The 72,089-nt window shown below is 40.9% G+C and overlaps 1 protein-coding gene and 2 pseudogenes across 8 annotated transcripts; 2 read left to right on the forward strand and 1 right to left on the reverse strand.

Moving 5' to 3' along the window:
- Positions 1 to 9,923: 9,923 nt before the first annotated feature.
- Positions 9,924 to 40,170, reverse strand: Zfp709l1 (zinc finger protein 709-like 1). 8 transcript variants are annotated; one of them, XR_010053045.1, is made up of 7 exons: positions 39,786 to 39,883; positions 38,691 to 38,757; positions 34,022 to 34,148; positions 30,524 to 30,692; positions 23,466 to 23,526; positions 21,577 to 23,065; positions 9,924 to 19,591 (listed from the first exon to the last, which is right to left on the reverse strand). XR_010053045.1 is itself a non-coding variant. In XM_008765131.4 (5 exons), the coding sequence occupies exons 1-5, from the start codon at positions 39,786 to 39,788 to the stop codon at positions 16,218 to 16,220; spliced, it is 333 nt and encodes a 110-aa protein (XP_008763353.1). In that variant the 5' UTR covers positions 39,789 to 40,170; the 3' UTR covers positions 9,924 to 16,217. The 8 variants fall into 8 exon arrangements, 3 of the variants coding, with proteins under 3 accessions (XP_008763353.1, XP_006240892.1, NP_001156535.1); XR_001838721.3 differs by lacking the exons at positions 30,524 to 30,692; positions 38,691 to 38,757 and having other exon boundaries at positions 9,924 to 16,256; positions 19,489 to 19,591; positions 39,786 to 39,923; XR_001838720.3 differs by lacking the exons at positions 30,524 to 30,692; positions 38,691 to 38,757 and having other exon boundaries at positions 9,924 to 16,261; positions 19,489 to 19,591; positions 39,786 to 39,923.
- An 867-nt stretch (positions 40,171 to 41,037) lies between these two features.
- Positions 41,038 to 41,978, forward strand: Srsf7-ps3 (serine and arginine rich splicing factor 7, pseudogene 3; annotated as a pseudogene).
- Positions 41,979 to 52,603: 10,625 nt separating this feature from the next.
- On the forward strand, positions 52,604 to 52,764 carry LOC120094041 (U4 spliceosomal RNA; annotated as a pseudogene).
- Positions 52,765 to 72,089: the final 19,325 nt, after the last annotated feature.

Raw genomic sequence — 72,089 nt, forward strand, 5'->3', positions numbered from 1 at the left:
ATATATAAATTGAGTATAATTATTAGCATTCTACAATTTATAAAACATATGATACACTCATCACCCAGTCCATCAATTTTGTCCATTTACTATGTCAGTTATCCTAAAAGATTATACCTGACTTATATCCTGGTTTTAGATCCTGTGCCACCTGAAAAACCATCCTGTCAGATTTATTATCTTTCTCAATGCTAAACAGCTTGGGTTGTCTGAGACTATCAGTCTTCAACCACATCAGAAATCCAAGAATGATTAATATTATCTGAAAATATGAGAAGCACAAAACATAGCTTCCAAGCTTAGCCAGTTAATAGAGACTGCTGATCACCTGGACAGTCCCCCTATTCCTTATATGTCGGAGCATCAGTCTTCAGCCTTCTGGCCCAGGGTCATCTGCCAAACCTTTGTAATGCAGATTTTGAAGGGCTGATCAACCTTTTGTCTGTAGATGAATTGAAGTAATGTTGCCCAGTGACTGTCTCACCACAATTGGAGCAACTCCACTGATGCTCAATTTCTTCTTAGAATCTAAGAAGGGGTCCTGACAGGAGCAGACAGGTCTCTAGTCAAATGATCTAAATAAAGAAATGTCCATAAACGGGTTGTACTGTGGACTTATGTTGCCTTTGAAGATTTTCTATCTACATTAGGCATTTCTGAACTGTTAAGCAATGACAACGTTCGGCCATTTCTAATTGAAGTATCTGCAAAACCCATCTAAATTGACTCAGATCCATGACTTTGCTATCCTGAGCACTGTTATGCTGACTGAGCATTCATGCCAGTCCCCATTATGTTCTTTTACTAACTCATAGTGCTTTAGCCCAGTGCCTGCTCCATAGAAGATCCTGTTCCAGGTCATTCATTCACGAATTTATTCCTCATTCTGGGTCAGTCATTCATCCAATATTTACCAACTCTGAGCTTGGTATCTTCAATTGTCTTCATAGGTGCCTCTTTGAGTGGTGAAGTGCTATGGTGGAAATGAAGGAAACTGAAAATAAGAATGCGATATTAAATAAAGTGTGCAATAGCCAGTAACAAGCAGAGGATATAGGAAGGGCGCCTTAAAGGCAGTTGGAGGAATAGCAATTCTGCACTGCAAACAGCATGGACAAATGCCCTTGGGCAGGAGAAGACATAGATTGTTTTAAGGCTGGGGTGGGGGTGGGGGGTGTCAGGAGCCAAGAAATGTGGAGTAGAGAGGGAGAAGGAAGGATAGGAAGGTAGGTGTGTGCTAGGGAGTTATTCCCCACACCCAGACTGCAGGTGAAAGGAGAATTATACGAACTCTAGGTTTAGAGATACAAAATTAAAAGAATAAACCCCAAAAGGCCACAGACCCAGGGCTAAGCCCCTGCAGCCAAGACTAGCAGGCCATAAAGATAAAGGAGCACAGGAAACACTGTCCAGACAGGACTGGCAAGCCATAAAGATAAGGAAAAGGAATGTAGGAACCAGCCTGAGTTAATGGGACTGATTCATGGGACGTCTGACAGGAAGACATCTCCCCCCAGCTCACTCAGGGCCATATTTCAACTAGGTGTCCTCCGGCCCCTGATAAGCCCCTGACTTCCAGCACGTACTCTTTCTGCTTTGTTCTCACTGCTATGTTTGAATGAGCCAATTGTATGTAAGCACGTCAAAACCCCCTAGCTTTCTCTATATAACCCTCTGACTTTTGAGTTTCGTGGTCGACATCTCTGTCTCCTGTGTGAGATATGTGTCGGCCCGGAGATCTCTGTAATATGTCTCTGTAATAAACCTCGCCTTTGCTTATTACATCCAAAATGGTCTCTCTGTGTCTGGGGTCCGCGATTTCCCAAGACTTGAGTAAGGGTCTCTCTGCGTGGGATCTTTCAAATGGGGGCTTGTTCGGGATCTGCGCGACCACCCCAGACTCCGAAGACCCCTTGGAGGTGAGTTGGATGTTTGTCTGAGTGTTTCTGTGTGAGCGGCACCGAATTTGTCAGTCTGTGTCTGTCTCTGTTTTGGTTCCGCCTTGTGTGTATATGTGTGTCTCGGTACCGGTGGAGTCTCACTCTGGTCAGTACTTAGAGAGTGGAAGTGGAGTCTCACTCTGGTCAGTACTTAGAGAGTGGAAGTTGAATCTCACTCTGGTCAGTGCTTAGAGAGTAGACGTGGAGTCTCACTCTGGTCAGTACTTAGAGAGTGGAAGTGGAATCTCACTCTGGTCAGTACTTAGAGAGTGGACGTGCACTCTCACTCTGGTCAGTGCTTAGAGAGTGGAAGTGGAATACGTGTTAGTGTCTGTTGTCTGTATTCTGTTTCTGTGTTTAGTATCCCAGAAGCAGCTAAGGTTAAGCTGCAGTTTGGGCCAGGTACTGAAGGTACCAGGCATCTGTGGAAATTGGTTATAGGATGCTTTGTCTTGATATTGTTTGTCTGGTTTGTTTTCTGTGGTATTGTCGAGTGTCTTTTTGGCTTTTGTTTCATTTTGAAATTTGGACTGACGACTGTGTTTAAAATCTTGGACTGACGACTGTGTTTGAAATCATAAAACTGTTTGCTTTGTTCATCAAAGAGTTTTACTTGGTCCTCTTGGTGCTTAAGTTAAAAGTTAAAAATAATTTGCTTGAGAAAAATTGTTTTCTGCCAGGGAGTTTTGTCTTTCTCTCTTGAGCCTCCTTCCCAAGGAGAGATGCCCCTCCCTTTACTCCCCTTGATCAGCCTAGCTGCTGTTAACAGTTGTGTAAACAGACATTAACAAAAACCTTGAGGAAGAAACCGCTGGTAAATAAAAAAGTTCCCCAGATTAGGCCGCTGGCTATTAAACAAGTATAGTGAGTAGAAAACTTAATTTTGTGGACCCACTCTAGTGGCGGTGTGTTGGTTGATAGCCAAAGTTAATTTTTAAAACATAGTGTTTTATCTGTGCTTGTGCTCGCAGCCCACACAGTAGGGGCGAGCGAAACTAGCTGCGGAGCTGCTACAGCGAGGATAGGGACTTCTCAAGTCTCACCCAATTTTTCTGGCTCTTCAGGAGCTGTTTAAAAGAAAAAGGCTTAGGATAAAAAGAAACACTACAGAGAGATTTCTAAGTGAATTGCTACACCTTAGTTCGTGATCTCTGAGAATCTCACAGCTGTGGACAGCTGTGATAAAGAAAAGGATTTAAATTTTGCTTGGGAACAAGGAATCTTAAAGGCGGAGTTTCAGCCAGTATGACACTTAGTGCATAGCTGCCTAAAAGATCAGAAATGCTGTCAACAGGATATAAAAAAAAGGGACAGGCTGTGTTAGAAATGCTACGGGAAGAATGATCTAAAAAGGCTGAGAGCGAGGTGGGAGAAGACTATAAGGAAAACAAGAACAAGAAAGGAATTTCTGACATTTGCTCACAGAAGGAGAGCGCTCATTAAGAGAAGTTCTTTAAGGAAGCCTGCCTTATCTGCTGTCCTTATTCCAAGGGAGGAGTTAGTCTCCAGCACTAAATTACTTTTCTCCTTGGTCATCATTAACATGGAGAATGCCTTTGATCCTATCCCCACAGCAGCCAGTTCCTGCCCCTGTGGTCGAAATGTCCCAGGTTGGGGGGCAGAGAAGCCCCTAAAATAGTTTCAAAAAATCTACAACAAACTGTAAAGAACTTTGTTTTGTTTTGCCAGTCAAAATTTAGAATTCAGGCTTTGGCTGTGGCCAAGGTCAGGATTAATGTTTTCTTTTCCATGGGCCTTTAGCCCACTGAGACAGTTTGGTGAAGGACTACTACTACAGTCCTGATATTCGGAGACATGGAGAGAGCTATAGTTTTTTATTAAAGGTTGGTACTATAGTATTAACAATCTCTTTATTAGATGTAAGAGACAAGAAGCCCCAGGTGAACTGGTTACAATTCTTTTGTCAGCTGCTTAGTATCTAACACCCAGGTTCTAACATCTCTCCATCCTTTTGTTATTGGTTCTTACTGGAAGCCTAGTGCCATTTAGAGGATGGGTCTCTTGAGCGATAAAGCCACGGATCTGGCACTAAAGGGAGGTACTCCTTAAGGGAAAATCTAAGTCCAGAGAGACAGCCGGTAACAGATAGGCTGCCCCTCTGCTCACTTTTCTGTTTCACAGACACAAGGTTTTTTTGTCCCAAGAAAGCCTCCTGGCTTAGCTGTGTGACTAAATGCTATTTGCCCTCTTCAGTGGACCTCTATTCTCGAGATTCCCTTGTTTTCTCACCATCCCATTTAAGATGCTTGTTAGTAACTGTTACAGGTCTTCTTTACCACCGAGGAAAGACGGAATCCTACTAGAGGCCAGAAAAAATGTTCCAGACATGGATGGAAGGCCCTCACTTCTGCCTGCTCTCTTCAGACGCCTGAAGGTAGGGAGTGCTCCAGGTCTGCCGCCAGACTCCAAGGGTAGGTCTCTGAGGGGCTAGAAAATGCCCCACCAATCTGGCTAAGATAAAAAAAAAAAAAGGATATAAAGAAAAAGTTACAGAAACTTAAAGGGTTAAGCTAAGTCACTGAGAGAGTTATTATATGTTGCTGAGAGTTAATATAAGTTACAGAAAAAGTAAGGTTAAACAGAGAGACTAAAAAAGGGGAAAAAAAAGAAGCTAGAGAGATAAAAGACAAGAGAGGAACATATACTGGCCACAGTAGTTAGAAAACCTAGGGAGACAGTACCTGGCAACAAAAGAAAATTCCTGGCTAAAGATCAGTGTGCCTAATACAAAGAAAAAGGACATTGGGTCAGGGACTGTCCCAAGAACAAGAGGGGCCTCTCCAGTGGCCCCAAAGACAACCCTCTCGGTCGTAGAGTACTGGCTATGCACAAAGATAAAAGGAAAGCCCGCCCAGTTGTTTTGTGGATACAGGAACCCAATGCTCTGTGTTCCTATGCCCCCCAGTGGGCCAATATCCAAAGACCTTAAGTACAAGGGGTTACTGACAACAAACAATACTTATGGACTGCCCGAAGAACAGTGGACCTTGGCGTGGGCCGGGTAACCCACCCACTAGTTCATGGTCATCCCTGACTGCCCCTATCCCTTGCTCATGAGAAAATTGCTCTCCAAAATGGCTTGCGTGGGCTAAGACGGCTGGATAAGGCCATGTGTATACATATCTGCAGACTGTATATGTGGAGCTTAAGACCTGTCTCAGTGCACCAGTACCTGATGCTGGGAGATGTGTGGCTTAGTGCTTTTCTGCCTGGAACACATCACTCCTGCCAGCCGGGCACTAACAATTATCACCCAATCCAGGACTTAAACTGTGATAGAGTGGCTGATGTTTTGCCTTTAAATAAAATGTCCCAGAGGATGGGACCACTGGTCAGCTAACATGGACTAGATTCTCCACCGGTTGGGGACAATCTGGTCACTTTGCTGCCCAATCCTGACCTGGAGCCACCACAACACGAGTGTCAAGCACTGACAGAAGCCCATGGCTGGAGGAAAGACCTCTGCGACTGACTGATTGACCCCTGCTGAAAGCCGAGGACCTTGTCCACAGACGGGAACAGTTCTCTTCATGACTGAAGGTCAGAGATAAGTGGGTGCTGCCATGGTGGACAACACAATGTCATCTAGAATGGCTGAACCCCAACCCCCCAACCTATCAGCGCCACAGATGTCTTTGCCACCTCTTAGATGCCCTGATGAAGCCAACAACTGTGAGTACTATTCATTGCCCAGGACATCAGGAAAGAAGAGATTCAGTGACATGGGACAGCAACAAAACAGATAAAGTGGCTCGGGAAATGGCTATACAGGAGCCTATCCTGGTTACAGGCCTATAAGAGTCAGCCACTGGGAACTGGGATTGGATTAAGGGATGGCCTCACTTAGAATGTACAACAGAAGAAAAGGCCCAAGTTGTTTAAAAGATAAAAGGACAATGACGCACTTGGGGAGAAAGCTATACCCCCCAGAGAACAAACAAAAGACTCACTTTGCCAAATAAAAAAATGGACTCATTTAGGAGATAAGAAGTTTGTCCAAATAGTTAAGGTGTATAATAGACTTTAAGATTTTAGCCAAGAGAGACAATAAAAAAATATAAGGTATGTCAGTAAGTAAATGCTTAACAAACAAACAGGACAAAGAGACCTAGAGAGTTTAGTAAAAAGTCGAAGTAAACTTCACTGAGATAAAACCAAGAAAATATGATCACAAGTATCTCCTAGTGCTTGTAGATACCTTTCCAGGAATAGATAAAAGCTTTCCTCACCAAGCAAGAGACGGACTCCGAAGTCATCAAGAAGATACTGGAAGAAATCTTCCCCCGGTCTGGAGTGCCCAAGGTAATCTGGTCACACAAGGGCCCTACTTTCGTTGCCAAGGTAAGCCAGGGTGTGGCCAAGTATTTAGAGGTCGATTAAAAATTACATTATATTTACAGACCTCAAAGTTCAGGACAGGTAGAGTAAATAAATAAAACTCTAAAAGAGACCCTAAACAAATTGACCATGGAGACTGGCGCAGACTGGGTGACACTCCTTCCCTCTTGCTCTCTTCAGAGCAAGAAATACCCCTTCCAGATTCAGCCTTACCCCCTTTGAGATCTTATATGGGGCCTCAGCTCCTCTGACTGTATTAGATGATGTTACTGAACCAACATGTCATAGTAATAATGATTTGTATGCCAGGCTAAAAGACCTACAGGTGATACAGAAAGAAATCTGCTCAGAGCTGACAGCAGCCTATGCCCTGGGGACCCCCGAGACATCTCATCAGTTCCATCAGAGACTCGGCTACATACGGTGGCACCGAACCCAGATACTCAAGCCTCACTGGAAAGGATTGTACCTGGTGCTGCTGACTACCCTGACAGCCATCAATTCTCAGCCCTCACCAGCCGTGTACTAGCTGTTGGGGCTGAGAAGTGGGACCTAGAGGGAAACTCAGATCTTCAAAAAGCTCCCTAGACTTAATTTCATGTTTGCCCTGGGTTCTATCAAGATAGGTGTAGGGATAGGCTTGATTTCTATTACAAATGATGTAATATTACATAAGTTAGTACTCCTAACACTTCTTGGGACTGTGCCTCAGGGATCACAACCTGTATAAGTTTAGAAGTTCTAAAAGACAGTCATGACTTGGTGTATAGGTTCAGATAGTGTCCAGATTGGAATCCTGATGCTAAAGACTTAGTAAGACAAAAAAAGGAGTTGAGAATTACTTAGGGCTAAGGCTATCTAGGTGCTGCAAGGGCAGCACAAGGACATCTGCTGTTACAATGCAAGGCTTATAGAGAATTCAGAACTGCCATTGACTCAGATATAAAAAGAGTGAAAGACTTTTTAGCTGACCTCCAAGAATACCTAACCTCCCTCTCAGAGGTAGTCCTTCAAAATAGGATAAGATTAGACCTGATATTCCTTAAAGAAGGAGTCTGTGTGCTACACTGAAAGAAAAATGTTGCTTCTATACAGACCATTCAGGAGTAATTAAAGACTCCATAAATAAACTTAGAGAAAGGTTAGACAAAAGACAGACAGAAAAACACATCAGAGATGGTTCAAGAGCTAGTTTAGTAGATCTCCTTGGATGACTACCCTACTCTCTGCTACAGCTGGGCCATTATTAATAATTTTCTTCGTTTTAGTTTTTGGCCCCTGCGTGACAAACAGGATAATTGCTTTTGTTAAAAATCGAGTGGGTGCTATACAGTTGATGGTTCTGAGACAACAGTACCAGTCAGTTAGGACAACTGGTGAGACCAAATACTTGATATCGAAATTCTAAGATTAGAATTATTTAGTAGAAGAAGAAGGGAATGAAAGGAGAATTATACAAATTCTAGGTTTAGAGATACAAAATTAAAAGAAAAAACCCCAAAAGGTCACAGACCCAGGGCTAAGCCCCTGCAGCCAAGACTAGCAGGCCATAAAGATAAAGGAGCACAGGAAACACTGTCCAGACAGGACTGGCAAGCCATAAAGATAAGGAAAAGGAATGCAGGAACCAGCCTGAGTTAATGGGACTGATTCATGGGACGTCTGACAGGAAGACATCTCCCCCCAGCTCACTCAGGGCCATATTTCAACTAGGTGTCCTCTGGCCCCTGATAAGCCCCTGACTTCCAGCACGTACTCTTTCTGCTTTGTTCTCACTGCTATGTTTGAATGAACCAATTGTATGTAACCACGTCAAAACCCCCTAGCTTTCTCTATATAACCCTCTGACTTTTGAGTTTCGTGGTCGACACCTCTGTCTCCTGTGTGAGATATGTGTCGGCCTGGAGATCTCTGTAATAGGTCTCTGTAATAAACCTCGCCTTTGCTTATTACATCCAAAATGGTCTCTCTGTGTCTGGGGTCCGCAATTTCCCAAGACTTGAGTAAGGGTCTCTCTGCGTGGGATCTTTCACAGGGACTGCAGCTCTGGAACTTACCTCACCCTACATTCTTTGTGATGATGCAGGCTTCCAATCTTCTGCAGGAGCCGGTCTATTTTTTTTTTTTTTTTTTTGCCTCAGGTACAGGATCTCCTCAAAAGTATGCAAATGGCCCTGTCCCCTCCTCATTAGTGTGTTCCACTTTAGGTAAGGTCTCTGAGCTGGCACCCTCATAAGTATGAGGCAGAGCCCCATTCCACCCTAGGATACTCCTACATGACTTATGGGAATTAGTGTTCAAGCCAGAGGGTTGAGGGCCTTCACCTTCCTGGGGGCCCATCTCCCTTCATGTTTGGACACTGAATTCTGGGCACTGGGGAAGATATGATATGGGGTCCAGTCCAGGATCCACACAGGAAATACAATGTTGAACTCTCACCTGTTGCTTTGCACAGTAAATATGCTCTTCCCTAGGAGCCATGCACTGAGCTCCTGATCCTTTGACAATTTACATAAAACCCACTGAGTGGTTTTTATCATAGGATTTTCTTACATGTGGTTTGTTACATGTAGTCCAGGGAGGGAGAGGTTTCCAGTCCTCCAAATAGCTTTTCTTGTTTGTTCTGAGACAAGGTCTGGTGTAACCCACCATGGCTTCAAACTCGGTATCGTAGCTGAGAGTGACACGAAATTCCTGATTTTCCCACTGTGGCCCACTGAGTGCTGGATGGCAGGAGCAAGCCACCATACATGGTTTTTCCTATGCTGATGATAGAACTCAGGGTTCTGAGCATTTTGGGCAAGCAGACTACAGAGCTTCTGCTTCAGGCCGTGACTTCTTTCTGCACACCACCCCACTTTACCTCACACAATGTTATTATACCACTCTTGGCCAAGAAGGGGTTCATGACAAATTCATCAATGATATTCTGGGCTCTGTTTTGGAAATACATAAACTATGAAGTCCAGAAGTGATCTTCCCTCAGGCTAAGTCTATTTCTTAAACAGATGGAAACTGAGCATCTTGACTCACTCATGCAATCTCACCACATAGAATGCTGAGGCAGGAGGATTTTATGACTCCCAGCTCAGTCAATAGTGTATTGCAAATTCAAGTGAGAGTGGACTACAATGTGATATCCTGCCTAAAAATGAAGAACAAAATGCAAACAGCCAGCCTTTCTAAAGTATGCACTCGTGAACTGATTTCATCCTGGTGCTTTGGCATTAGTGTGTGAAGAATATTAGTCCTGACAGGAGAACGCTTTGTCATTACCAGACAGACAAATAACTTGACTTTATCACATTTTTATGCATGTGTCTATTTAGTTCTTCTGAATGGGTATACATGTGTGCACACATGCTGCAAGGTGGGATGTGGCTCTATCTTCTGCAGTGTACGTGTAGATGTCAGAGAACATGCAGCAGTTGGTACCCTGTAGATTACAAGAGTTGAACTCAGGTCACATGGCTTACTGAGAGCACTTTTAAGCATTTCTTTTAAAGTGATATATCTTTCTACATCTGCTTGTCCTGTAGGATTGTATGATCGTAATGTGCTTATTCATAATATACAAAGAATTCCTAAATCTTACTGGGGACATATGAAGAGATATCATCAGTCTTAATTTGTACAGATAGGTGCATAATAGCCTTTATTTCCAGTAAATGTGTAATTACAGAATCATCCTTTTTAGAACTTAAGCCAGTTGACCATTAAAACCCTGAGTATATATCAATGGTATGGTATACAAACTTCAGTTTTCCAAATTCTGCAAGATGAAATACATCCATATGCCAAATTTTATTTTTTTTTCTGGTAACCCTATATTGACTTGTAATGGATGATACAGTTTGGTTACAAAAAGTAAAAAATAAGTAGGGCATTTTCTTATAATTTCCTTGGCTTGTTGGTAGGTGATAGAACTTTTTCCTATTAATAGTTGGTCAATTTCTTCATTCCCTTGTGTCAGTGGGACAGAAAAACCTCTTGAGGCCAGATATAGGTGGTATATAAAGGATAGTTTCTATTTCATATTGCCTGTTACAATTGTATATATAACAAGTATAATTTTGAATTGTCAGGAATAAATTTAGCAGTTTCTATATGCAAAACAATTTTTCTACATATTTGGATACACAGCAATTTTATTAAGACTTTCAGAAAAACCTACTAATATCATAAGAATTGCATACAGCTCTGATTTTTGAACTGAAGTATATGCGCTTTGGACTACTTGGCTCATTTTGCCTAACTTATAACCTGTCATTCAAAGTACTTGCATCCATGTAGAATGTAGGTGTTTTGGGAACACCAATTCCCTTTATATGTGGGAGAATCCAATTACTTCTTTTTGTAAACCGAAGATGCTTGCTTTCACAGTATTTGCTGTTAATGTATCACAAATAGTTCCTACAAGTTTTTTTGTCAATCTTACTGATTACCCATAATGACAATCTTTTTTATTTACTTTTCAAATTTTATCCCCTTTCCTGATTTCCTGTGCATAAACCCCTATCTCCTCCCCTTTCCCCATTCTTCTATAAGGGTGTTCCCAAATCATCCACCAAAACCTTGTCTCCCTGCTCTTACATTCCCCTACACTAGGGGGTCCAGACTTGGCAGGACCAAGGGCTTCCCTTCCCATTGGTGCCCAACAAGGCCATCCTCTGCTACATATGCAGCTGGAGCCATGGGTCTGTCCATGTGTACACTTTGGATGGTGATTTAGCCTCTGAAAGCTCTGGTAGGTTGGTACTGTTGTTCCTATGGGGTTGCTAACCTCTTCAGCTCCTTCAATCCTTTCAGTAGCTCCTCCAATGAGGACCCCATTCTCAGTTCATTGGTTGGCTGCAAGCATTCGCTCTGTATATGTCATGCTGTGGTAGAGCCTCTCAGGAGACAGAGATAGCAGAATACTCTCAACATGCACTTCTTGGCATCAGCAGCGTTGTCTGGGTTTGGTGGCTGTATGTATATGGGCTGAATACCCAGGTGGGGCACTCTCTAAATGGCCATTCCTTCAGTCTCTGCTCCAAACTTTGTCTCCATATCTCCTATGAATATTTTTTGCTCCCCCTTCTAAGGACTGAAGCATCTGCACTTTGATTATCCTTTTTGTTCAGCCTCAGGTGATCTGTGGATTGTATCATGGGGTAATGAGCGTTTGTGCTAATATCCACTTGTCAGTGAGTGCAGACCATGTGTATTTTTTGGTGAAGAGAGTACCTCACTCAAGATGATACTTTCTAGTTCTATCCATTTGCATATGAATGTCATGAAGTCATTGCTTTTAATAGCTGAGTAGTACTCCATTGTGAAAATGTACATTTGTTTGCTGTTCTGTCCTAATGAGTGTCTTTTGCCTTTCAAAAGTTTTTCTATTTTATGAAGTTCCATTTGTCGATTCTTGATCTTAGAACATAAGCCATTGGTGTTCTGTTCAGGAAAATTTCCCCAGTGTTCATGTGTTTGAGGCTCTTCCCCACTTTCACTTCTGTTAGATTCAGCATATCAGGTTTTATGTGGAGGTCCTTGATCCACTTGGACTTGAGTTTTGTACAGGACGATAAGAATGGATCATTATACATTCTTCTACATGCTGACTTGCACTTGAACCGGCACCATTTGTTGAAAATGCTATCTTTTCACCACTGGATGGTTTTAGCTCCTTTGTCAAAAATAAAGTGACCATTTCAGGGTCTTCAACTCTATTCCATTTATCTATCTGCCTATCTCTATACCAATACCATGCAGTATTTATCACGATTGCTCTGTAATACAGCTTGAGGTAAGTAAGGGAGAGTGATTCCCCCCAGAAGTTCTTTTATTGTTGAGAATAGTTTGCACTATCCTGAGTTTTTTGTTATTCCAAATAAATTTGCTAATTGCTCTTTCAAACTCTAGGGAAGAACTGAGTTGGAATGCTGATGGGGATTGCATTGAATCTGAAGATTGCTTTTGGCAAGGTGGCCATTTTTACAATATCAATACTGCCAATCTGTGACCATGGGAGATCTATCCATCTTCCGAGACCTTTGATTTCTACACTCAGGAACTTGAAGTCCTTGTCATACAGATCTTGCACTTGGTTGGTCAGAATAACACCAAGGTGATTATCGTGAAGGGTGTTATTTCCCTAATTTCTTTCTCAGCCTGTTTATCCTTTGAGTAGAAAAAAGCCTACTGATTTATTTGAGCTAATTTTATATCCACCAACTTTGCTGAAGTTGATTATTAGGCTTAGTAGTTCTGAGGTGGAACTTTTGGAGTCACTTAATTAAACAATCATATCATCTGCAAATGGTGATATTTTGATATCTTCCTTTCCAATGTGTATCCCTTTGACATTTTGCTGTCCGATTGCTCTGGCTAGGACTTCAAGTACTATATTGAGTAGGTAGGGAGAATGTGCAGCCTTGTCTAGGCCCTGATTTTAGTGGGATTCCTTCAAGTTTCTCTCCATTTAGTTTAAGGTTGGCTACTGGATTGCTGTATATTGCTCTTACTATGTTTAGGTATGGGCCTTGAATTCCTGATTTTTCCAAGACTTTTAACATGAAGGGGTGTTGAATTTTGTCAAATGCTTTCTCAGGATCTAATGAGATGATCTGTCATTTTTTTTTCTTTACATCTGTTTATGTAATGGATTATGTTTATAGACTTTCATATACTGAACCCTACCTGCACCCCTGGGATGAAGCCTACTTGATCATGATTATCATTTTGATATGTTCTTAGACTCAGTTTGTTAGAATTTTATTGAGTATTCATAAGGGAAATTGGTGTGAAGTTCTCTTTTTTGGGTCTCTGTGTGGTTTAGGTATAAGAGTTATTGTGGCTTCATAGAAGGAATTGGCTAGTGTTCCTTCTGTTCTATTTTGTGGAATAGTTTGGACAGTATTGATATCAGGTCTTCTATGAAGTTCTGGTAGAATTCTACACTGAACACATCTGTTCTTGTACTTTAGTTGGTTGGGAGACTTTTAATACCTGCTTCTATTTCTTTAGGCATTTTGGGACTGTTTAGATTATTTATCTGATTCTGACTTAATTTTGGTTCCTGGTATGTCTCTAGAAAATTGTCCATTTCCTCCAGATTTTCCTTTTTTGAATATAAGTTTTTGTAGTAGGATCTGATGACTTTTTTTAATTTCCTCAGATCCTGTTTTTATGTTTCCCTTTTCATTTCTGATTTTATTAATTTGGATACTCTACCTATGAGCCTGTCTAAGGGTTTATCTATCTTCTTGAATTTCTCAAAGAACCAGTTCCTGGTTTTCTTGACTCTTTGTAGTCCTTTTTGTTTCTACATGATTTCAGCACTGAATTTGATGATTTCCTGCCTTCTACTCATCTTGGGTTATTTACTTTGTTTTGTTCTAGAGCTTTTAGGTGTGCTGCCAAACTGCTAATGTATGTTCTCTCCTGTTTCTTTTTGCAGACACTCAGAGCCATGAATTTTCCTCTTAGCACTGCTTTCATCGGGTCCCATAAGTTTTGGCATGTTTTGCCTTCATTTTCATTAAATTCTAAAAAGTTTTTCATTTATTTCTTCCTTGACCAAGCTATCATTGACTAGAGCATTGTTAAACTTCCATGGATATATGGGCTTTCTGTCATTTTTGTTGTTATTGAAGACCAGTATTAGTACGTGGTGATCTGACAGGATGAATAGGATTATTTCAATCTTGTTGTATCTGTTGAGGCCTGTTTTGTGACCAATTATATGGTCAATTTTGGAGAAGGTAACATGAGGTGCTGAGAAGGTATATTCTTTTGTTTTAGGATGTGATGTTCTATAAATATGTTAAATCCATTTGGTTTATAACTTCTTTGTTCCTCTGTGTCTCTGTTTAGTTTCTGTTTCCATGATCTGCCCATTGCCGAGAGTGGGCTGTTGAAGTCTCCCACTATTACTCTGGGAGATGCAATGTGTGCTTTGAGCTTTAGTAAGGTTTCTTTTATGGATGTAGGTGGCCTTGCATTAGGAGCATAGATATTCGGAATTGAGAGTTCATCTTGGTGGATTTTTCCTTTGATGAATTTGAAGTGTCCTTCCTTACCTTTTTTGATAACTTTGGTTCAAAGTCAATTTTTTTTTGACACAGAAATGACTAATCCAGTTTGTTTCTTGGGACCACTTGCTTGTAAAGTTGTTCTCCAGCCTTCATTCTGAGATAGTGTCTGTCTTTGTCACCAAGGTGTGTTTCCTGTATGCAGCAAAATGCTGGGTCCTGTTTACAAAGTCTGTTAGTCTATGTCTTTTTACTGGGGAATTGAATTCATTGACATTTAGGTATATTAAGGAATAGTGATTGTAATTTCCTGTTGTGTTTTTTGTTAGAAGTGGAATTATGTTTCTGTGGTTCTCTTTTTATGGGTTTGTTGCAAGATTACTTTCTTCTTTTTCTAGGATGTAGTGTCGATCCTTGGAGTTCTCCATCTATTATCCTCTGTAGGGATGGATTTGTGAAAAGATATTTTGTAAATTTGGTTTTCTCATGCAATATCTTAGTTTTCTTCCATCTATATTAATTGAGAATTTAGCTGGATATAGTAGCCCGGGCTAGCATGTGTATTTTCTTAGGGTCTGTATGACATCTGCCCAGGATCTTCTGGCTTTCATAGTCTCTGGGGAAAAGTCTGGTGTAATTCTGTTACATCCGCCTTCATATGTTACATGACCTCTTTCCCTTGCTGCTTTTAATATTCTTTGTTTTGTGTATTTGGTGCTTTGACTATTATATGACAGAAGGAATTTCTTTTCAGGTTCATTCAATTTTGAGTTCGGTAGGCTTCTAGTATGTTTATGGGCATCTCTTTTTTAGGTTAGGTAAGTTTTCTTCTATAGTTTTGTTAAAGATATTTACTGGCCTTTTAAGTTGGGAATTTTTATACTCTTCCCTACTTATTATCCTTAGATTTGATATTCTCATTGTATCCTGGAATTCCTGGATGTTTTGGGTTAGGAGCTTTTAGCATTTAACATTTTCATGGAAAGTTTTCTCAATGTTTTCTATGTTATCTTCTGCCCCTGAAATTCTTTCTTCTATCTCTTGTATTCTGTTGGTGATGCTTGCTTCTATGACTCCTGATTTCTTTTCTAGGTTTTCTATCTCCAGGATTGTCTCCCTTTCTGATTTCTATATTGTTCCTATTTCTAATTTTAGGTCTTGGATGGTTCAATTCCTTCACCTGTTTTGTTGTGTTTACCTGTATTTCTTTGAGTTATTTATGTCCTTCTCAAAATCCTCTATCATCATTATGAGATGTGATTTTAAATCTAAATCTCACTTTTCCGGTGTGTTGGGATATCCAGTATTTGCTTTGGTGGGAGAACTAGGTTGTGATAATGCCAAGGAGTCTTGGTTTCTATTGCTTAAGTTCCTGTGATTGCCTCTCACCATCTTGTTGCCTCTTGTGTGGCTGGTCTTGCTGTCTCTGACAGTGGCTTGACCCTCCTGTAAGCCTGTGTGTCAACACTTCTGGAAACCAGGTTTCTGCCAGCAGGGCCTGAGTCCAGAGAACTGTGTCACAGGGCCGGGCGCAGGCAGTAACCGTAAGGATCCTACCCCAGATTGCTCCTAGGTTCCTGTTTCCTGAGGTTTCCAGACAGGTTCTTCATGGACCAGGAATGCCAGCAGAAGTTGTGATCTTCCCTGCGCTCCCAGGATGGCCTATACCTCTGAGATTCCCACTCTTCCCCCCAGGGGAAGCTGTGGGACCAGGTTACCTCTGGGTGCAGGCAAAACCTGGAAGGATCCTGTCCCAGACTGCTCCTGGGTTCTGTGTTCTGAGGGCTCCAGGCGGGTCGGAAGTAGTGGCCTTACCTCTGTTCTCTGATGTGTCAGCACTGCTGGAGACTGGCTTTCAGCTTTGGGTGCAGGCAGAAACCAGATGGATCCCTCATGGCTACTAGGTTCCTGGGTCCAGAAGGCTCCAGGCAAGCTCCTCCTGTGCTAGGAATTTGAGCAGAAGTGGTGGTCTCCTGTGCACTCTCAGGATTGTCTGTACCCTCCTCCCAGCCCCCAAGAGACCAGCTTTCTCTCCCACAGGATCTGGGTACAGAGAGCTGTGGGGCCCAGTCAGTTCTGGTCACAGTCATAATCTTAATATTAGTATAAAGTACTACAATTTCTGCTGGGTGTATCCCTGACAATTGGTATAGTCTTGCTTACCTTCTATCAGAAACTTTTTCTATTTAAGTCTTTAACTTTTTACTTTGTGTGGTAAGAAAGTCTACTCAATAATCGTATCTTCCCTTTGCATGATGACCAGTATGAAAATGAGTTGAAGGCAAAGTAACCAAAATACAATCAACTTTAGGAACTATGCGAGCCACATACACATTTTTTAGTTCTCTGTTCTACCAGAGTTAACTCTTACTTTGCTTCACCTGTTAACCATCCTGGACTGTTTAAGTCTAAATCTCCTTGTAATGTTACAAACAAATTACTCAACTCCTGAGCAGTTAATTCAATGTTAGGTGGTAGCAAATTATTATCTATCATTAGAATTTGAAAACCAAAGAGTTTGCAGTTGATCTCTTCTAATCTGTATCTTTTGTGGTTGAATTTTCTGTTGACTTATTTTATACCCACATAGTTAATAGAATCTCCTCACTGCAGTTTTTTTGTTGTTGTTGTTGTTTTGTTTGTTTTGTTTTTTTTTCTTTAAGAGCAATCTCTAATTCCCAGCATGGCAGAATTGTTTGTTTCCTTTAACTTTTTCTCTAAAATATTTCTTCAGAATCTGACAACAAAATAACCATGTAATGATAAACAATGGTTTGAGGAAATTGCCTACAAATTATTTCTTGCGGCTGTTTGACAAAATATTGACATAAAGTTAGACAATTTAATATCTCTTATGGAACTTTCCATAATGATCACCTTTTACTGAGTGATCATTATCATAAGTAGGTATTGTGAAGGTAAACCTTTTCCTATTCTGCTCATGCAAGGGGATTTTTAAAAAACAAACTTTTAAATAAAGTACTATCTTCAGCCTCGGCTTAGGGAATAAAAAAGTAAAGAAATTCCAGGCTTTAAGGGGCAGATTAGTTGAATTATTCTATCCACCAATCTTAAATGTATTAACATTCTCCTTTTTCCTTATTTCTTTTTTATAAAAACCACAGAAAAATTAAATGGGCTAGTAGACACTTCTGTATGTTGCCCATAGAGCTGCTCATGTACCAGCTACTCAAGTGCCAATAATTTTTCCTTTGTTATGGGCCACTAATCTATCCATACAGGCATATTAATCAACCATTTTAAGGGTAGGTCCAATGGTAACTCATTGGTGGCCTCCATTGTAAATTTGGAAACTGAATCCCTGGGATGTCTTATGTTTGGACAATTGGCACAGCCTTGAATTATTTATGATGATGCATAGCAATACCTTTCCCAGGAGCATGTACCAGTTCAGCCTTAATTTCATTATGGGATTTTGGGAATATTAATCGGAGCCACTGTTGTAAAAAGAATTCCCTTTCCAATAAACATATGGGTATATCAGCCACATAAGACTTTAACTTTCCGTGTTGACATTCCAGTCTCACACATTTGACCCATAGTACACTTTGTCTCATATAACTTTCCAGTTCCAAGAAACTGTGAACAAACCTTTGGAAGTGGCCATTCTGAATTTCAGGATCTTTCATAAATAATAGTTATATCAGTTCCTGTATCCACCAATCTTACTATTTCAATACCATTTACTTGCAATTTTAATTTTGGCCTCTGGGCATTAATAACACTTTCCCAGAACATGTTTTCTAGTACTTCAACCCTTCTGTTTTTTGTTTTGTTTTTGTACTTGGCCCATTTTGGCTTTGATGTAGGGAAACAGTAGAAGCTCAGCAATTCCTACCACCTGCATTAAATGCCATCTGTTTTCACATAGGCTATAATTTTAATTTCTCTTTTGAAAGGTTCATCTTTAATTTCTGGAAGAACAATGAATCCTTGAGAAGTCAATCTGCACATTTCCAAGATCATTCCTACTGTCCTGGCAGGCAAAGGACCATGAAGTCCAGTATATATTTTATAACATTGAGTTTTGGTGGGTACAGTAAGATGTTTATCTATGGCCAGGTTTAGAGCAGCACAGCCTGCAGTACCTTCCACTGGTCCAATGTAAAGAACTGCCACATTCCCTGTACATACTTCAATGACTAGGCTGTTTTTCTAGTGTATATTTAGAAAAACCATTACCTTTAAAGATACCTTGTTTACTCTTTCAGTGCCAAGTATTATATTTCTTGCATTTAACACACTGCCATTTTGTAATCTGAGATCTTTAATGGCTTGGTCCCCATCTCTTCAAATGAGTTTATTTCATGCAATTGATGCATTTTGATATTAGAGACTTCTGGCTATAGTTTTATCTATGCTATGAACATGATACAAGTTAGAACCAATATTGGTTGTATCCTTTATCCACTCATCCATGTGTGCTTTCCAAGTCTTTGATGGTGTAATACCTTCTTTACATTCTGTATTTGCATTTTCCTCTGCCAAGGTCTCTATCAACACCTGCCTTACATCAGGATCTGATAGGGCCTTCTTTACAGCTGAGACTAATATTTGTTTTGAAAACAAAATTCAGTGAATGAGGTGGGTCTTATATCATTCTTAAATCATTATCTTATACCATTTGTCCAAAGGACTTAAAGCCACTAAGCAACATTGTTCTATAGTAACAGAATTGAATTGCTTTTGTTCTTATATATCAGAGTACTGCCCTTTGCCTAGCAATTGGTCTTTTACTATATTCATTTCGCTTACACTATTTCATTTCTTGATATTCATAGGTCCTTCCTTTCAGCATGTGCAAAGGTATATTTCTATTTTTAGTAGACTAGTCATTTAGAATTTGTTTGACATAAGATGAGGACATCAACAGGACTCTATCCTACCTTGTCATAACTTTTTATCATCCTATTAGAAGGCATATGCTGTATGACTACTGGGAAAGATGATGGTGATTTTGTAACTCCAGGATGCCCTGCCTCCCACTCTGGTGGCACAACTGTTTTGAGATTAATACTTTCTCCTCAAATCAGCTGTTTCATCAGACTGCCATCCTTTCTTTTCAGCTTTTCTCTGACCTGAGGACCCTCCAGAGCAGTTTCTTTCCCACTTTATTCTTGTAAGAAACTCCTGCTGTCTTGTGTAGTCACCTGTACTGAGGCTTTTGATTCTCCCTTTTCCAATGCGTGTAGTTTCCCAAGTTCTGCAACCTCCATCCGCAATTTTTCCAGTAGCCCTGACAATTCTGTAAACCTTTCAAAAAAGAAAAAGCAGAGTGAACCCTTTTGTTTTCTCATCTCTGCCATTTTTATTTCTCAGTCCCTCCATTTCCACTCCCAATTTTTCCACCTGCTGAGCCATTCTCCCTACCTTTTCTAACACAGGATATGGAGAGAAGAAAAAGAAAACAAAAAAAAATAAATATAAACAACAAGAACATCAAAATAACAAAACAAAACAAACACAGAAGATCCTCCTGGGAACAAGTACGGAAATATCCCAAGGTAAGCAGCCACAATAACTCTTTTGCTGGCGTCTTGAAATAAAAATCCCTTCCTTTATTCTCAGCTGTTTCCTTTATGGCACTTGAAATAAAATTTCCCATTCTGCCTTGCTCCACATCTGAGTGCCAATTGTACCCAGTATTTGCTACTTAGTGGGTTATTTCTTCTACCCTTCTCCACACCTCATCTTCCCTTTCAACTTCCTAAAACTAAATCTGAAAGAGAAAAAGGATATAGGGGAAAGGAAGCAATGTTATCATTGGGCTACTGCCTGTAGATTAGGAGTCCTGAGTTCCTTGAGACAAAGTTGATCTTGCCATCAGGATATCTGATTTGTTGTTTCTTTGATTCAACTACCAACCATCAGCCCAAACTGCCTCTTGGGGCCATAACATTTATATGTATGCCCTCTGAAAAGTCTCCAGAATTCCAAACATGACACAACTGAAGTAACTATCTGCCATCGTGAAAAAGCACATATGAGGCAAATCATAGAAGCTGCATATACTCAAATCTCGGATTAAAACAAAAATACATCCACATAATGTTCCTGTGTTTTAAAAAAAAAATTACAAAATTCTCACTACCTCCACATTATATTTTTACAAGATTCCATAATAGGAGATGTGCTTGTTTGGTCTGGGGGATTTTTAGTTGTTGTTGATGTATTTGGGTCTTGTTTGTTTTGAAATTTTTGCCATCCCAGATCTAACTATGTAGTTCAAACTAGCCTGAAATTCATAAAAGTTCACCTGACTTTATCTCTGAAGTACTGGGATTACAGGCATGGACTACTACACCCAGCAGAGATGTTTTTTAAAATGACCCACCTTTAAATCAGAGAATGAAAGGATAATGTAAGATTTAAACAGGAGCCATTAATCTTTGGAGAACAGAAATTTCTTGGAATACTAGAATGCTTTTATTATGACTGGTAAATCATTTGTATTCTCAATACTTTGGTTATTTTCTTTATTTTCACCTATAATAATTTTTATCTGTGTATATACACTGGTGCTATGTTGTGCATGTGCAAGTCAGAAGACAACTTACAGATATCTATTCCCTATTTCCTCTAGCAGAGTTGTAGCAATCAAACACAGGTAGTCCAGTTTTGCAACAAGTGCCTTCAACTGCTGAGTGAAATCATTGGCCATTACTTACTGTCAAAAATATTTTTGAATATATGTGCCATTATGTGTGTGTGCATATGACACAGCCCAACTGTAAAAATCAGAAAAACTTGCATGAGTAATGTGAGTTTCCACATTACATATAAACTCAGGTCATTAGCTTAGCAGCAACCACCTTAAGTCACTGAGACACTTATCTGTCACGCATTTGTGCTTCTGAGAAACTGTTAAGAGCAAGTAGTATTTCTCAGAATAAAGTGACCCATAAAAATGATGGCAGTATTATTATCATTTTCATTTGCAAGTTTTATTGTTCAAATTATTCTGTGTTCCTCTATTCTTGGATGACAATTTGTAAACAAGACGATATTTTGATGATAAAATGATTCCACTAATCTTATATGATTCCCTGTGACATCACTCAGTGGGAAAAATGTGTGCATAAGGCTTACTGCATTTATTGGATTCAGGGTGTTTCTAACCAGTAGGAATTCTCTCATGCCTTTGAAGACCATAACATGCAGAGGCATTATCACTTGACCACATTCACAAGGTTTCTCTCCAGTATGAGTTTTTTGATATGTCTGAATATTATACTTACATGCCAAAGCTTACTGCATCAATTACATTTGTAGGGTTTCTCTCCATATGACATTGGTTTTGTGATTTAGAAGACTACTGTGATATATAAAGGCTTGTCCACATTGACTATACGCATAGTTTCTATCCAGTATGATTTCTTTCATGTGTTTGAAGGTGATTCCAACAGGCTTTACCACACTGGTTAATTTGGTTTCTTAACAGTATGGTGTTTTCTATGATATCGAAGACTACTACGACTTGCAAAGGCTTTACCACACTGATTACACTCATAAGGTTTCTCTCCACTATGACTTCTTTCATGTACTTGAAGACTAAAGCGACGTGTAAAGGCTTTACCACATTGATTACACTCATAAGGTTTCTCTCCAGTGTGAGTTCGTTCATGCCTCTGAAGACTAATGCAATGTACAAATGCTTTTCCACATTGACTACACTTATATGGTTTCTCTCCAGTATGGATTCTTACATGTATATACAGATCGCTTCGACGTGCAAAGGCTTTACCACACTGATTACATTTATAAGGTTTCTCTCCAGTGTGAGTTTTTTCATGTTTTTGAAGACTACTGCTACATGCAAATGCTTTATCACATTTAATGCAATGATAGGGTTTTTCTCCTGTATGAGTTCTTTTGTGTAGTAGAAGATTACTGCGACATGCGAATGCTTTACCACATTCATTACAGTCATAGGGTTTTTCTCCTGTATGAGTTCTTTCATGTATTTGAAGAGAACTGTGACTTGGAAAGGCTTTACCACATTGAGGACATTTGAATGGCTTTTCTCCAGTATGACTTCTTTCATGTATATAAAGATTACTGCTATATGCAAAGGCTTTACCACATTGACTACATTCATATGGTTTTTCAAGAGTATGATGTTCTTCATGATTTTGAAGACTTCTACGACGTGCAAAAGCTTTACCACAATGATTACACTCATAGATTTTCTCTCTAGTATGACTTCTTTCATGTTTTTGAAGAGCATTGCTATATGCAAAGGCTTTACCACACTGATTACATCCATAGGGTTTCTCTCCAGTGTGCTTTCTTTTATGAATTTGAAGATTACTGCTACTTGCAAATGCTTTACCACAGTCATTACAATCATAGGGTTTCTCTCCTGTATGAGTTCTTTTGTGTAGTAAAAGATTACTGCTACATGTAAATGCTTTACCACATTGGTTGCAATCATAGGGTTTCTCTCCTGTATGAGTTCTGTTGTGTATTTGAAGAGAATTGCGACTTGGAAAGGCTTTACCACAGTGATTACATTCATATAGTTTTTCTCTGGTATGTTTTTTTTCATGTTTTTGAAGATGATATAAATTTGCAAAGATTTGACTGCATTGTTTACATTCATACGGATTCCCTTCAGTATGGATGCTTTCATATATTTGAAGAAATCTTTTACTTGCAAAGGTACATTGCTTCTTTCCATATCCTTTACGTTCACAAGGTTTATACCCAGAGTGACAGATATTATGTCTATTAAAGGAGAGACAACAAAAGGTAGTCACAGTGTATTCACACAGGTTAACATTTTGTTCCCATAGACATGTGCTATAGGGAATAAGATTTTTCCACAACAACTTTCTTACTTCCTATAAACTGTTCCTTTCACTATACTTTGGAACAAATATTTTAAGTATATGAGTAATACTAGCTTTACTGTGAACTATTTGCTTATAATAGGTCTAGGACGTAAACTAATCACCAATGGAGGTCAGCTACCTAAAACTGAAGTACATGGTCTTCTGAGAATTTAATAATCATTAACAAACATAAAGTTATGCTTACTTCCACTGTTGCTTCTCTTCAAAACTTTCCATTAAAGTTTCCCACTAAATCAGTGATACATTAGTATCAACTTTCAAATAAAATTTACCTTTCATATCTTCTAGAGCGTGGAGAGTGTTCCTCACTATTCAGGTCTTCCAATTTGTATCCTAAAACATGATAACAGAAATTTTACTTATTTATATATTTTTTTTTACAAATCTCGGGTTTCTTTGATTTTTTTCTCATTAATTAATATGTTTATTCATTTTACATCCCAATTGCTACTCTCCCTGTTCTAGTTCCCCCTCACACAGTTCATCCCTCCTTCCTGGGAGAGTGGGGAAACATGTCCACCCCACCCCCGCACCTTCAAAGGATCTGACACATCAAGTCTCTGCAGGGCTAGGCGCATCCTCTATCACTAACGCCAAACATGGCAGCCCAATTAAGGGAACAGATTCCACCGACAGGCAACAGTTCTTTGGACAGTCCCTGCTCCACTTATTGGGCACCCACATAAAAACCAAGTTGCACATCTCCTACATATGTGCAGGGGGCCTACGTTCAGCCCATATATGATATTTGGTTGGTGGTTCAATGTGTAAGATTCCCCAACGGTCCAAGTTTGTTGATTCTGTTGGTTTTCTAGTGGAGTTCCTAGCACCTTCCAGGCCTTCGATCTTTCCCCTCTGTCATCCATAAGAGTCCCCAATCTCTGTCTAACACTTGGCTGGGGTCTCTGCATCTGTTATGCCAGGCTCTTGTCTAACATAGCAGAGTATCATTAATAGTGTCAGGAATTGGTGCTTGCCATGGGATGGGTTTCAAATTGAGGCTGTTATTGGTCAGCTGCACCTCGGTCTCTGTTCCATATTTGTCTTTGCATTTCTGGTAAACAGGACAAATTTTACCTCCACGGGGAGAACAGGGGGTCCTGCCTGGATACAGGAGGTTACCTTTTCAGGTTGTCTATCCCCACTGCTATGAGTCTCAGCTAAAGACACCACCTTAGATTCCTGAGAGACTCCCCCATCACTAGTCTCTGGCATATCCTAGGGATGTACCCCACCCCTCACTCCCTACCCTCAGCAACTGTAGGTTTCCATTCATTCTCTTGGCCTTTCTCCTGTCTATCCTGAATGCCCCTGAGTCCTTTGTCCATCCTCTCTCCTACCTAGTTCTATCACTCCATCTGCCTACTATACTGTTTTATTCCGTCTTCTAATTGAGACTCAAGGATCCTCACTTGGGTATTCATTCTTGTTCAGCTTCTTTGGGTCTTAGTCATTGTATCCTCTAGTTTATTGCTAATATCCACTTATAAGTAAGCATATACCATATATGTTCTATTGGGTCTTGGTTACCAAACTCATAATATTTTCACAGAAGATAGTATAAATAACTGACCCCAAAATTTCTAACAGAGCACTCCTACAGCTGATAAACAAAGCAACGTGGCTGGATACAAATTAACTTAAAAAAAAATCAGCAGTCCTCCTTCATACAAATGATAAACAGGCTGAGAAAAGAAATTAGGATAACAACAGTCTTCACAACAGGCACAAATAAAAACAACTTGTTATAACTCTAACAAAGCATGTGAAAGAACTTCATATCTCTGAAAAAAGAAATTGAAGAATAAATCCAAGGTGGAAATATCTCCCATGCTCATGGATTGTTAGGATTAACATAGTGAAAATGGCCATCTTGCCAAAAGCAATCTACAGATTTAGTGCAATTCCCATCAAAATTCTGATATGTATTTTTTACAGACCTTGAAAGAGCCATTCTCAACTTCGCACAGAAAAAGATAGTTAAAACAATCCTGTATAATAAAAGAACTTCTGGAGGTGTCACCATCTCTGATCTCAAGCTGTACTACAAAGCAAAGGTAATAAAAACTTCATGGGATTGGTATACAGTCAAGGCTGACCAATGGAGTCAAATCAAAGATCCAGAAATAAACTCACATGCCTATAGACAAAGAAGGCAAAAGCCATAGAATGAAAAAGGGAAGCATCTTCAACAAATGCTGATGTAACTGAATGTCTGCATGTAGAAGAATGCTAATAGAGTCATATTTAGCAGATCTACAATACTCAAGTCCAAATAGATCAAAGACCTCAACCTAAAACCAGCTACAACAAATATAGTAGAAGCGATAGTGGGAAGTAGCCTTGGTCATGATATGTATAGTAAAGCCTTTATGTCTGGCTCTAAGTGAAATGTTTCAGCAAAGCTTTTACTATGTTTGGGTCAATCAGTAGAGGCTGAGATTGTTTGAACCTTGAAGAAATGTTGTATCTAGAGAATTTGCATCTAGTGCTATGTGAGAACATAGAGAACTACACCAACCTTGTTCTCAAGACACTCCTGGGAAACTTTTAATTATGGCTAGCCATGGACAAAAGGGACTGAGATATATGTGGGTCATCTGCCATGGGGAGCAAAGGCAAGATAACTTTAGTAGCTGCAACTTCTCACAGCCACAATTACCCTTGCATAATGTTTGAATAAAGTAATTGGAGTGAGCTAGCTGGGTGTCAGTCTTTTTCAAGAAGGCTAAACCCCTCTGCTCCTTTGAAAAAATGAAGACAGCATATTAGTGAGCTTCTCTCTACTACAGCACCTGTAACCAACTTCAATCAATAAATGGTATCCAATTTTGTGGACCAGGATGGAGAGGAATCCAGATTCACAAGGACTGGAGGTGAAAGGTGTTATGGTTACAAGGAAGTAAGTGATCTTTAGGATTTTTTCATGCAGAGGTCATGAGAAATTTACCAGCTGCTCTGAGCAATTTCTCATCTCAAGAGCAGAAATATATGCAGTTAATTTAATGTTTATTGGAAGGAAGTAGAGTAGAAACAAAAGAAAGATCATCAAGCACCTTGCATTAATTAAAAAGCATTGTCTATGATTTAAACAAACTCCAAATGTTCAATTAAAATTGTCAGTGTAGAAATAAGTGCTAAGGTCTTTAAAACTGGACCACCAGAGAGGAGAGTAAATACCTATATTGTGTACTTTAATTTCAAATTAGAACCACTACAGAGTCAACAGTCAGAGACATATAGATCTAGTGTAGAGCAAGATAATCAGTCAGTAAGTGAGAAGGATACTTCAGAAGAAACTGAAAGTGATACACGTGAGGATGGAGAATTTCCTCCCCCTTCCTTCATATGAGATAGACCTAAAAAAAGGAACATACTGAATTTACTGCACAACTCAAATATTAAATAAACAAGTAGAAAAGCTCTTGAGACTTCCCAAAAGGTATTGAAAAGAAAAGTTACTTCTCAAAAGATGAGGAAAAGTATGAAGACAAGAGAGGAGGGAGGGAGGGAGGGAGGGAGGGAGGGAGGGAGGGAGGGAGAGAGAGAGAGAGAGAGAGAGAGAGAGAGAGAGAGAGATTTAGAACAGAATTAAACCAAGCAGAGCCCTTCTCATTAAAAAGAAAAGTATTCTGGGGCTTTAAGAACCTGGAATAAGGATTACCCCTTTTACTAAATTTACCTAAAGTCCCAGGGAGGTTTGTACTGACTTTTTGTAAAAATTAGCTTCAACAGCAGATCCAGATATAAGAAAGGGACTACTCAAATCTTTGGCTTTTGAAACTGCAAATAAGGAATGGTAAAAAGTGATGACAGTTAAAAGCTCAGGATGCCTCCTTAGATGAATGGATAAAAGCTACTGGACAATATCAGTAGATATCTGATCCACTGCATTACATCAACTATAATTGGACAAATGCCTTAGCTAAATGCTTTATATCTCACACACACACACACACACACACACACACACACACACACACACAAATGCTTTAACTGTGGGAGGCTTGCACATCTGAAAACAGAATGCAGATGTTTGCCTGTTGCAGGAACAGCCTCATTTTAAAACAATCAACCACCAAGATCGTGTAATAAATGTGGAAAAGGCAGACATTGTGCTAATGAATGCTAATCGGTAATAGATGTCCTAGACAAGTTTTTACCATCAGGAAATCAGATAAAGGGCCTACTTTGGGGACCAAGAGCAAACAACTCGAGCCAACAATACCCTGTTAGCAATGCAACAGTTCATCACGAAGGCAATTGGGGGAATACAAATTAAATACTGGAGATCTCATATATGCCACTTAAGGTACTGCTGCTCTTTACTTTGCAGTAGGTAAAAATCTTACACTGTCTCCTCAAATTCCTTGTTATAACCACTGCTGTGTATCATTCTATTCCTACAGAAACCACAGGAATAATTTTATACAGTAGTTTCATAGATCAATATTTGTTGTACATGCAAGATTAATAAATGAAAATTATCAAGGTGAAATTAGAAACTTGGCTTAGGTTATGAAAACCATACAATTAGAGGCAGATGGTAGGGTTGCTCAGTCACTGTTACGACCACATCACAAGGCAAAGCAGCTGTAATTAAAAGATTCTCCCAGGGATTAAAAGAAACACCAATACTTGGAGCTTTAACCTTTTACACTGATGCAGATTATTTAGGAATAGGAGGTTATAAGTCAGGTAATATAAGTAATATATTTTAAAGCCTCTATTCTGTTAAAAACTCAAAACTATATGCAATTCTTATGTTATTAGATTCTTCTCCTGAAGCTTTTAATATAATTACTGATTCTCAGTATGCAGAAGGATTTGTTAGGATAGAAACCGCTGAACTTGTTCCTGATAACTCACAATTTCCCTTATAATTTATGCAATTGCAACAGGCAATAAAAGACAGAAATTAGCCATTCATATAGCTCACATTCCTTCTCATACTGAATTTCCAGTACTACTGATTCACGGTAATGGTGAAATATATCAATTATTAATAGAAATGGGTTAGAAGCATCAAGTAAGAGTTTAAAGAAAAAGTTCTCAGTTACATGGCCACAAACTTTAAAAAAAAATTCATTAAAAATGTCCAAACTGTTACATATACAAGCAAATTCTATACTATTAAAAAAGTATTTATTTAAAGATAAATACTAACTAATGAGAAGAATATTTAATAATTACTAATCAAAAGTAAATACTAATAAAATAGCACATTTATTAGGAACAATGGTAATTATGGGGATGCCATCACAAAATAAAACTGAATTTTTTACATGACATAAAACCTATTACAGGTATTCCCCATATTCTTACAAGTCAGGCAATTGTGGAAAGATCTAATCATACATTAAAAGAGACGTTATTTATAACAAAGACAAGTGCTCCACTATGTTCATAGCAGCCTTATTTATAATAGCCAGAAGCTGGAAAGAATCCAGATGCCCTTCAACAGAAGAATGGATACAGAAAATGTAGTAAATCTACACAATGGAATACTACTCAGCTATCAAAAACAAAGACTTTATGAAATTCATAGGCAAATGGTTGGAACTGGAAAATATCATCCTGAGTGAGATAACCCAATCACAGAAAAACACACATGGTATGCACTCATTGATAAGTGGATATTATCCCAAATGCTTGAATTACCCTAGATGCACAGAACACATGAAATTCAAGAAGGATGACCAAAATGCGAATGTTTCACACCTTCTTTAAAAGGGGAACAAGAATACCCTTGGCAGGGAATAGGGAGGCAAAGATTAAAACAGAGACAGAAGGAACACCCATTCAGAGCCTGCCCCACATGTGGCCCATATATATACAGCCATCCAATTAGACAAGATGGATGAAGCAAAGAAGTGCAGGCCGACAGGAACCAGATGTAGATCTCTCCTGAGAGACACAGCCAGAATACAGCAAATACAGAGTCGAATGCCAGCAGCAAACCACTGAACTGAGAACAGGACCCCCGTTGAAGGATTCAGAGAAAGGACTGGAAGAGCTTGAAGGGGCTCGAGACCCCATATGAACAACAATGCCAAGCAACCAGAGCTTCCAGGGACTAAGCCACTACCCAAAGACTATACATGGACTGACTCTGGCCTCTGACCTCATAGGTAGCAATGAATATCCTAGTAAGAGCACCAGTGGAAGGGGAAGCCCTGGGTCCTGCTAAGACTGAACCCCCAGTGAAAGTGATTGTTGGGGGGAGGACAGTAATGGGGGGAGGATGGGGAGGGGAACACCCAGGTAGAAGGGGAGGAGGATGGGTTAGGGATTGTTGGCCCTGAAACCAGGAAAGGGAATAACAATCAAAATGTAAATAAGAAATACCCAAGTAAATAAAGATGGAAAAAAAAAGAAAAAGGAACTTTCAAATAAAAAAAAAGTGATGATATTAAAAGAAAAAAGGGTAAAGATAAAGACCCCTAGAGATATATTAAACAATGCATTATTGACTTTAAATAATTTCAAATGCTAATGAAGCAGGAAAACAGCTGCTGAAATACTCTTTCAAGGATGTTTTAACATCACAATGGACAGCAAGGGAGGAATTACAATGGCGTGAGGCTACAGGAGATGAAAAACTGGATTCCATCAAAACTAATTAAAACTCTTCATGAGCAAGACAGGTGTTATGGAAGCATTTGCAGCTGACATGGTGTAATGGCTATTCCTGATGGCAACTTGACCATATCTGGAATGAACTATAACCCAGAATTGGAAGGCTCACCTTTGATCCTGATCTGGAGGCTGGGAGATACAACTTTCTGACCTGGATCTTGGTATGGAGATCTTGAGGCAAAGTGGCTATGAATCCCAGGGACTTAATGCAAAGAGATCTCTGAGTTCAAGGTCACCTGGACCAAAGCAAGTCCCAGACCCAGGCGTGGTGGTACAAACCTTTAATCTGGGACACCCCGTCTGCTGGAGACTTACATAAGGCCATTGGAAGAAGGAAGTGTCTCTCCTTTTTGTGCTTGCCTGTGTGCCTCTTGGGACTGAGCCACTGCTAGATCCTTGGACTTCATTCACAGCTGCTGATGACCGTTGTTGGGGAGTTGGACTACAGACCATAAGGCATCTCTTACTACACAGAGACTACCCATAAGTTCTGTGACTCTAGAGAGCCCTAACTGAGACACATGGACAGCATGGTTTAGGGGGGAAGAAGGGGAGGGAGGGAATGATAGATTGATTTTGAAGCAGACGGCTGATCCTCCTACCTGCGGACAGCTTAGAAAGTAGCCAACGATGAAGAAACACTAGATCCAGTGTGTGAATAGCCACTGAACACGACAGCCTTACTACTTGCCTTGCTGTCTGTAGTAACTGTACAGGTAATGGAGACAAATCATCCTTATTGGGTTTATATCCCTAATATTCCAATTAACAGAGTAAGCTGGGAAGACATGGACATTCCTGTGTTGTCAATGACTCTTCTTGTCTGCCTGGTCCTTATGACAATCATGGACCTGCTCAACCTGCAGAGGAGGGGGAAGGACATGTAAATTATACTGTGGGAATAAAAGGGATTCCTATTTGTGTGGGCAACGGAATTGTCTAAGTATAACTTCCCCTATTTGCATCTCTAGAATTGATCAAACTACTACCCAGAATTCTTACAGAAAACTTAGGCTTTGTGCATTTGGATTGGAGGGACAACAGATTAACACACTAGCTCCACAAATTAACCTTCTTGCAAATTATGGATAACTAACAGGGAATCGGATTGGACACATTTATGGATTACTAACAAGGAATCTGATTGGACACATTTATGGATTACTAACAGGGAATCTGATTGGACACATTTATGGATTACTAACAAGGAATCTGATTGGACACATTTATGGATAACTAACAAGGAATCTGACTGGACACATTTATGGATTACTAACAAGGAATCTGATTGGACACATTTATGGATTACTAACAAGGAATCTGATTGGACACATTTATGGATTACTAACAAGGAATCTGATTGGACACATTTATGGATTACTAACAGGGAATCTGATTGGACACATTTATGGATTACTAACAAGGAATCTGATTGGACACATTTATGGATTACTAACAAGGAATCTGATTGGACACATTTATGGATTACTAACAAGGAATCTGATTGGACACATTTATGGATTACTAACAAGGAATCTGATTGGACACATTTATGGATTACTAACAGGGAATCTGATTGGACACATTTATGGATAACTAACAAGGAATCTGATTGGACACATTGGCAGGGACCACTGACACAGGCATGACAGTGTGTACTGCAATTATTAGGGTGCCCACTGCACAGGTGAGAATCCTTGGGTGCTCGTGACTATCTCCCAAGGAGAAGGCGTTAGAGCATTTATGCTTGAGGGTCTTCAAATCCTTGACTATATTCTCACTCAGACTTGATATGACAATGAATAAAACTGTGGAGCTTGTCTCTGCTTCTAGACACTTTCATGGAGAAGCATGGAGTTGGGATGTCAGGCCCTCTGCTACGATTTGATAATTCTATTCAGACTAATCTGCGGAAATTAGCAAGCACATTTCATCCACTTGAAGTGAGAACATAAAGTTAAACTTCAATAATAAAAAATTTTCATTTGTCCTTTATTTTAAAGTCATCCCTTTTACGGCTTGTGCCATTACCTTATTTGGTACTGAATGGACCTGTGCAATCACACCGCAATGATTACAGCATCATCTAAACATGCTGTACACTTCATACCTGTGTCAATGCCAATGTGTCTTTAAATGATGCTTTTGAAAGTTTATGTATTCTCAGAGCAAGACCAGCAGTCTGGGTGCCAGTGAGGCTGTCAAGACCATGGCAGGACTCACCTGTGCTGATGCTAGTACTGAGGCTGGCTGAAAGGATATTAAGAACTCATGGATGGTGGGATGGATAACTGTTGTGGCCCTGAGAATCATCGCATTAACTGCTATGGCTACTGCTGCTATCAGGAATTGCCTTCAGCAGCAACACCATTTGGTCAATGTTGCCATGGCAAGGGCCATACATTTCCAGTAAACCTTTTGGCTCAATTCCCAACTCCACCTGAGAGCGGTTATGTCATATTCCAAATAAAAGGCAGACAGCTTCTGCCCTCTTTTTCTTTCTCTTCTTTCTTTCATCCCTTCCCTTTGTCTCATTCTCCCATTAAATCTCTCCACATGGAACCGTGTTGGTTTATTCGGGTGCCGGCCGATATTTAAACAACAACAGCTACCGCACTTGGAGTTCCACTTCATAAAGAAGTTCAAACTAATGCTGGCATATGCATTCTTATGCACCTCAATTCAGCAAAGCAAGATGAACAGGGAAACAGCTGATGAAATACGTAAACTGAGACAAGCTGTAAAACTCATTGGAGAGCAATTAGAATCATTGAGAGAGCAAATGAAATTGAAATATGATTGGACTGCTATTACTTACTGTATTATGCCTTTGAGATTGAATGACAACAAATATGACTGGAAAAAACTTAAAATGAATTTGTAGGATCATCTTAATTCTTCTCAAATGTTTTATGATTTGCAGCAAGAAACTGCAGAAATGTCTTCAAAGAAGCTGCCTAAAATAACAGGGATGGAAGCTATAGAATTTCTAACCAACGGTGTCGCTTCCTTTGGTCCTAGGAATCATTTTGATAAGTTTCTTCCCTTCATGATTTTTATAATGCTCTATAGTGATAAGTTTACGGATTTTTGAAATGTAGGCTGATTTATTTGCATAAAATGGTACACAACTAGATAGACACAGGCCATATTTACTGCACAACTCTTTAATTCTCCAATAGTAATTATATCCATAACATATTTGCAAATGACCCTGAGATTCCATGCACGAATCAAAATGGCGAAGATCAAGAGCTCAAGCGACAGCACGTGCAACGACGTGAAGCCTCCATTGCTGGTGGAAGTGAAAACCTGTATAACCACTCTAGAAATCAATCTGGCAATATCTCAGAAAATTGAGAACGTTCTATCTGAGGACCCAGCTATACCACTCCTGGGCATATACTCAAAAGATGCCCGAACATATATCAAGGACACATGGTCCACTATGTTCATAGCAGCTCTATTCATAAAAGTCAGAAACTGGAAACATCCCAGATGTCCCTCAATGTGGAGAGCTCTTGGGGCTGCTTCTAGGAATTTGATGAGGATATTTGACATTGGGCTAGGACAAGGAAGCAGGCTCAAGAAAATACAGCCAAGGAATGTGTTCCTTATATCTTGATCATCTTGATGAGGCCCTAGAAGCAGTGTCCTCGGGACCTGTGTTTATGCTTTGTTCCTTGACTACTTTGTTTATGCCTTAGGACTGGCCTCATTCTTTGTATGTACTCAGAATGACATAAAAGCAGACTGAGAGAAATTAAACCCACTTCAGCTGCAGCATAAGCTGGGGTCATATTATAATACTGTCTTTTCTTTTTTAATCCTCACTTTCTCCCTTTCAGCCCTGTTGACTGAGCTGGCTTAGTCACCTCAACCAAAGAATGGATGCAGAAAATATGATGGTTCATTTACACAGTGGAATACTATGCAGCTATTAGAAACAAGGACATCACGATATTTTTCCTTCAGGTAAATGGATCCTGTGCAAATTTTAGTTAGTATCTCTGGTGTACCTAAGAACCATGTCTGATATTCACCACGTTCTTCCTTTATCAAAATGTAAACCACAGGAGTACACCAAAAAAAAAAAAAAAAAAAAAGAAAAAGAAAAAGAAAAAGAAAAGAAGAAATAAAGAAAAAGCTTGTTCCTTGTTTAGAGAGTGAAGGAAACTCACATTCTTACCTATAGCAGTGAGGTTCCAGTAGGTCTCCAGCATCACATCTTTGTAGAGACTCTTTTGGAAAGGATCCAGCAAAGCCCACTCTTCATGGGTGAAGTTCACGTGCACATCCTCATAGGTCACTGCAGCCTAAAATGCCCCATAGAAGTACATAATAGAAATGGTGAGACTACACTGCACATGTACACTTCACTGAGAATCTACTTATGGACTTCTGCATGCGTCACAGACTTTTTCCATATGACAGAATTCAAAATGCAGTCAGTGTGATCTTAGAAGGAAACAGAAAAGGAGGACCACACCTCTTTGAATTCCATAGGACACTGCCAGAGAAATGACAACTAACAAGTAATACGGAGAGACGCTAAAACTAATCAACCCTATTGATTATACATTAGCAAAACTGTATCAAAAAAAAATCCCTATTTCAAAAAGGGGTGGACCTTTTAATAGAAGGTCTCAGGAGGTAGACACAAGTGATTCCAGCCAGAACTGGTCTATGCACTGATTTCCATGACTGCCAGAGCTAAGTAGTGATACACCGTCTCAAGAAAACAAACCGAAAAATACAGAAACTACTTAGGGGCTCTTTCAAAATTCCTCTGAAGAGTTAAACATTCACTCCAGTCCAATACTCGTCTATCAAAACTTACAATGCCCCAATTTTAACTGTAAAAGAATATGATTCTCCTTTACATGAATGCATTTTTATTAATTTACTGAACTGACATATCAAATTCTCAAAAATGTTAGGGAATAAATGTTGATCTAAAATCAGAGCCAAAAAGCATGGACAACAAAGATGGGTGAACAGAAGAGTACATGTTGCTTTTGAAGAAGACTTGGATCAATACCCGACACTCGCTTTGAGGTTCCCAGCCATTCATAACTCCAGATCAAGAGAATCTAAGGCTCTCCTTGACTTCAGTGAACACCAGACAAATAGATGGCCTGTGCTACTTACACGCGTGTGTGTAGGAGTGTGTGTGCGCACACACACGCACACATGCATACACACATGTGCTCCTGCATGTGCATGTGTCCTGTCCCGGTGACAAACAGCACCCTCTGCCACAGTTCCAAAGTGAAGATGTGAGTTAAGTCCAGCACAAGAGGAACCGCTTGACAGGTACAAAACCTACTCCATCAGCCAAAGTATAAAATGAAAACATAATCTAGAAAATCCACTTATTGAGGAGAAGCAGCTGCTTCTGTTTTATACTGCACTTTTCAGGGATGGGGTCTGTAATGGTGGAGACGGTGTGGGTGCACGAGAAGGAAGCATGGGGCACAGTTTGAACCAACAGAAGACTTAAAAGACGACGAAGTGTGGTAAAGGAAAAAGCACTGAAAGCCTTCCCCACAGACTAATTTCCTCCAGAAAGGATCCTCCTCCTAAAGGTTCCGTAAGCACTCCAGTGAAAGCCACAGCCATGAGGGAAATGCTCACATACACCATCCTACCTGGACGAGTTTTCATTCAACCCACCACATTTCAACACAGGCCACGACATGCTCCTGGGCAGAGCCCATCCCAGACATATTTTACATTAAAGATATGTATCTAACCTCCTTGATTTTACTAACATTGTTAAGGCACAGCTATTCTGACAAACTAAGTTATATAAAAAACTGTTGTGTTTTATAATGGTGTACTATATCAGGATCAAGAAAGTTCCCAGTCTATGTTTAATAGTCTTATCTTACGGTGGGAATGGTAGCACATGCCTTTGATCCCAGCACTTGGGAGGTAGAAGCAGGCAGATCTCTGTAAGTTGGAGACCGGCATGATCTACAAAGAGAGTTCCATGATGGCTTGGGCTACATGAAGAAACCTTGTCTCAAAAAAGACACGTCTTATCTTAATATTCAAAGAGCTTCAATTCAGAAATTGTCATTTTTATTAGAAACTGTTAAGGATACTAAAAAAATGAATTAATATTCACCTTATAAATAATCAAATTCTTTAAGATGTTCAGAACTATATTTGTAGTCATGATAAATCCTAATGGAATTCCCAAATGAGCCTTATCTAACCTCCTGTTTAATGTCTTCAAGATACAGTCTAAAGAAAAAGAAAGCAAGCAAACTAAAGCCAGACAGGGCTTGTTTAACTCAGATGTGCTTGGGAGATACTAGCCCTCAAACCTGTCCTAGATCCACTGAGCATGACAGTTAAGATGTTTCCATTTAGTACGACAGAGACTCTCAGATCCAGGTAATGAACTCCAAAGTCTCCAAGAAGAGAGGGGAACAGCAGCCGTAGGCTTAGATTTCTCAAAACCTACTTTCATAATGATTTTTTTTTATCTTTATTAACTTGAGTATTTCTTATTTACATTTCGATTGTTATTCCCTTTCCCGGTTTCCAGGCCAACATCCCCCTAGCCCCTCCCCATCTTCCCCCCATTACTGCCCTCCCCACAACAATCAAGTTCACTGGTCTCTAGACACCAACATGAAACAACTGAATCTCAAAAAAAAAAAAAAAAAAAGCCCAGAGCAGCTCTCTGCCCCAGCTCTCTGTTCCCAGATCCAACTGGGAGAAAGCTGGCCTCCAGGAGTGCTGAAACACCTGCAAGCACAGGTAGGATTACCACTTCTGCTCAGAGAGACCTGCCCGGAGTCCTCCTGACACAGGAACTGAGGAGCAGTCTGGGTCAGGATCCCTCGGGTTTCCATCTGCGGCCAGAGCTGACACTCAGTCAAGGAAAATGCATAAAGCAAAAAGCCCCTAACCCAGAACATCCAGGAAATCCAGGACTCAATGAGAAGATCAAACCTAAGGGTAATAGGTCCAGGACTCAATGAGAAGATCAAACCTAAGGGTAATGGGTATGGAAGAGAGTGAGGACTCCCAACTTAAAGGGCCAGTTACGTCTTCAACAAAATTATAGGAGAAAACTTCCCTAACCTAAGGAAAGAGATGCCCATAAACATACAAGAAGCCCACAGAACTCCAAATAGATTGGACCAGAAGAGAAATTCCTCCAGTCACATAATAGTCAAAACACCAAATGCACTAAACAAAGAAAGAGTATTAAAAGCAGTAAGGGACAAAGGTAAAGTAACATATAAAGGCAGACCTATAAGAATTATACCAGACTTCTCAGCAGAGAATAGGAAAGCCTCTGGGCAGATGTCATACAGACCCTAAGAGAACACAAGTGCCAGCCCAGGCAACTATACCAGCAAAACTCTCAATTACCATAGATGGAGAAAACAAGATATTCCATGACAAAACCAAATTTACACAATATCTTTCCACTAATCCATCCTGACAAAGGATAATAGATGGAAAACTCCAACACAAGAAGGGAAACTATACCCTAGAAAAACCAAGAGAGTAATCTTTCAACTAAGGCATAAGAAGAGAGCCACAAAAATATAACAACAAAAAGAAAATAGGAAACATCAGAACATACTGTCTAATGGAGACCAGCAGGCAAAACTAACTGAAACTTAACCTGAAATCAGCTACTGCCTTCTGTTTCCTCCTGCAGTTTACACAGTAAACTATTCCTTTTATTCTAGTTTCAAGAAAGAAACACACAAATCTCTTTCTTGTTACTGATATGGCCAGCCCACTACATGATTCAAATGAGTATTTTTAGAACGGTGTGGTGCTAGAAACCTTTAATCCAAGAAATGAGGAGGTTGTTTCAGAAAGGCAGCAAGGCCTTGGTGGCTGAAGAAGGCAGCCTGAATCAACATGAGAGAGCTTGTTGTAAAATATTTTTCTGAATTTTTGCCTGAAGGTGAAGCTGTTCCAAATTAATGTGCCTTCCCAAAGAAAATGACACCACACACTTATTGAGCTTAGTAAATAAAAAATCTCGCTATAATGACAAGTCTCCAGCTTTAGCTAACAGATTTTCCAAAAACTTCTGTAACTACACACTGCAGGCTTATACATTCCACATATGCTGTCAACCTGCTTAATGGCGCTCACTGCCTCTAGTAATTCCAATAAGAATGGTGCCCACAGGCTCATAGATTTAAATGCTGGTCATTAGGGAAGTGCTCCTTGACAAGGGCTAGGACCTTTGTTGCCGTGGAGTTTGTGTGCCCTTCTTGGAAGAAGCCTGTCACTGGGCTGGGCTATGGAGTTGCAAATGCTCAGGCCAAACTCACAGGCTCTACCTCTTGCTGATGATCTGGATTAAAACTCTCAACTACTCCTCCAGCATCTCATCTGACAACATCCCAGATACTCCCTACTGTGACATTAGGGGACCAAACCTCTGAAACTATAAGCAAGCCCTAATTAAATGATTTCCTTCAATAAGAGATGCTATGATCATGGTGCCTCTTCACAAAAATAGAACTTTACTGATCTCACTGCTTGCTAAGATTGCTTTCTTATGCAACCCAAGACCACCTGCCCACAACAGCACCAAACACAGCAGGATGGGGAATATAATATCAATCATTAATCAGGAGAATACTCTATACATTTGCCCACAGGCCAGTTTGTCTAGCTTGTTCCAAACTAACCAAACCTGACCAGCATACCTACAGAGTCATCTCCTATAAGACCCAAAGATAGTTTCCTAAGCAAACCTACATTCTTTTAATTCTCAGTTTTCATCTTGTGCACATGCATGCACATGTGTAAATTTTTGAAAATCTGTCAAGTTTAAGACTGGCTCAGCAGTTAAAGCCACTTACTGCTCTTGCAGAAGACCTGGGTTTGGTTCAGAACGCATTTGTGCTGGCACAAAATTATCCTTAGATTCTGTTGCAGAACATAGAAATATGTATTAATACAGAGAAATACATAAAAGTATGACAAACATGTAGTCAAAACTATAACTTTCTAATTAAAAGAATCAAGGAAATTAGTCAACGGACAAAGATTCAATAATTTTGAACAAGGAGCCTCAATATTATTTCAGTGCAAATTTTAGATATATATTCAAGGAAAGTCCAATTTAAAAAAATCTAACGACTTCTTGGCAGTTCTGGTGCACAACCTTAATCTCAGCACTCAGGAGGCAGAAGCAGGTGTAGGTCCCTGAGTTCAAGGCCAGCCTGCAATACAAATAAAGTATCAGGACAGCCAGGGATATAGAAAAACTCTGTCTCGAAAACCAAAACGTCTAACGATTTCTGCGAAGAACAACAGAAAGCTGATGTCAGGAATGACAACATGAACAACACAAGACTGAACAGACAGCACACAGTGACACCATCTGACTTCAAAACTCCCCTACACCTGCAATAAAGACTGTGCTACTGAGAAAGAATAAAGAGATCAGCAGAACATGAGAGAGCACTCAGAACAAAATCATAATTAATATTGGGTCAATGACAAGAGACCACAGTGAGGCTGGCCTTCCTGACACACGTGACTGTACCTCCGCGGCATCTACATGCAACCCTGTTAATAATGCAGACTTTACACCTGCGCAGAGTTAACTGCAGACGGATCCTACACGTCAATGTCAAGGGCCAGGGGAAGAACTTCTAGAAGACACCAGACAAACTAGAGCTCCGCCAGTCAGCACTGTCTCCCCTGACAATAAAGGCCGCGCGTGCCCGAGCTCTGCAGCAAGCCCAGAACGGTTTCCAAGCACAGCTCCCGCTTCCCACGCTGTGCGCCCAGGAGAACTAAGTCAATGAGAGGTTTGAAGCGGGACCAAACCTCCTGAACAAACGGAGTAACACAGGGCACTGCGTGTCGCCGCCGGTTCCCGCACCCCGGGTCAACCCCACACGGGCTCCCGCGGATCCTCCACACATGGGGACGGCGGCCCCGCTCACCATAGCGCGGATTCTGACCTCACCCCGCTCTTCTCACAGCTGTGGGAAGCAGGGTCCCAGCCCAGAGCACGGACCGAGGAGAGACTTCCTCAGTCAACCAGCGGCAAGGCAGACCGGAAGTTCCCGCCTCTATTCCGACTGATGTTCCGCCTCGAGGCCCTGATTAGCGAGTGACGCTTGAGTGACAGGAGCAGCTCCCTTAGAGACAGAGTGCTGTGAAGGAACACAGCACAGCCCTACATTCCACCCCAGGCACAGAGTGGAGACTGGCATTGCATAACTTTCACCTGGACTGCAAAGTCAACCCTGCACTTAGTAGTGAAAGCTAGAAGTTTTAAGGTTGCTCCCCGCCCAGACAAAAGTTTAGAGCAGAAGAAAGAAAATGGTCGGGCCCTGGAACTGCATTTTCCAGGAACTAGCTGACCACAGAATGAGTAATTACACCAGGAGTTAGGCAACTCTCTCCCAGGAACTAACTGACCATAAAGTTAGATTAAAATCTTAAAGAACAATCTTGAGAAACAGGAAGCTTCTCCTTGTGATTTTTCACTGGTATTCTCCACATTTTCCAATGATGCCATGCCTACCCCCTTGAGTTGGGGCTTATTCGTTTAAATACCCCTTCTCCCAGCTACTGGAGGTAGAACTCCTGTGCCCCTGTGTGGGATACGAGTCTCGACCCCAGTTCACTGGTTCCTCTCGATAAACCTCTTGTAATTACAGCATTGACGGTCTCTCCTGAGTTTCTGAGGGGTCTCTTCATCCCAAGACTTAACTGAGGGTCTCCCCTCTCTGGGGGGTCTTTCAGTAGCAACTTCTCCTTCATATAGACAAAGGGTCTCCAGTATATGCAAATCATTAAACAATGTGTAGGGATTAATCCTCCTGCCTCACAACTGAAAGAAAGCCCATTCCATTCAACTCAAATTTAAACCACCAAAAGGATATTCACCAGGCACCAGCAATTTCAATAAGGCACACCATACACTGCAAACACCTCTCTCAGCTGCACATCGTTGACCAAACAGCAACACTTCCCCAGCCTTCTGTGGTGACACTGATAATGTGACCCGTTTGTGAAGTAAAGACAGGGCATCAGTCAGATCAGCTTGGTCTATGGCAACGAATCTGGTCCAAGAAGGTATCAGTATGAGATGATGATGGCTCATGCCAGACAAGTTCATTAAGACGTGCAGGTCTGGGTGGTGCCTCTGGGATCGCTGGCAGATGAGATTGTGCAGCAGCTTCCTTGCTACTTGCACTGCGAGCATTACAAGTTAGAGCTGAGTACACGGATCCGCCATCATGTCAGGTTACAGGTGGTATGCAGGAGAAACCAAGGTATATGTTGGAAACCTGGGAACTGGCGCTAGTAAAGGAGAGTTAGAAAGGGCACTCAGTTACTATGGGCCCTTAAGAACTGTATGAATTTCCAGAAATCCTCCAGGATTTGCCTTTGTGGAATTTGAAGACCCTAGAGATGCAGAGGATGCAGTTCGAGGGTTGAATGGGAAAGTGATTTGTGGTTCACTAGTGAGGGTTGAATTACCAACAGGCATGCCTTGGAGATCTCGTTTTGATAGGCCACCTGCCCATCGTCATGATAGGATCTATGAGTGTGGTGAAAAGGGACATTATGCTTACGACTGTCATTGCTATAGCCCACAGAGAAGAAGCAGGACACAATCTAGATCACATTCCCAATCCAGGGAAGGCGATACTCTTCCTCACACAGCAGGAGCCGAGGAAGGAGGTCAAGATCAGCATCTCCTAGACAATCAAGGTCCGTGTCTCTTCATAGATCAAGAGTAGCTTCACTCAGATGATCTAGGTCTGGTTCTATAACAGGTAGAGGTATTTCCAATCCCGTTCAAGGTCGAGATCAGAATCCAGGTCTATTTCGTGACCAAGAAGCAGCCGATCAAAATCCAGATCTCCATCTCCTAAAAGAAGTCATTCCCCATCAGGAAGTCCACACACAAGTACAAGTCCAGAAAGAATGGACTGACGTTCTCAAGTTCACCCGTTAGGGAAATGTTATTTTGTTTACATTATTATAAGGGATTTGTTGGGTCTGTAAAGTGTAACCTAGGAAGGTTCATCAACCATCAAATCAAAATGGATCTGGATTATTCCTCTGTAAAATTCACAGCAGTAAATAATGTTTTTGATGAATGTATTAATATCTTTTGGTCTAGAAATATAGGTTTTTATTCAACACATTTAAATAAAATGTTTCTAACAAGAAAGAAAAAAGAAGTGCAGGTCTGACACACTGTTTGCAGAGGAGAATCAGACAAAATCCGCAGAAACCAATTCAACAATGCTGACAGGAATACAGCATGCCTCAGACTGAACGCAGGTGGCCTTGGGACTGATAACCAAAGGCCAAAGAGCTAGGTTCCCTTGACTCCTTCAAGACTTCCTCAAGCACCAAAACAGACTTTGCCAAGTTAGCCCTTGGGCAAGCACCTCTGAGAAAGTCTTGGATTGGCTCCCAGAAATAAATTGCAGGAGATAGGTGGTAAATCATTCTTTTTTTTTTTTTAACGTGAGTATTTCTTATTTACATTTCGAATGTTATTCCCTTTCCCGGATTCCGGGCATACATCCCCCTAGCCCCTCCCCCTCCCCCTCTATATGGGTATTCCCCACCCCATCCTCCCCCCAATACCGCCCTCCCCCGAACAATTACGTTCACTCACGAATCAGTCTTGGCAGGACCAAGGGCTTCCCTTTCCACTGTTATTCTTACTGGGCCATTCATTGCTACCTATGAGGTTGGCGCCCAGGGTCAGTCCATGTATAGTCTTTGGGTAGTGGCTTAGTCCCTGAAAGCTCTGGTTGGTTGGCATTGTTGTTCATATGGGGTCTCAAACCCCTTCAACCTCTTTCAGTCCCTTCTCTGATTCCTTCAACAGGAGTCCCGTTCTCAGTTCAGTGGTTTGCTGCTGGCATTCGCCTCTGTATTTGCTGTATTCTGGCTGTGTCTCTCAGGAGAGATCTACATCCAGTTCCTGTTGGCCTGCACTTCTTTGCTTCATCCATCTTGTCTAAGGGGTGGCTGTATATGTATGGGCCACATGTGGGGCAGGCTCTGAATGGGTGTTCCTTCTGTGTCTGTTTTAATCTTTGCCTCTCTCTTCCCTGCCAAGGGTATTCTTGTTCCCCTTTTAAAGAAGGAGTGAAGCATTCACATTTTTATCATCTGTCTTGAGTTTCATTTGTTCTAGGCATCTAGGGTAATTCAAGCATTTGGGCTAATAGCCACTTATCAATGAGTGCATACCATGTGTGTTTTTCTGTGATTGGGTTAGCTCACTCAGGATGATATTTTCCAGTTCCATCCATTTGACTATGAATTTCATAAAGTCACTGTTTTTGATAGCTGAGTAATATTCCATTGTGTAGATGTACCACATTTTCTGTATCCATTCCTCTGTTGAAGGGCATCTGGGTTCTTTCCAGCTTCTGGCTATTATAAATAAGGCTGTTATGAACATAGTGGAGCCTGTGTCTTTGTTATATGTTGGGGCATCTTTTGGGTATATGCCTAAGAGAGGTATAGCTGGGTCCTCAGGTAGTTCCATGTCCAATTTTCTGAGGAACCTCCAGACTGATTTCCAGAATTGTTGTACCAGTCTGCAATCCCACCAACAATGGAGGAGTGTTCTTCTTTCTCCACATCCTCGCCAGCATCTGCTGTCCCCTGAGTTTTTGATCTTAGCCATTCTCACTGGTGTGAGGTGAAATCTCAGGGTTGTTTTGATTTGCATTTCCCTTATGACTAAAGATGTTGAACATTTCTTTAGGTGTTTCTCAGCCATTCGGCATTCCTCAGCTGTGAATTCTTTGTTTAGCTCTGAACTCCATTTTTTAATAGGGTTATTTGACTCCCTGCGGTCTAACTTCTTGAGTTCTTTTTCTTTGTATATTTTGGATATAAGGCCTCTATCTGTTGTAGGATTGGTAAAGATCTTTTCCCAATCTGTTGGTTGCCGTTTTGTCCTAACCACAGTGTCCTTTGCCTTACAGAAGCTTTGCAGTTTTATGAGATCCCATTTGTCGATTCTTGATCTTAGAGCATAAGCCATTGGTGATTTGTTCAGGAAATTTTCTCCAATGCCCATGTGTTCGACTTGCTTCCCTAGTTTTTCTTCTATTAGTTTGAGTGTGTCTGGTTTGATGTGGAGGTCCTTGATCCACTTGGACTTAAGCTTTGTACAGGGTGATAAGCATGGATCGATCTGCATTCGTCTACATGGTGACCTCCAGTTGAACCAGCAACATTTGCTGAAAATGCTATCTTTTTTCCATTTGATGGTTTTGGCTCCTTTGTCAAAAATCAAGTGACCATAGGTGGGTGGGTTCATTTCTGGGTCTTCACTTCTGTTCCATTGGTCTATCTGTCTGTCTCTGTACCAATACCATGCAGTTTTTATCACTATTGCTGTGTAATACTGCTTGAGTTCAAGGATAGTGATTCCCCCAGAAGTCCTTTTATTGTTGAGGATAGTCTTAGCTATCCTGGGTTTTTTGTTATTCCAGATGAATTTGTAAATTGTTCTGTCTAACACTTTGAAGAATTGGATTGGTATTTTGATGGGGATTGCATTGAATCCGTAGATCGCTTTTGGTAAAATTGCCATTTTTACTATATTAATCCTGCCAATCCATGAGCATGGGAGATCTGTCCATCTTCTGAGGTCTTCTTCAATTTCTTTCTTCAGAGGCTTGATGTTCTTATTGTAGAGATCTTTTACTTGCTTGGTTAAAGTAACTCCAAGGTACGTTATATTATTTGTGACTATTATGGAGGGTGTCGTTTCCCTAATTTCTTTCTCACCTTCTTTCTCTTTTGTGTAGAGGAAGGCTAATAACTATTTGAGTTAATTTTATACCCAGCCACTTTGCTGAAGGTGTTTATCAGCTTTAGTAGTTCTCTGGTGGAACTTTTGGGATCACTTAAATATACTATCATATCATCTGCAAATAGTGATATTTTGACTTCTTCTTTTCCAATCTGTATCCCCTTGATCTCCTTTTGTTGTCTGATTGCTCTGGATAGAACTTCAAGAACTATATTGAATAAGTAGCAAGAGAGTGGGCAGGCTTGTCTAGTCCCTGATTTTAGTGGGATTGCTTCAAGTTTTTCTCCATTTAGTTTAATGTTAGTGACTGGTTTGCTATATATGGCTTTTACTATGTTTAGGAATGGGCCTTGAATTCCTATTCTTTCCAGGACTTTTATCATGAAGGGGTGTTGAATTTTGTCAAATGCTTTCTCAGCATCTAATGAAATGATCATGTGGTTTTGTTCTTTCAGTTTGTTTATATAATGGATCATGTTGATGGTTTTCCTTATATTAAACCATCCCTGCATGCCTGGGATGAAGCCTACTTGATCATGGTGGATGATTGTTTTGATGTGTTCTTGGATTCGGTTTGCCAGAATTTTATTGAGTATTTTTGTGTCGATATTCATAAGGGAAATTGTTCTGAGTTCTCTTTCTTTGTTGGGTCTTTGTGTGGTTTAGGTATAAGAGTAATTGTGGCTTCATAGAAGGAATTCGGTAGTGCTCCATCTGTTTCAATTTTGTGGAATAGTTTGGATAGTATTGGTATGAGGTCTTCTATGAAGGTCTGATAGAATTATGCACTAAACCCGTCTGGACCTGAGCTCTTTTTGGTTGGGAGACCTTTAATGACTGCTTCTATTTTGGTAGGAGTTATGGGGTTGTTTAAATGGTTAATCTGTTCCTGATTTAGCTTCGGTACCTGGTATCTGTTTAGGAAATTGTCCATTTCCTGCAGATTTTCCAGTTTTGTTGAATATAGGTTTTTGTAGTAGGATCTGATGATTTTTTGAATTTCCTCTGTTTCTGTAGTTATGTCTCCCTTTTCATTTCTGATTTTTTTTAACGTGGACACACTCTCTGCGTCCTCGAGTTAGTCTGGCTAAGGGTTTATCTATCTTGTTGATTTTCTCAAAGAACCAACTTTTGGTTCTGTTGATTCTCTCTATGGTCCTTTTTGTTTCTACTTGGCTGATTTCATCTCTGAGTTTGATTATTTCCTGTCTTCTACTACTCCTGGGTGTATTTGCTTCTTTTTGTTCTAGAGCTTTTAGGTGTGCTGTCAATCTGCTGACATATGCTCTCTCCTTTCTTTCTGCAGGCACTCAGAGCTATGAGTTTTCCTCTTAGCACAGCTTTCATTGTGTCCCATAAGTTTGGGTATGTTGTACTTTCATTTTCATTAAATTCTAAGAAGTCTTTAATTTCTTTCTTTATTTCTTCCTTGACCAGGTTATCGTTGAGTAGAGCATTGTTCAATTTCCACGTATATGTGGGCATTCTTCCCTTATTGTTATTGAAGACCAGCTTTAGGCCGTGGTGGTCTGATAGGACGCATGGGATTATTTCTATCTTTCTATATCTGTTGAGGCCTGTTTTTTGACCAATTATATGGTCAATTTTGGAGAACGTACCATGAGGTGCTCAGAAGAATGTATATCATTTTGCTTTAGGATAGAATGTTCTATAAATATCTGTTAAGTCCATTTGGTTCATGACTTCTCTTAGTCTGTCTACGTCTCTGTTTAATTTCTGTTTCCATGACCTGTCCATTGATGAGAGTGGGGTGTTGAAATCTCCTCCTATTATTGTGTGAGGTGCAATGTGTGTTTTGAGCTTTAGTAAGGTTTCTTTTACGTATGTAGGTCCCCTTGTATTTGGGGCATAGGTATTTAGGATTGAGAGTTCATCTTGGTGGATTTTTCCTTTGATGAATATGAAGTGTCCTTCCTTATCTTTTTTGATGACTTTTAGTTGAAAATTGATTTTATTTGATATTAGAATGGCTACTCCAGCTTGCTTCTTCCGACCATTTGCTTGGAAAGATGTTTTCCAGCCTTTTACTCTAAGGTAGTGTTTGTCTTTGTCTCTGAGGTGTGTTTCCTGTAGGCAGCAGAATGCAGGGTCCTCATTGAGTATCCAGTTTGTTAATCTATGTTTTTTATTGGGGAGTTGAGACCATTGATGTTGAGAGATATTAAGGAATAGTGTTTATAGCTTCCTGTTACATTCATATTTGGATGTGAGGCTATATTTGTGTGCTTTTCTTCTCCTTGTTTTGTTGCCAAGATATTTAGTTTCTTGCTTTTTCTAGGGTGTAGCTTGCCTCCTTATGTTGGGCTTTACCATTTATTATTCTTTGTAGCTCTGGATTTGTAGAAAGAGATTGTGTAAATTTGGTTTTGTCATGGAATATCTTGATTTCTCCATCTATGTTAATTGAGAGTTTTGCAGGATACAGTAACCTGGGCTGGCATTTGTGTTCTCTTACGGTTTGTATAACATCTGTCCAGGATCTTCTGGCTTTCATCGTCTCTGGCGAGAAGTCTGGTGTGATTCTGATAGGTCTGCCTTTATATGTTACTTGACCTTTTTCCCTTACTGCTTTTAATATTCTTTCTTTGTTTTGTGCATTTGGTGTTTTGACTATTATGTGACGGGAGGAGTTTCTTTTCTGGTCCAATCTATTTGGAGTTCTGTAGGCTTCATGTATGCTTATGGGCATCTCTTTCTTTAGGTTATGGAATTTTTCTTCTATGATTTTGTTGAAGATATTTACTGGTCCTTTGAGCTGGGTGTCTTCACTATCTTCTATATGTATTATCCTCAGGTTTGGTGTTCTCATTGAGTCCTGGATTTCCTGTATGTTTTGAACCAGTAACTTTTTCCATTTTACATTATCTTTGACAGTTGTGTCGATGATTTCTATGGAATCTTCTGCTCCTGAGATTCTCTCCTCTACCTTTTGTATTCTGTTTGTGATGCTTGTATCTACGGCTCCTTGTATCTTCCTTTGGTTTTCTATATCCAGGGTTGTTTCCATGTGTTCTTTCTTGATTGCTTCTATTTCCATTTTTAATTCCTTCAATTGTTGGATTGTGTTTTCCTGGAATTCTTTCAGGGATTTTTGTGATTCCTCTCTATAGTCTTCTACTTGTTTATTTATGTTTTCCTGGAATTCTTTCAGGGATTTTTGTGATTCTTCTCTATAGGCTTCTACTTGTTTATTTATGTTTTCCTGCATTTCTCTAAGGGAGTTCTTCATGTCTTTCTTGACGTCCTCCAGCATCATGATCAAATATGATTTTAAATCTAGTCTTGCTTTTCTGGTGTGTTTAGATATTCAGTGTTTGCTTTGGTGGGAGAATTGGGCTCCGATGATGCCATGTAGTCTTGGTTTCTGTTGCTTGGGTTCCTGCGCTTGCCTCTTGCCATCAGATTATCTCTAGTGTTACTTTGTTCTGCTAGTTCTGATAGTGGCTAGACTGTCCTATAAGCCTGTGAGCCAGGAGTGTTGTAGACCTGTTTTCCTGTTTTCTTTCAGCCAGTTATGGGAACAGAGTGTTCTGCTTTCGGACATGTAGTTTTTCCTGTCTACAGGTCTTCAGCTGTTCCTGTGGGCCTGAAGAGTTCCTGCATGTTCCTGTGAGTCAGAAATGTGGGCAGAGTGTAGTCTCTTCTGGCTTCCCAGGCTTGTTTGCCTCTCTGAAGGTTTAGCTCTCCCTCCCATGGGATTTGGATGCAGAGAGCTGTTACTCCAGTCCCTTTAGTTTCCAGAGGTGTCTCGGGCGCAGGGGGTCTGCAGCTCCAGTGTACCTATCTACTGTTTCCCAGAGGCCATATACAGTTTCCTCATGGGCCAAGGATGTGGGCAGGGGTTGGCAGTATTGGTGGTCTCTCCCGCTCTGCAGTCTCAGGAGTGCCCACCTGTCCGGGCGCTGAGCTCTCTCTCCCACGGGGTTCGGGAGCAGTGAGCTGCGGGCAGGGCTCAGCGAAGTTTGGAATCCAGCTAAAAACCGGAAGTGTCCTGTCCTAGAGGAATTTTGCCTTTGTGTGTCCTGAGACCACCATTCAGGTCGTTTGGAGCAGAAAGGTTGGTCTTACCTGTGGTCCTGAGGCTCAAGTTTGCTTGTGGGGTGTTACTTATGAGCTCTCCACTAGGGCAGCAACCAGGAGGGCCTGCGCTGCCCTTTCCAGGAGCCCCCGTGCACTGAGGTCCCAGATGGCATTTGGTGTTTTCCTCTGGAGTCAGAAATGTGGGCAGAGTGTAGTCTCTTCTGGCTTCCCAGGCTTGTCTGCCTCTCTGAAGGTTTAGATCTCCTTCCCACGGGATTTGGGTACAGAGAGCTGTTACTCCAGTCCGTTTAGGTTCCAGAGGTGTCTCGGGCGCAGGGGGTCTGCAGCTCCAGTGCACCTATCTACCATTTCCCAGAGGCCGAATACAGTTTCCTCTTGGGCCAGGGATATGGGCAGGGGTTGGCAGTATTGGTGGTCTCTCCCGCTCTGGAGTCTCAGGAGTGCCCACCTGTCCGGGCGCTGAGCTCTCCATGTTAAATCATTCTTAAAGTTGTTTTCTATGTGGTCATATTAAAAGTAAGTTCAGGGTGGCCAAGAAAGGGGCCAGCACTGCCATTTTAGTGTCTGGAAAAGGAAAATTTTACTCTTCATCTCGAGGCTATGTTCCTACCCTAAGCAGAGGCTCCATTGGATTTTATTCTAAAGAAGGTGGTGGCTGTATCATTTCCCCTTTGCCTTGGACCTCACCTCAGTCTTACTCATTTGGATAGTCTAGGAAGACCTCATACCAATACTATCCAAACTATTCCACAAAATTGAAACAGATGGAGCACTACTAAATTCCTTCTATGAAACCACAATTACTCTTATACCTAAACCACACAAAGACCCAACAAAGAAAGAGAACTTCAGACCAATTTCCTTTATGAATATTGATGCAAAGATACTCAATAACATTCTGGCAAACCAAATCCAAGAGCACATCAAAACAATCATCCATCATGATCAACTAGGCTTCATTCCAGGTATGCAGGGATGGTTTAATATATGGAAAACCATGAACATAATCCACTATGTAAAAAAACTCAAACATAAAAACCACATGATCATTTCATTAGATGCTGAGAAAGCATTTGACAAAATTCAACACCCCTTCATGATGAAAGTCCTGGAAAGAATAGGAATTCAAGGCCCATACCTAAACATAGTAAAAGCCATATACAGCAAACCAGTTGCTAACATTAAACTAAATGGAGAGAAACTTGAAGCAATCCCACTAAAATCAGGGACTAGAAAAGGCTGCACACTCTCTCCCTACTTATTCAATATAGTTCAATAGTCCTACCCAGAGAAATCAGACAACAAAAGGAAATCAAAGGGATACAGATTGGAAAGGAAGAAGTCAAAATATCACTATTTGCAGACGATAAGATTGTATACTTACGTGATCCCAAAAGTTCCACCACAGAACTACTAAACCTGATAAACACATTCAGCAAAGTGGCTGGGTATAAAATTAACTCAAATAAATCAGTAGCCTTCCTCTACACAAAAGAATAACAGGCTGAGAAAGAAATTAGGGAAATGACACCCTTCATAATAGTCCCAAATAATATAAAATACCTCGGTGTGACTTTAACCAAGCAAGTGAAAGAACTGTATTATAAGAACCTCAACCTCTGAAGAAATAAATTGAAGAAGATCTCAGAAGATGGAAAGATCTCCCATGCTCATGGATTGGCAGGATTAACATAGTAAAAATGGCCATTTTAACAAAAGCAGGGGTTGGGGATTTAGCTCAGTGGTAGAGCGCTTACCTAGGAAGCGCAAGGCCCTGGGTTCGATCCCCAGCTCTGAAAAAAAGAACCAAAAAAAAAAAAAAAGCAATCTACAGATTCAATGCAATCCCCATCAAAATACCAATCCAATTCTCCAGAAGAGTTAGACAGAACAATTTACAAATTCATCTGGAATAACAAAAACCCAGGATAGCTAAAACTATCCTCAACAATAAAAGGACTTCTGGGGGAATCACTATCCTTGAACTCAAGCAGTATTACAGAGCAATAGTGATAAAAACTGCATTATATTGGTACAGGGATAGGCAGATAGACCAGTGAAATAGAATTGAAGAACCAGAAATGAACCCACACACCTATGGTCACTTGATTTTTGACAAAGGAGCCAAAACCATCAAATGGAAAAAAGATAGCATTTTCAGCAAATGTTGCTGGTTCAACTGGAGATCACCATGTACAAGAATGCAGATCAATTCATGCTTATCACCCTGTACAAAGCTTAAGTCCAAGTGATCAAGGACGTCCACATCAAACCAGATACACTCAAACTAATAGAAGAAAAAGTGGGGAAGAATCTTGAGCACATGGGCCCTGGAAAAAATTTCCTGAACAAAACACCAATGGCTTATGCTCTAAGATCAAGAATCGATAAATGGGATCTCATAAAACTGCAAAGCTTCTGTAAGGCAAAGGACACTGTTGTTAGGACAAAACAGCAACCAACAGATTGGGAAAAAATCTTTACCAATCCTACAACTGATAGAGGGCTTATATCCAAATTATACAAAGAACACACGAAGCTAGACTGCAGGGAGACAAATAACCCTAATAAACATGGGGTTCAGAGCTCAACAAAGAATTCACAGCTGAGGAATGCCGAATGGCTGAGAAACACCTAAAGAAATGTACAATATCTTTAGTCATAAGGGAAATGCAAATCAAAACAACCCTGAGATTTCACCTCACTCCAGTGAGAATGGCTAAGATCAAAAACTCAGGTGACAGCAAATGCTGGTGAGGATGTGGAGAAAGGGAATACTCCTCCATTATTGGTGGGATTGTAGACTGTTACAACAATTCTGGAAATCAATCTGGAGGTTCCTCAGAAAATTGGACATGGAACTACCTGAGGACCCAGCTATACCTCTCTTAGGCATATACCCAAAAGATGCCCCAACATATAACAAAGACACAGGCTCCACTATGTTCATAACAGCCTTGTTTATATTAGTCAGAAGCTGGAAAGAACCCAGATGCCCTTCAACAGAGGAATGGATACAGAAAATGTGGTACATCTACACAATGGAATATTACTCAGCTATCAAAAACAGTGACTTTATGAAATTCATAGTCAAATGGATGGAACTGGAAAATATCATCCTGAGTGAGCTAACCCAATCACAGAAAAACACACATGGTATGCACTCATTGATAAGTGGCTATTAGCCCAAATGGTTGAATTACCCTAGATGCCTAGAACAAATGAAACTCAAGACGGATGATCAAAATGTGAATGCTTCACTCCTTCTTTAAAAGGGGAACAAGAATACCCATGGGAGAGAATAGGGAGGCAAAGATTAAAACAGAGGCAGAAGGAACACCCATTCAGAGCCTACCCCACATGTGGCCCATACAAATACAGCCACCAAACTAGATAAGATGGATGAAGCAAAGAAGTGCAGGCTGACAGGAACCAGATGAAGATCTCTCCTGAGAGACACAGCCAGAATACAGCAAATACATAGGCTAATGCCAGCAGCAAACCACTGAACTGAGAATAGGACCCCTGTTGAAGGAATCAGAGAAAGGACTGGAAGAGCTTGAAGGGGTTTGAGACCCCATATGAACAACAATGCCAACCAACCAGAGCTTCCAGGGACTAAGCCACTACCCAAAGACTATACATGGACTGACCCTGGGCTCCAACCTCATAGGTAGCAATGAATAGCCTAGTAAGGGCACCAGTGGAAGAGGAAGCCCTTGGTCCTGCCAAGACTGAACCTCCAGTGAACATGACTGTTGGGGGGAGGAGGTAATGGGGGTAGAATGGGGAGGGTAACACCCATATAAAGGGAAGGTGGAGGGGTTATTGGGATATTGGCCTAGACACCGGGGAAAGGGAATAACAATTGAAATGTAAATAAGAAGCTTTGCGCAGTGGCAGTATCGTAGCCAATGAGGTTTAACCGAGGTGCGATTATTGCTAATTGAAATGTAAATAAGAAATAACCATATAATAAAATTGGAGGAAGAAAAAGAATAGAATGATTTGCATTCTTATACATACTGACCTCCTGTTGAACCAGCACCATTTGTTGAAAATGCTATCCTCTTTTAATTGGATGATTTTAGTTCCTTTGTCAAAGATCAAGTGACCATAGTGTGTAGGTTCATTTCTGGGTCTTCAATTCTATTCCACTGATCCATCTGCCTGTCTCTGTACCAATACCACACAGCTTTAATCACTATAGGTCTGTAATACTGCTTGAGGTCAGGGATGGTGATTCCCAGAAGAACTATTATTGTTGAGTAGCTATCCTTTTTTTTTTTTTTTTTGCTTTTCCAAATGAATTTGCAAATTGTTCTTTCTATCTCTATGAAATAATGGATTGAATTTCGATGGGGTTTGCATTGAATCTGTAGAATCTTTGTGGTAAAATGTCCATCTTTACTATATTAATCCTGTTAATCCATGAGCATGGAAGATCTTTCCATCTTTTGAGATCTTCAATTTCTTTCTTCAGAGATATGAAGTTATTATTATACAGATCTTCCACTTGCTTGGTTAAAGTTACATCGAGGTATTTTATATTATTTGGGACTATTATGAAGGGTGTTGTTTCCCTAATTTCTTTCTCAGCCTGTTCATCTTTTGTGTAGAAGAAAGCTATTTATTTGTTTGAGTTAATTTTATACCCAGCCACTTTACTGAAGTTGCTTATCAGGCTTAGTAGTTCTCTGGTGGGACTTTTGGGGTCACTTAAGTATACTATCATATCAACTGCAAAGAGTGATATTTTGACTTTTTCCTTTCCGATTTGTACCCCTTTCACCTCCTTTTGTTGTCTGATTGCTCTGGCTAGGACTTTGAGAACTATATTGAATAAGTAGGGTGAGAGTGGGCAGCCTTGTCTAATCCCTGATTTTAGTGGCATTGCTTCAAGTTTCTCTCCATTTAGTTTAATAGTAGCTACTGGTTTGTTGTATATGGCTTTTTACTCTGTTTAGGTATGGGCCGTGAATTCCTGTTCTTTCCAGGACTTTTATAATGAAGCAGTATTGAATTTTTTCAAATACTTTCTCAGCATCTAATGAAATGAACATGTGGCTTTTATCTTTGAGATTGTTTATATAGTGAATTATGTTGATGGTTTTCCATATATTGAACCATCCCTGAAAACCTGGGATGAAGCCTACAGTCATGATGGGTGATCGTTTTGATTTGTTCATGGATTTGGTTTGCAAGAATTTTATTGAGTATTTTTGCGTCGGTATTCATAAGGGAAATTGGTCTGAAATTCTCTTTCTTTGTTGGGTCTTTGTGTGGTTTAGGAATAAGAGTAATTGTGGCTTCCTAGAAGTAATTCAGTAACACTCCATTTGTTTCAATTTTGTGGAATAATTTGGATTGTATTGGTATAAGGTCTACTATGAAGATCTGATAGAATTGTGCACTAAACCCTTCTGGTCCTGGTCTCTTTTTGGTTGGGAGAGTTTTAATGACTGCTTCTATTGCTTTAGGAGTTATGGGGTTGTTTAAATGCTTTACCTGTTCCTGATTTAACTTTGATACCTGGTACTTGTCTAGAAAATTGTCCATTTCCTCCAGATTTTCCAGTTTTGTTGAATATAGGCTTCTGTGGTACGATTGATGATTTTTTTAATTTCCTCTGATTCTTTTGTTATGTCTCCCTTTTTATTTCTGATTTTGTTAATTTGGATACACTCTGAGTGTCTTCTGGTTAGTCTGACTAAGGGTTTATCTATCTTGTTGATTTTCTCAAAGAACCAGCTTTTTGTTCTGTTGATTCTTTGTATTCTCCTTTTTGTTTCTACTTGGTTGATTTCAGCATTGAGTTTGATTATTTCTTGCCTTCTACTCCTCTTGGGTATATTCGCTTCTTTTTATTCTAAAACTTTTAGGTGTGCTGTCAATCTGCTGATGTATGCTCTCTCCTGTTTCTTTCTGCAGACACTCAGAGCTATGAGTTTTCCTCTTAGCACTGCTTTCATTGTGTCCCATAAGTTTTGGTATGTTTTGCCTTCATTTTCATTAAATTCTGAGAAGTCTTTAATTTCTTTCTTTATTTCTTCCTTGACCAAGTTATCATTTAGTAGATCATTGTTCAACTTCCATGTATATATGGGCTTTCTGTTATTGTTGTTGTTATTGAAGACCAATCTTTGTGGGTGGTGATCTGATAGGATGCATGAGATTATTTCTATCTTCTTGTATCTGTTGATGCCTGTTTTGTGACCAATTATATGGTCAATTTTGGAGAAGGTACCATGAGGTGGTGAGAAGAAGGTATATCCTTTTGTTTTAGAATGGATTGTTATATAAATATCCGTTAATTTGATTTGGTTCATAACTTCTGTTAGTTTCTCTATGTCTCAGTTTAGTTTCTGTTTCCATGATCTGTCCACTGATAAGAGTGTGGTGTTGAAATCTCCTACTATTATTGTGTGAGGTGCAATGTGTGCTTGGGGCTTTAGTAAGTTTTCTTTTATGAATGTAGGTGCCCTTGCATTTGGAACATAGATATTTAGGATTGAGAGTTCATCTTGGTTGATTTTTCCTTTAATGAATATGAAGTTTTCTTCCTTATCTTTTTTGATGACTTTTGGTTGAAAATCGATTTCGTTCCATAGTACAATGGCTACTCCAGCCCGTTTCTTCAAACCATTTGCTTGCAAAGTTGTTCTCCAGAATTTTATTCTGAGGTAGTGTCTGTCTTTGTCTCTGATATTTGTTTCCTGTATGCAGCAAAATGCTGTGTCCTCTTTACATATCCAGTCTCTTAATCTGTGTCTTTTTTTGAGTCCATTGATGTTGAGAGATATTAAGGAAAAGTGATTGTTGCTTCCTGTTATTTTCATATTTGGAGGTGGGATTATGTTTGTGTACTTCTCTTCTTTTTTTTTTTTTGCAAGGATATTACTTTCTTGCTTTTTCTAGGGTGTAGTTTACCTCCTTGTGTTAGGCTTTGCCATTTATTATCCTTTGTAGGGCTGGATTTGTAGAAAAATATTGTGTAAATTTGTTTTTTTCACGGAATATCTTGGTTTTTCCCTCGATGTGAGTTGATGGTTTTGCTGGATATAGTAACCTGGGCTGGCATTTGTGTTCTCTAAGGGTCTGTATGACATCTGTCCAGGATCTTCTCACTTTCATTGTCTCTGATGAGAAGTCTGGTGTAATTCTGATAGGTCTGCCTTTATATGTTACTTGACCTTTTCCCTTACTGATTTTAGTATTCTTTCTTTGTTTTGCACATTTGGTGTTTTGACTATTATGTGATGGAAGGAATTTCTTTTCTGGTCCAATCTATTTGGAGTTCTGTAGGCTTCTTGTATGTGTATGGGCATCTCTCTCTTTAGATTAGAGAAGTTTTCTTCTATGATTTTGTTGAAGATATTTACTGGCCCTTTGAATTGGGAGTCTTCCCTCTCTTCTATTCCTATTATCTTTAGGTTTGATCTCATTGTGTCCTGAATTTCCTATATGTTTGGGCTAGGAGCTTTTTCCATTTTACATTATCTTTGACAGTTATTTGGATGTTTTCTATGATATCTTCTGCTCCTGAGATCCTCTCTTCTATCTCTTGTATTCTGTTGGTTATGCTCACATCTATGATTCCTGATCTCTTCCCTAGGTTTTCTATCTCCAGGGTTTTCTCCGTTTGTGCTTTCTTTATTGTTTCTATTTCAGTTTTTAACTTGTTGATGGTTTTGTTCATTTTCTTTTCCTGTTTGGTTGTTTTGTCCAGTAGTTCTTTAAGGGATTTTTGGGTTTCCTCCCTAACATGTTCTACTTGTTTACTTGTGTTGTCTTGTAATTCCTTATGGGAGTTATATATGACCTTTTTAAAGTCCTCCAACATCATGATACAATGTGATTTTAAATCTAGATCTTGCTTCCGGTGTGTTTGGATATCCAGTGTTTGCTTTGGTGGGAGAACTTGGTTCTGATGATGCCAAATAGTCTTAGTTTTTGTTGCTTGGTTTTCTGTGCTTGCCTCTTGCCATTAGGTTGTCTGTGGTGTTAGCTGTTCTTGCTGCTTCTATTGGTGTCTTGACCTTCCTGTGGGCCTGTGTGTCAGCACTCCTGTAGACCTGTTTTCCTGTTTTCTTTCAGGCAGTTATGGAAACAGAGTGCTCTGCTCTCAAGTGTGCAGTCGCTTCTGGCAGCTGACTTTCAGGTCTCTGAGAGAGCAGCAGCCAGAAGGAAGGGTCCTGCCCCTACTGCTCCTAGGTCCCTGTGTGTAGGGAGCACAGGTGGTGCTAGGCGTTTTCCTCTTGAGTTGGGAATGTGAGCAGAGAGGGTCTCCTCTGGGTTCTCAGGGGTGTCTGCACTTCTGCAGGTCTAGCTCCACCCACACACACACACACAGAATTTGGGTGCAGGGAGCTGTTTGACCTGTTCAGGTCAGATCCAGGGGCAGATCTGGACCGCTGGGCTCCTGCAGCTGACTGCTCCTATATTCCTGTGTCCAGAGGTACTATGTAATTTCCTCTTGGGCCAGGGATGTGGGCAAAGGTGGGCAGAAGTGGCAGTCTGTCCTGCCCTGCAGAAGATTGCCCACACTTCTGAGTGATCAGTTCTCTCTCCCAAGGGATTTGGGAGCAGGGAGCTGTGGGGGTGGACCAGAGAAGTTTGAGTCAGATTAGTTTGAGAGTGTCTGGTTTTCTGTGGAAGTACTTGATCCACTTGGACTGGAGCTTTGTACATTGCGGTAAGAATGGATCAATTTGCATTAATGCTGACCTCCTGTTGAACCAGCACCATATGTTGAAAATGCTATCTGTTTTCCACTGGATGGTTTTAGCTCCTTTTTCATAGATCAAGTGACCATAAGTGTGTGGGTCCATTTCTGGGGCTTCAATTCTATTCCATCAATCTACCCGCCTGTCTCTTTACCAATACCATACAATTTTTATCACTATTGCTCTGTAATAAAGCTTGAGGTCAGGGATGGCGATTCCCCCAGAAGTCCTTTTATTGTTGAGGATAGTTTTCGCTATCCTTGGTTTATTGTTATTCCAAATGAATTTGCAATTTTCTCTTTCTAACTCTTTGAAGAATGGATTTGGAATTTTGATGGGGATTTCATTGAATCTGTAGATTGCTTTTGGCAAAATGGACATTGTTACTATATTAATCCTGTCAAAGTATTAAAGATCTTTCCATCTTCTTAGCTCTTCTTTAATTTTTTTCCTCAGAGACTTGAAGTTCTTGTCATACAGACTTGCTTGGTAAAGTCACACTGAGGTATTTCATGTTAATTGTACTATTATAAAGGGTGTCATTTCCCTAATTTCTTTCTTAGACTGTTTATTTCTTTGAGTTAATTTTATACCCAGCCACTTTGCTGAAAATGTTTATCAGGCTTAGAACTTCTCTGGTGGAAATTTTATGGTCACTTAAGTATGCTATCATATCATCTGCAAATAGTAATATTTTGACTTCTTCCTTTCCAATTTGTATCCCTTTGACCTTTTGCCGTCTGATTGTTCTGGCTAGGACTTCAAGTACTATATTGAATAAGTAGGGAGAGAGTGGGCAGCCTTGTGTAGTCCCTGATTTTAGTGGGAGTCAAGTTTCTCTACATTTAGTTTGATGTTGGCTACTGGTTTCCTATATATTGCTTTTACTATGTTTAGGTATGAGCCTTGGATTCCTGATCTTTCCAAGACTTTTAACTTGAAGGGGTGTTGAACTTTGTCAAATGCTTCTTCAGCATCTAATGAAATGATCATGAGGTTTTTTTTTTCTATGAGTTTGTTTACATAGTGACTTACGTTGATGGATTTCCATATATCGAAACATCCCTACATCCTTGGGATGAGGCCTACTCGACCATGATGGATGATTGCTTTGATGTGCTATTGGATTCAGTTTGTGAGAATGTTATTGAGTATTTTTGTGTCAATATTTATAAGGGAAATTGGTCTGAAGTTCTCTTTCTTTGTTGGGTCTTCCTGTGGTTTAGCTATAAGCAATATTGTGGCTTTATAGAAGAAATTGATTGGACAGTATTGGAATGAGGTCTTCTATGACGGTCTTACAGAATTCGGCAACAAACCTCTCTGGTTCTGGGCTCTTTTTTTTTTTTTTTTGGTGGGGAGGCTTTTAATACCTGCTTCTACTTCTTTAGGGGTTATTGGACTGTTTGGATGGTTTATCTGATCCTGATTTAACTTTGGTACCTGATGTCTGTCTAGAAAATTTTCCATTCCATTAGAATATACAATTTGTTGAATATAGGCTTTTGTAGTAGGAGCTGATGATTTTTTTTAAAATTTCCTCAATTTCTGTTTTTGTTCCCTTTTCATTTCTGATTTTGTTAATTTGGATACACTCTGTGTGCCCTCTGGTTAGTGTGGCTAAGGGTTTATCTATCTTATTGATTTTCTCAAAGCATCAGCTCCTGGTTTTGTTAAATCTTTGTATAGTTCTTTATGTTTCTACTTGGTTGATTGTAGCCCTGAGTCTTATTATTTCCTGCACTCTAGTCCTCTTGGGTGTATTTGCTCCATTTTTGTCCCGAGCTTTTAGGTGTGTTGCTGCTAGTGTATGCTCTCTTGAGTTTCTTTTTGGATGTACTCAGAGCTATGAGTTTCCCCCTTAGCACCGCTTTCACTGTGTCCCCTAAGTTTGGCTATGTTGTACCTTCATTTTCATTAAATTCTAAAAAGTCTTTAATGTATTTCTTCCTGGACAAAGTTATCATTGAGTACAGTGCTTTTAAACTCCCTTTCTGTCATTTTCGATGTTATTGAAGACTAGCCTTTGTCTGTGGTGAGCTGATAGGATGCATGGAATTAATCTCCCACTATTACTGTGTGAGGTGCTATGTGTGCTTTCAGCTTTCGTAAGGTTTCTTTTATGAATGTAGGTGCCCTTGCATTTGGGACATAGATATTCAGAATTGAGAGTGCGTTTTATACTTTGATAAGTATGAAGTGTCCCTCCTTATCTTTTTTGAGAACTTTTGAAAGTTGATTTGATTTGGTATTTGAATGGTAACTCTAGCTTTTTTTCTTGGGACCATTTGCTTAGAAAATTGTTTTTCAGCCTTTTACTCTGAGGTAGTGTCTGTCTTTGTCACAGAGGTGTGTTTCCTGTATGCAACAAAATGCTGGGTCCTGTTTACATATCCAGAGTTAGTCTATCCTTTTTCTAGGGGTAGTTTCTCTCCTTGTATTGGAGTTTCCATCTATTATCTTTTGTAAGGCTGGATTTGTAGAAAGATGTTGTGTAAATTTGTTGTTTAATATTTTAATCCTTTCAAGACACTATATCAGCCATTTGGAATATTTTTTAAGATTTATTTATTTACTATATATAAGTACACTGTAGCTGTATTCAGACACACCAGAAGAGGGTATCAGCTCTCATTACAGATGGTTGTGACCCACTATGTGGTTACTGTGATTTGAACTCAGGACCTCTGGAAGAGCAGTCAGTGCTCTTAACCACTGAGCCATCTCCTCAACCCTGGAATCTTTGGTTGGATGCCCCAATACTGTCACCCCAAATACAACTGAAGGAAGCAAGATGTGCTATTGACCCAATTATGGTAATGTTACTTATTCAGAGGGGGTGGGTTTAAGAACAGGAGTACTTCCTGTTCTTTGCCTATGCAGGTTAGGAAAAAAAAATACTTCAAAGGAAAGGAACATGTTTCTTCCTTGATTAAGGGCAGAATGTTACTAGAATCATTAACAATTTCATCCTTACCAAAGTTCAAAGATGCCAAAAGTGTTTTTAGAGCTGAGATCTCTGAGCTAAGTGCTTTTAGGGGCTTCATGAAGGAGTAAGGTAATAGTAAAATCTTGTCAATAGAAAAACTCCATGAACAAGAGAAGAGAATTTCTGGCCTGGGTACAGGTCTAATATTCTAATGGGGGCAAATCAATATCTTGGCCAAAGAACCATCCCTGTGAATCAGGAGACTTACTGTGAACTATACTAATGAAGTAGATACAATAATATTTTTTGTACTAGAGATCTGTGTCAGGATTATGGATTCAGCTAATACTAATCAAGGTCTCAAGATGGACTAACCCACTTGTCAGAATAGAGAGGGCACTTCTGGTTCACTGTGCTGTAGGCTTGCCTGTGTTTGAATAAGGGGCTTGTGTGCTTCCCTGTGCCTACTCTTGGGAACTGTGAGGATTCCAGGAAAGCTGAGAATCTGACTCATGGTGAACAGGGCTGCCATCCCCACATGGGAAGGAGCAAGAGGACCCTGTGTAGGGTTTGTCCTTGGCTGCAGGAGCCAGAGGCAAGATTGAGTATCTGGTATGATTCTATTTGTTCCCCCTGAAGTCCTTGTACTCCCCAGGCACCCTAACCATACTAATGAAATAGATGCTATAAGTATTATTTTTTGTACTTGAGGCATGTCTTAGGATTATGGCATCAACTAATGCTAAACAGACAGGTATGCCCTCCTCTCTGAAGCTTCTTATTCCAAAGTAGGACATAGTGGTGACATTTGAATGACTTTCAAGAAAACTTTTGAAAAAAAATCAGATATCATTCTTTTTACTAAACACTGTTAAGCTTGGATCAAAGAATTCAAATCCTTTCAATTTCCCTACATAGTAAAACTGTTCTTTCTTCAAAGATCTACTTCTCTGTGGAAGGGATTTAATGACAGAACAGGGATTCTTTCCACCTTCCTCTTCCATTTCCTGTGTATCCAAATAAATAAGGTTGAATTCAGACAGCAGCCAAAGAAGAAAATATACAGCCACTACCTTAGAATAAAAACCAAGTACAGCCTCTGTCTAGGACAGGAGCATAGCCTCCAGATCAAGAGTAAAATTCTCCTTGTTCAGGCACTGCAATTGGAATGATGGTTTCTTTTCTTGGTTGTCCTGAACTTACTTCTAGCATGACCACACACAAAACAACATTAAGGATGATTTAACACCTGCTCCTGCCACATAGGCTACTGCACAGGAGCTGCAGCCTGGCTGACCCACCTCCTCATCACTATGTATTCCTGGGAAAGTAATGCACTCAGGCGCTTTGATACATAGCAGCACAGTGGATACAGTTAGACTCACATGTTGTATCTGGATGAGAACCCTGGAAAAAAGCATCAACATGCTGCTATTAACTGGTACTCCCGTGGCAAAGCTTGCTCCAGAGACCCTCTTTGGCAAGGACTACTCACCTATATAGGCCTCAATGGAGTAACAACTCCCCTACACTGTGATCAGAGATCAAAGGGCTCACACTGCACAGGCTTTCCCAGCTCTGTCCTCTACCCCAGGGGCACACAGAGCCAGTATACTGGAAATTTTCATTTAAGTAGAAATGCTTTCAGTTTCCCAGAGCATTTTATGTTTCTGCTTTTATATGTAGGGTCTCTCGGATTCACAGTCATTACACACTCAATGTTCAGCCATCTTTTTACCTAAGAACTAGGAAGTCCTATAGACAACCTTAGGTCAAATTCGAATAGGAGCAACAATTAAAGCAAAGGGAGGCCATGAATGTGAAGGCAAAGAGGGTACACAGAGGGTTGGAGAGGTAAAAGCAAAAGGCCAAATGAGGTAATTATGATCTCAAAAATAAAATTTACAACATGGCATCAGGCTGTATGGCCCCATGTCCTCAAGGGAATAACAATTTATATTGGAGCACGCAAAGGATAACTCAGACCTTTTATCCCATGCTCATCCAGAAGAAACAAACAAAAAACAAGCAAACAAACAAAACCCAGCCAATTAGGCAAGGCCACACAAATTTGTCCAGCTCTTCTGTTCTCCTTGAACTAGTGTAACTATATTTGGTTTCTTAAATTTGATATTCACTTTTTATCTATATTTCTGGTTGCTTGCTTATTGACCCCAAATAAACACTAATCAGGTCATTTATCAATCACCTGAAGTTTATCAGCTAACAGTTCACTGGTAAGCTCAAGTGTAGACAAAATTGGAAAACTTTTGGTTGTGTGAAATAATTTTTAAAAATGGCACCATCCTGCACTACGCCTGCAGGGCACCGGCAGGCCTGACCTGTTCTCATCTCAGCAGACTCTCTGACCCAGAGCTCCAAAATCTCTCCACCTGACTCACTAAGTTTCCATGGCAGGTCAATGCTACCCCAGCCCCATGCATCCAAATTCACACAGCTACTGGTTTGCACTTCTCACAAACCTGCATGTGCTTTGCTACCATATCTTTCTCTTGAACCTAGCTGAGTCACCAAATGGAGGAAAACACACAAACTTAGTTTTGAATCAACAGGCAACACAATTGCAGGGCACAGCAACTAGTATCCTAATTTTGAAAGCCAGTCTAGGTTAAATTCCTCCAGTGGCAAATCCTGGTGGCTCTACCGGCTAAACTGGGGCCTCTTGTTAGCTACATTTTTTCCCTCCAAACTTTCCATGTCCCCAGAAAAAGTCATCTTTTCCTGCCTCTTCTCCTCCCTGACCTGGAAGTCCTACCTACTCCTCACCCAGTGATTGGTCCCCTGAAATCTGTATTCATTAGGGGAAGGTTCCACACCTTTTAACAACCTTCTGGGCACCTCCCTTTCTGTTTTCAAATGCACAACCAATGATTGGTACATGGTTCCCTCTACATTTGCAACACCCAGTAAAAGCCTGGGCTCTATTCCCTTGTTTCTCTTTTCTTTTCTGACCTGCATACTTGTGTTCCCAGCACTTTGTGGTAGAGGCAGATTTGGGGTTTAAATTCAATTCTCAATGATATAGGACCAGGCAAGCCTGGGATACAAGACATATTTCTCTTAAAGAAATTCACAACCATTTGAGAAACATCAAATAAAAGTCTTAGTTACTGGGAATCTTTTGAAATTAGAAGCAAATAGGGACGGGAGTCGTGATCTATGCACAAAAAATGAAAGTTAAAAAGTGTTACTTTGGTGGTTTGAGTGAGAATAGCCCTCATACGCCCTTAAGATAGAATAATTTGTCATCAGAGAGTGGCACTGTTTGAGAGGGATTAGGAGGGGTAGCCTCCTTGGAGTAGGACAATCTTGTTGGAAGATTGTCAATGGAGGTAGGCTTTGAGGTTTCAAGGGTCCAAGCCCTTGAAAACTGCTATCTGATTGGTTCAACTTCTATCCACATGTAAAACTCTCAAATACTTCTCCAGAACCATATCTGCTTGCATGCCACCATGCTCCTACCATGATCACAATAGAATACACCTCCAACTGCAAACTGCAAACAAGCCCCTAATAAATGCTTTCCTTTAGAAGAGACTATATGGTCGTTGTTTCTCTTTGCAGCATTAGCACACTAACTCAGGTTAACATTTCAAAAGAGATTTGGTTATTTTACTAAGAGGCAGATAGTATACGGATGTTGAAATAGAGTAGGTGTTAAAGAGACTCCATGTGCTTGCCTTCTATAAAATGTTTGCTGCAGAGGGCTGTATGCTGACACAAAGTTACACTAAATGCCCTGTTTCTTAATGCTCTCACCATTGCTGCACCTACCAGCATAAGAGTATTGCCAAATTAGAAAACTGGGGCTCAAGCTAACCTTCAGAAATGGTACACACACACCCCCCAATTCAGGTTCCCTGTAGTGAGCCATATTGGATTTGGGCCTGGCCGCTTTGTAACTGCATGGCCACAGTAAAAGTCATGGGATTGTTGGACAGAGGCCTCTCCCATGTATTTACAGCACAGGAAGAAAAGACCAAGTAGTAAACACCCGTGTCTCCACTGCATGACTTCTGCTGAGCCCGGCTGATGCATGTGGAACCGACACACCTGGACCACACCTGGGTGGTGGTCAATTTACTTCTGCCTTTTACTTCCTCAGCCTTTATCCTTGAGATTTAGGCTGGTCTTCTCGGATTTCTCCCTAATTAATTCAGGTCTCATAGTTGGTCTTTTGTCACCGAAGCCACGAGCCAGGTAGTCACGAGCTAGGGTTTCCCACTGTGCTTCCCAGATATTTTCTACCTGGAGACTTGGGTATATAAGTGGTGAATAAAGCTACAGGACTCTCTTACTCTTCTTCCTCACTCTCACTCTTCCTTCCGCTCTTCCACTCTTCCTCTCTCTCTCTCTCTCTCTCTCTCTCTCTCTCTCTCTCTCCCTCTCTCTCTTCCTCTCTTCCTCTCCTGGCTTGACACGATAACCTGTGTGTGTGTGTGTGTGTGTGTGTGTGTGTGTGTGTGTGTGTGTGTTCCTTTCATCCCGTAGGCTTTTGCCTGATTCTCAGTACTGTGTCAGTGCTGGCGCCGACAATTCCCTTCATTCTTAAGGCATGGATTAACCCATGCTTGGAAAGTGTAGGGAGCTTCGACGTGCCGTGCCTCAAAGATGGCGCTGATTTCTGCCTTTCACCCTCCCAACTGTGAGCGCTCCTTGTAGTAAACAAATCTTTATTTGGCTATGCCTGCCTGGCCTGCTAACTTCCACATAGTGACAACCTATCTGCATGACCCATGTGGCTTGCTAGGATTGGCCAGCACTAGCTATTTAAGTGTGGTGTGGGGGCTCCCCCGGGTCAGAAGATTGTATCAAGGTTCCTGAGTAAAACTGCTTGAAGAAGATCTTCGCTGGTCCTGTCTTCCTTGCTGGTCGAGGTTGGGTGCTACAAGTGGTGGCCCGTACGGGAAACTACCTGAGATCAGAACTTCTTGCAGTCAGGGCAGCGCTGGAAAGTTCCCAAGGTAAGGTGGGACCATAAGGACCTCGGGAAATAAGCAGCTATAAAGTCTCAGGGTAGTGAGCAAGAAAGTTCACGGTAGCAGCGAACCGAAAGTAAAGTTCACAGCAACAGCGAACCGAAAGTAGCAAGACGCACAGTGAATTTAGCCGTAGCAGCGTAGAAAGTTTTTGTCATGGGGACCTCACAGTCTCATCCAATTTTTCTGGCTCTTCAAGGGCTATTTGAGCGAAAGAAACTAAAAATAAAAAGGAGCACCATAGAGAGATTTTTTGAGCGAATGTGATGCCATTACACCCTGGTTCGCAGTCTCTGGTAATCTTACTGTGGCAAGTGAGGAAAAATTAGGGAAAGATCTTGATTTTGCCTGGGAACAGGTGATTCTAAGACCTGGGGTCCGTCCAGTGTGGTGCTTAGTGCATAGTTGCCTTGAGGATCAAAAATGTTGTCAGGCAGCTATAGAGAAGGGGCAAGCTGCTCTAGAAATGCTTCAAGAGGAGGGGTCAGAAAAGCAGGGAAGCGCAAAGGAGACAGACTCAGAAAAGACAGATACAGAGGAGGAAACAGACAAAACAGATTCAGAAGAAGAGTTACAAGAGTTGATAGATCAAATGCAGAAACAGTCTCTAAGGAATAGACAGAAGAAAAAAAGGAAAAAGCCTAAAATGGCGGAGGAACCTCCTGGGTGGTTCCCCTCGGCTCCTCCTCCCTGCAATGTTGTAGAGGGAGGAAGTAGAGTTTCGGGCAGTACATTCTGCCCAGAAGTGTGGAAGGCAGTCTGCACAGAACTACATCTGGCCTATCCTGTTTATGTGGATGCTAACCAACAAAGGTATCATGAGCCTTTAGACTTTAAGGTGATCAAGTCCATGGCAGAATCAGTCAGGACATATGGCATTACAGCCCCATTAACCATAGCTCAGGTTGAGGCCTGACACAGATTTTGCATGACTCCTAGTGATTGGACTAACCTTGCTCGGGCCTTTCTTAGTCCGGACAGTATTTGGACTGGAGAGCTTTTCTTATTGAGTTTGCCAATGAACAGGCTGCCGCTAACTTGGCAACAGGGAGCGGCCAGGCTGCCTGGGATAGGGATATGCTGCTGGGTCAGGGATGCTTTGCCAATGCTCAGACAGGATATCCAGGACAGGTTTACCAGCAGATTGATGAAGTTGCAACAAAGACATGGAAATCCTTGCCTAATAAGTGAGAAGTGAGTGGAAACCTCACCAAGATCCTTCAAGGACCTATGGAGCCATTCTCTGACTTTGTAGCCCGATTAGTGGAAGCAGCGGGGAGAGTCTTTGGAGACCCCGATACTGCTATGCCCTTGATTAAACAGTTGGCCTATGAACAGTGCACAAAGGAATGTCAAGCCGCTATCACTCCTTACAAGAACAAGGGACTTGAAGCTTGGATGAAGGTCTGTAGAGAAATAGAGGGACCTTTGACTAATGCTGGACTTGCAGCTGCTGTTATGCAGATGACGCAGAGAAAAGGAGGAAGCGCAGAAGCGTGTTTTAAGTGTGGCAAACAGCACTGGACACTGGGCAATGTCCAGAAAGGAGAAGTCTAGTCAGTACAGGAAGTGGCCAACGCCCAAGACAACCAGGGATATGCCCCAAGTGCAAAAAGGGGAACCATTGGGCTAATGAGTGCCGCTCAGTAAAAGACATCAATGGGCAGCCTCTTAGCTCAGGTTTTGGTGGAGCATGTCCAAAAAACGGACAGCGGGGCCCACAACCCCAGGGCCCACAAATATATGGGGCAGTCGAGAATCAGGATGTAGAACAGAGTCACGAGAGATGGCCATCCCTTCACCATCCAAGGGGCCAAGGAGAGCCACTAAGGGCTCCACAGGACTGGACCTCCGCTCCACCTCCAGACTCATACTAACTCCTCAGATGGGGGTCCAGTTGATAGAAACTGATTTTAAAGGACCCCTTGAGCCTGGCACAGTAGGGTTACTTATAGGGAGATCATCTACAGCTTTAAGAGGACTACATGTCCATCCAGGAGTTATTGACCCAGATTATACTGGGTTAGTCAAGATCATGGTAGAATCACCTAAAGGGATCATTGCCATTTCCCCTGGGAACAGAATAGCCCAACTATTACTTTTGCCTAGCCTTCATGAAAGATTTGCAGCCCAGTCTAGAGAGAGGGGAGAGAAGGGTTTCGGTTCCACAGGCTCCGACCTTACATTTTTAGCCTTGGGTTTAAAGTAATGGAGCTAAGGGTAGATGGTAAAAGGATCCTAGGACTGTGGGATACAGGGGCCGATAGAAGTATAATAGCTAAGAAAGATTGGCCCTCTGGATGGCCAGTACAGGCTTCATCTCAAACATTACAAGGTCTTGGTTATGCAAGAACTCCTGATATGAGTGCAAGACAACTGAGTTGGAGAGATCAGGAAGGGCGTTCAGGAGTTATGCACCCCTATGTGTTGGATTTGCCCATTTCCCTTTGGGGGAGAGATTTGCTGAAAGATATGGGTTTCAAATTGACCACTGAGTATTCTGAAACTTCACAAACGATTATGAAAAATATGGGCTATTTTCCCGGTAAAGGAATAGGGAAATACCTGCAGGGTAGGACTAGCCCTATAACTGCCCAACAGAGAGAATCAGGACCTGGGTTTTTCCTCCCAGAGCGTCTCCAGCTAGATCAGTAGAGTATTATCCAATAGCCGTTGCAGGATTAGCCCTGAATGGGATCCAACAGTGCATACAATTTTTTGGAGTTTCCCCAACCTCGATCATAGTGCCCAAACAGGTCAGCAGATGAAGATCTTGTGTGGCACTGTGGATGATTGGGCTATATTACGCTGTGGATTCCATGGAGAGATAGATAATCATTATCCAAAACACCCTTTGCTATCCTTCTTTAAGGATCATCCCGTGATCTTTCCTAAGGTTATCTCCAGTGTTCCTATACAGGGGGCGCCAAACATTTTTACAGATGGATCCAAAAATGGCTATGGAGCCTATATGGTTGACCATCAAGAGCCGATTTTGTGTCAATATTAACCTGGTTTTCCACAAGTAATTGAACTCAAGATTGTGCTGGAAGTGTTTAAAAATTGTTCCTTTGCCTTTAATTTGCTCTCTGATTCATCGTATGTTGTTAATGCAGTTAAGATATTAGAAGTGACTGGCCCTACTAAAATTAGCAGCACGGTATGCCAGCTGCTGAGGGAACTTCAGGAATTGATCTGGAAAAGAGGTCACAAGATTTTGTCCAACATATTAGAGCTCATACAGGTTTGCCTGGTCCTCTCAGTGAGGGAAATGATCTTGTGGATAGATGTACCCAAATGGAGTTTATCTTCTTAAGCTCATCATTGGATCAAGCCCGACAGTTTCATCAACAATTTCATGTGCCTACTAAAACCTTACAGCAGAAGTTCCATCTGTCTCGAGCAGATGCTCGATAGATAGTTTTAGGATGTCAACAGTGTATCACTTTCCATCATCCCCCTAGTGTGGGGTTTAATCCCAGGGGCTTACTGCCTCTAAAGATTTGGCAAATGGATATAACTCACATATCTGGATTTGTTCATACATTCATGTTTCTGTGGATACCTGTTCAGGTGTCATTCATGCTACCCCTATGAGTGGAGAAAAGGCACACAATGTTATTGGACACTGCCTAGAAGCCTGGGCTGCTTGGGGAAAGCCTCAACACTTAAAAACCTGATAATGGCCCAGCATACACTGCCCAATCTTTCAAATCCTTTTGTAAACAGATGGATGTGCAGTTGAGCCATGGCCTGGCTTATAATCCCCAAGGACAAGGTATTGTTGAGCGAGCACATCGTACTTTGAAGGAACGTGTAATTAAACAAAAAGGGAGAATAGGTCATGGCAGAACTCCTAAGGAACAGATATCCTTAGCCCTTTTTACTCTTAATTTTTTAATTTTGGATGATGATGGCCTTTCTGCCACTGACCGACATCAATGTCGGGCAGGCACATTGAAAAGTTATGTGAAATGGAAAGATGTGATCACTGGCTTATGGCATGGGCCAGATCCTGTGTTGGCATGGGTGAGAGGGTCTGTTTGTGTGTTTCCTCAGGACCGGCAAGATCTTTTGTGGGTCCCTGAAAGATTGACCAGGAGGTGCAACAAGAATGAAGATCCTGCTCTTGCTGACACTTCTCGGTGTGATCCAAGTGCTGGTCCAAATGGAGCCCTGGTGGGGGATACTATTGGTGTTCCCGAGACTCATGCCGATACGTCATGACCTTTAAGCCCACTCCTCTAATTTGTCTAAACAGTTGTCAAGTTATCTTTTAGGTAATTGGACGGGAGAATTCGATTTCATAATGGATCAGCTACATGTAGCCATCATGACCATGAACTCCACACATGCAGATGCTAGACTGGTTACGGGATTGTCATCTTGGATTGCCACTGCTATTAATCATCTGAGGGAGTGGGCGGGTATGGGAGCCCTAGCTGGACTCTTGCTGCTGGTCTCCCTAGTGAGCCTGTGGTGTCTCTGTAGAATGAGGTTTGTTCAGAGGCGGCACGCGGCTATGATGGTACAGGCATTTGCAGCCATTGAGGCAGGACAGTCCCCTCAAGGCTGGCTTATGGTCATTCAGAAGACCTACTTGCACCTCGCCCCTGAGTATGTGTGAGTGACCCTGCCCAGTGATGGGCAACTTCCCTTCTACCTAAGGCATGGAACCTTGTGGGCGATGAGGTGTCCTGAGACGGGTTTAATGAAAGGATGATCCTAAGACAGGGGGGTCACCATGCTCAGCGGTGCCTTTGCCTGCTTGATTAATTAAACAAAAAGGGGGAACTGTAGGGAGCTACGACGTGCTGCGCCTCAAAGATGGCGCTGGTTTCCGCCTTCCACCCTCCCAACTGTGAGCGCTCCTTGTAGTAAACAAATCCTTATTTGGCTATGCCTGCCTGGCCTGCTAGCTTCCGCATAGTGACAGCCTATCTGCAAGACCCACGAGGCTTGCTAGGATTGGCCAGCGCTAGCTATTTAAGTATGGTGCAGGGGCTCCCCGGGGTCAGAAGATTGTATCAAGATTGTATCCTGAGTAAAACTGCTTGAAGATCTCCTCTGGTCATGTCTTCCTTGCTGGTCAAGGTTGGGCATGACAGGAAAGTACACAGAAAGTCATTCATCTTGCCCTATCACATCCTCCCTTTATAACGGAAACCCCTGCAGTTTACTGCCTTAAACGTAAAACAACGTATCTTGTTTACCTATCTTGTTTATCCCTGAAGTGTAGAAAATAAATTCTCTCCTTTCTATTGTGGTCTCAGGGAAGAAGGCTTGCTCTAAATACAAACTCTTTCCCAGTTACTGATACAGACAGTCCACTCTGTGACTCTCAATGGTAGTTTTAGAACTGTGCAGTGTTACAAACCTTTAATCCAAATTAAGAAGTGGATTCATGAGGATGGATAGAAACATTAATGCTTGGGGTGGGGTTGGGGCAGCATGACAACACACTGGAAGGAAACAACATGAATTAAAAGCCTTGTCTCAAAAATATTTTTTTGAAAGGCCGAAGGTATAAAATCAATATTAACATAGAGTTCTCTGGAGGAACAGGACATATGTGTGTGTCATTCATATATATATATATGTGTGTGTCTATATATATATATATATATATATATATATATATATATATATATATATATATGACTGAATAAGGAGGTTAATAATTCAGTACATGCTCAGTCGATAAGGCTAGATATGTCAGCTAGTCTAAAGAAGTAGGCTCTAATTCCAGTCAAGAAACTGACTTGTTAGCAAGGTGAGGGTAATCACACAAAGAGCAAAAGTTTCAGTCATCCTTGTCTTTATATAGACTTCTAGCAGAAGCTATGGCCTGAATTAAAGGTGTGTCATCCCAGCAAAGAAGTGCAGGCCGACAGGAACCAGATGTAGATCTCTCCTGAGAGACACAGCCAGAATACAGCAAATACATAGACGAATGCCAGCAGCAAACCACTGAACTGAGAATGGGACCCCTGTTGAAGGAATCAGAGAAAGGACTGGAAGAGCTTGAAGGGGCTCGAGACATGATATGAACAACAATGCCAACCAACCAGAGCTTCCAGGGACTAAGCCACTACCCAAAGACTATACATGGACTGACCCTGGACTCTAACCTCATGGGTAAAATGAATAGCCTAGTAAGAGCACCAGTGGAAGGGGAAGCCCTTGGTCCTGCTAAGACTGAACCCCCAGTGAATGTGATTGGGGGGAGGGCGGTAATGGGGGGAGGATGGGGAGGGGAACACCCATATAGAAGGGGAGGGGGAGGGGCTAGGGGATGTTGACCTGGAAACCGGGAAAGGGAATAACATTCAAAATGTAAATAAGAAATACTCAAGTTAATAAAGAAAAAATGGAAAAAAATAAAAAAGGTGTGTCATCCCACCTCAAAGATCCAGATTAGGAGTTGATATACTTACTTCAAACTAGGAAAAAACCGTCCTAGTTGTGCCCTCCGTTTTTGGAATTTAGCTAATAACAGATGTGTTAACGTTGAAATCAGAGGTAGGTATCACACATGGACTAGGCCAAGATCCAGTCACTGGATCCAATATTGAATTCAGGGCCTCATGGATTGCACAGTAAATGTGCTTTTCTCTGAGTCGTCCCTCCAGCTCCTCATACTTAAAGGTTATTTAATTAACAGTTCACATCTCTATTTTACCTCAGGCTTTGCTTACATGTGTGGTTTGTTACAT

This window comes from Rattus norvegicus, chromosome 7, assembly GCF_036323735.1.
Source record: "Rattus norvegicus strain BN/NHsdMcwi chromosome 7, GRCr8, whole genome shotgun sequence".
In the NCBI taxonomy this organism is placed as follows: Eukaryota; Metazoa; Chordata; class Mammalia; order Rodentia; family Muridae; genus Rattus; species Rattus norvegicus.

Bases quoted from the DNA above. Each gene is read 5' to 3' on its own strand.
- Zfp709l1 (NM_001163063.1), bottom strand. The intron at 23,527-34,021 runs GTAAGAATGTGA...ATCATGTTTTAG, and splicing joins CTGGAACCTCACTGCTATAG to GATACAAATTGGAAGACCTG. The intron at 23,066-23,465 runs GTAAATTTTATT...CTCCTTTAATAG, and splicing joins CGCTCTAGAAGATATGAAAG to ACATAATATCTGTCACTCTG.